This window comes from Cervus canadensis, chromosome 4 (genome assembly GCF_019320065.1).
Source record: "Cervus canadensis isolate Bull #8, Minnesota chromosome 4, ASM1932006v1, whole genome shotgun sequence".
Taxonomy (NCBI): Eukaryota; Metazoa; Chordata; class Mammalia; order Artiodactyla; family Cervidae; genus Cervus; species Cervus canadensis.
Genome location: NC_057389.1, coordinates 92,682,666 through 92,754,754, shown reverse-complemented (window position 1 = coordinate 92,754,754; position 72,089 = coordinate 92,682,666). Strand labels below are relative to the sequence as shown.

Genomic DNA, 72,089 nt, shown 5'->3' with positions numbered 1-72,089 from the left:
AAAACTTTCACTCAAGTCTCAGTTCTTACTCAATATATGAGAACACACACTGGAGAGAAACCTTTTAAGTGTGACACATGTGGAAAAGCCTTTAGGTTGTTTTCATACCTTCATGTTCACTCTCGATTTCACAATGGAATAAAACCTTACAAACGTAAGGAATGTGGGAAAGACTTCTCTGTATCCTCACACCTCACTGGACATATGAAAACTAATACTAGAAAGCAACCCTATAAATGTAAAGAATGTGGGAAAGACTTCTCTGTATCCTCACACCTCACTGGACATATGAAAACTAATACTAGAAAGCAACCCTATAAATGTAAAGAATGTGGGAAAGACTTCCATCGATCCTCAGACCTCATTGGACATATGAAAACTTCACACTGGAGAGAAACCCTATGAATGTAAGGAATGTGGGAAAGCCTTTAGAGCGTCCTCACACCTGCATGTTCACAGTTGAATTCACTCTGGAATAAAACCTTACAAATGTCAGGAATGTGGGAAAACCTTCACTCTCCCTTCACACCTTATTGAACGTATGAACACTTATGTTGGAGAGCAACCCTATAAATGTAAGGAATGTGGGGAAGCTTTTGGATCATCATCACATCTTTATGTTCACAGTCAAATTCACACTGGAATAAAACCTTACAAATGTCAAGAATGTGGGAAAACCTTCACTTGCCCCTCTCGCCTTATTATACATTTGAAAATGCACACTGCAGAGAAGCCTTTTAAGTGTGACACATGTGGGAAAGGCTTTGTGTCTTCTCGTAATCTTTAGACATTTATGATCTCATACTAGGCAGAAGACTGCTAAATGTGACAGATGTGGGAAAGCATTCGCTTGAGCCTCACAAGTTACTCAACATATGAGAACACACACTGGGGAGAAGCCTTATAAGTGTAACGCATGTGGGAAAACCTTTCAATTTTCCAGTAATCTTATTAGTCATTTATGATCTCATACTGGGCAGAAGACTGCTAAATGTGACAGATGTGGGAAAGTCTTCACGCAAGTCTGAGCTCTTACTAGACATATGAAAACACACATGGGAGAGAAGCTTTTTAAGTGTGACACATGTGGAAAAACCTTCACTCTATCCTCATACCTTACTCAACATATGAAAACACACACTGGAGAGAAGATTTATAAGTGTGACATGTGGGAAGGTCTTCACTCGATGCTCATACCTTACTAAACATATGGAAAGACACACTGGAGAGAAGCTTTGTAAGTGTGACACGTGGAAAGGCCTTCACTGAATGCTCAGGTCTTACTCGACATATGACAACACACATGGGAGAGAAGCCTTTGAAGTGTGACAAATGTGGGAAGGCCTTTGCTGATTCCTCATGTCTTACTAAACATTTTAGAATGCACACTGGATAGAAGCCTTTTGAGTAATATACATGGGAAAACATTTACCACTTCTTTGCCTGTTACTGCACACAAGCGAAGTCACACTGGAGAGAAACCATATTTGTGTAAGGAACATGGGTAAACCTTTTTTTCTCCTCAGTGCTTACTTTCTATAGACAGTGACATTGGATAAAAAGCCACTGAAATGTGACAAATGTGGGAAAGCTCTTGCTGATTCCTCCCATCATACTTAACATTTTATTTTTAATATTTGACTGCATCTGCAGCAGATGAGACCTTAGTTCTCTGACCAAGGATCAAACCCATGCCCCCTGCATTGGAAGGCAGAGTCTTGACCACTGGACAACCAGGGAGGTCCCATAGTAAACATTTTTTAACTCAACATAGAATACTTTTGAGTGTAATAAATTTCGGACAAGACTCGCCAATTCTTCATTCTTTATCATTCACAAGTGTGTCAACACTGGATAGAAACCCCATAAATTTCAGGAATTTGGAAATCAATTTTATCATTCTATCTCAAAGGTAATGGAAAAAGTAAGGGGAATAGTTGGGGATTGCCTTCTGCCTGTATCTATCATGTCTTGTCTCTAGAGCAAAGCTCAGAGTTGTTGATCACAGAACATATTTAGACACATACACAATTCAGTCCATGGTGACACCTGGGGCACCAGGTCCCTTGCAGTGTGGGGAATGTAGGTCTGTTCCCTGGGTGGGAAACAAGCATCTCACATGCTGTGGGGAAAATAAGCTATCACCTTAGTTCTCATCACCTCTGCAGAGCCCAGGGTAGCTTTCACAGTGACAGGTAAGCCGATCTTTTTTTCTCATCGACATGGGGGCCACTTACTCTACTATGCCTACCTACTCTGGAAAAACCAAGGACCTCTTATAGGGGTGGACAGTTTAGTATCTGTGCTGTAAGTAACTGAGCCTCTACCTTACACCCTTCAAGATACTCTATTTTCTCATTCTTTTCTCATACTCCCAAAATGCCCCACTCCTATTCTTGGGAGAGACCTCTCAAAATTCAAAGCCTCTATTACTATCCCAAACCCACCCTCTGATCTAAAACTGGCTACTCCAGAAAGATAAAGAACATTACAGCATACTAACGCATATATATGGAATTTAGAAAGATGGTAACGATAACCCTATATGCAAAACAGAAAAAGAGACACAGAAATACAGAACAGACTATTGAACTATGTGGGAGAATGTGAGGGTGGGATATTTCAAAAGAACAGCATGTATACTATCTATGGTGAAACAGATCCCCAGCCCAGGTGGGATGCATGAGACAAGTGCTCGGGCCTGGTGCACTGGGAAGACCCAGAGGAATCAGGTGGAGAGGGAGGTGGGAGGGGGGGATCGGGATGGGGAATACGTGTAAATCTATGGCTGATTCATATCAATGTATGACAAAACCCACTGAAATGTTGTGAAGTAATTAGCCTCCAACTAATAAAAAATTTTAAAAAAAAACATAAAATTAAATATATAGGATTAAAAAGAAAAATAAATAAATAAATAAAACTGGCTACTGCTCCTCAACCCCACCTCCTCCTCTTCTTCCCAGTTGACCTCTTTGTCCATAAACCCCATAGTTTGGGATACAACTTCTCACCATGCTCCCAACTCATATCCATCTCAAAGACCCCTCTAAGTTTCCCCAATCATCCACAATGCCCCATCTCCTAAAAATATCAACAAGGGTTTAAGCCTGTCGTCACTAAACTTCTATGTCAGGGCCTCTTGTGCCCAACCCACTCTCCCTATAACACCCCTATCTTACCCCTCAAAAAGCCACATGATTCCTATCGCCTGGTCCAGGACCTGAGACTTATCAGTGTGGCTGTTGTCCCCATATACCCAGTAGTTCCAAATCCCTATGCTCTTCTCTTTCATTTCCTCCTCCAATACCCACTTCACTGTTCTAGACATCAAGAATGCCTTTTTTAACATCCCTTTACACCCAGACTCTCAAGACCTCTTTGCCTTTATCTGGACCAATCCAGACCATCGTTGCTCCCAACAGCTGGTATGGACAGTCCTCCCACAAGACTTTCATGATAGTCATTTCTTTGGCCAAGCTCCAGCATCAGCCTCTCTTGATCTTACTCTGTGAGTACTATCCTCCAATATGTGGATGATCTCCTTTGTAGTCCTTCGCTTACACACTCTCAACAACTACAACTCCTCAATTTTTAGCCAGTCAGGGCTACTTAGTATCTCCCACCAAGGTTCAGTTCTCTCTTCCTAGAGTAACCTATCTTGGAGTCCTTTTATCATCAACTAAAAGATATATTAACTACTGGTAGAAAGTTCCTTATATCCACCCTACCATTCCCTTTATCAAAAACAGATCTTGTCCTGCTTGGGGTTAGCTGGATATCTATGCCTCTGGATTTCTAATTTTGCCCTCATATATGAAGCCACCCTAGGGGGTCTTCCATAAACCTTAGAGCTAAAATCAAATATTCGTTCAGGCTTTAACACCCTTGAGCAAGTCATTCTCAGCCCCAGCACTAACACTTCCTGAACTTTCTCACCCCTTTACGCTACTGAGATAGACAAAATTGTGCTAGGAGTTTTGGGACAAAATCAGGGCCCTTCCATCACCCCTGTCACTTAACACAATTCAAGGATGGCCAGCCTGCCTATGTGCTCTGGCAGCAGCAGCACTCCTTGCTCAGGAAAGTTAAGAAAATTACTTATGAACCACCCACTGTCATTCGTTAACCACATGACTTTAAGGACTTACTCTCTCACAAATCCATGACCCTTCTGTCTGCTTCACATGTCCAACTAATTAATGTTACCCTCCTCAAATCTCCCCACTTCTCCTTTGAACACTGTCCTACTCTCAACGTTGTCACCCTTATCCCTAATTCTTCTGTGCCCCCCATCCATACTTGCAAAGAGGCCAAAAAAAAAAAAAAGCCCCATTTCTCCCACATTTCCTCAATCCCTTTAAATAACCCTGACTTTACTTGGTATATTGATGGCAGCTTATCTACAAAATCAGAAGGAAAAAAGGTACCTGAATATGCAATTGTCTCTGGCACTGAAATTATTGAATCCCAAGCTCTCCCCTCAGGGACCTCTTCCCAAAGGCAGAACTTACTGCACTAACTAGAGCACTTACCCTGGCAGCTAACAAGAGAGCAAACATACACTGACTCTAAATGTACTTTCCACATCATACACTCATGATGCTATTTGAAAAGAATGAGGGCGCATATCTACTAAAGGCTCTCCCATAACTAACACCCTGCTTATACTCCAGCTTTAAGGCAGCTAACATGCCAACTGAAGTAGGCATCATACATTGCCGAGGTGACCAGGCAGCCTCAGACCGCATTTCACAGGGCAACAATGCTACAGACAGGGAAGCAAAACAAGCCTCACTCCTATCACTGGCTCAACAATTCATAGTAATCCCCAACATAAAGCCACTTTACCTCCCTGAAGAAAAAAAAAGTGATTATTATAAGAGGGAGTCCAACCACAAGGAGATTGGTTACAAAAACAGGGCCACTGTGTCCTTCCCCAATTTCAGTCCACAGATTCTTACAAACATTCATCAGGCCCTACACATAGGCACTAAACCTCTGTATCATCTCTTAAGACTTCTTATCACCTAACCTTCTCACTCCTAAAACAAATCAGTCACCCTTGCATTATCTGCTCTTCAGTCTCACCACAGGGAGCCCTAAGGCCTATTCCCTCATTCCCAACACAAGGATATGTCCCAGGAGAGGGCTGGAAAATTGGCTTCACTCACAACCTCTTTAAATTACTACCAAATCCTTTTTGAAGACCTCACTGAGAACCTAGAAGAAATAACTACTAGCCTTATCACTGTCCCAAACCAGCCAGATTCTCTGGCAGCCATGGTCCTCCAAAACAGAAGAAGGTTAGACCTCACAGCAGAAAAAAGAGGCCTATGTCTATTTTTGGAGGAAACTTGCTGCTACTATGCCAACAAATCAGGCATTGTAAAGGAAGCAGGAAGAAATCTGACAAACAGGGCCCCAAGAATACGTCAACACCTCAGTAATTCATGGGAAAACTGGCTAAGCAATTGGAATTGGATACCCTGGGTCCTAACTTCTAGGCCCTCTCCTTCTTAGCCTTGTTCTAACTTTTGACCCATGTTTAATAAATCTTTTTCAAAATTTTTTTCAGGACTACTTACAAGCCTTCACCAACCAAACTATCCATTAGCTACTTCTAACTCACTCAAATTATAAAAAATTTCAACCCCACACAAATCCCCTTGACTCACATTCCAGCCTTTTCTTCTCTTACCCCCACAACACCCCTGTCCCACAGGAAGCAGTTATGGAAGATTGACCTTCGGCCCTTATCCCAAATCAGAAAGGCTGGAATGATAGGGCCTCCATGGGGGCTCATGGTTGAAGTGGCTCATTATGTTGACCTCACAAACAATAAAACCACAGTGACCCTTGAGACTGAACAAATTACCCAGATGACATTCTGTTTGCCCACTGGCACCTACATTCTTAAGGCTACAAGACCACCAGATTCCAGACCTCTGGCTATGTGACCACAGTACTTAGCTACAGGCTAAAATTTAACCATCCCTTTAGTGAATTTTTCATTGGTGAGGCATAAGAAACACTCCATCAGAAAGGGAGGACACTGGTTCTCCTTAAGGGCCAGTCTCCCTCTCATTTCCCTCTAATAAGTTTTGTTTTCTTGTCTGACTGCCTGGCTCACTCTCTTTTTCTCTGTACTCGCCTTATACCATCTTAATAAATGATAGCTTTATTATTTTTTCTTATGAAAATAATTTTGATACATAATTCTCCTGAAGTACAGTATAGAGTTGTGGTTTAGACAATGGGACCTTGAGCCAGGCTTTCTAGAATGGAATTTTGGTCTATCTGTGTGACCTTGACAAAGTTATTTAACCTCTTTAGTTGCAGACATCTCAACAGTAGGAGTAATAAACTGTAAAGTGTAAAATTGATGAGTGAATTAAATGTATCTGAAAAGAGAAGATTAAAGCTACAATTTAGTGAATTTATGGGGTCACATCTAATTTCAAGTGTAATGATGGTATTTAGTGCAAGCATTTGAATTCAACAGGAATTTCTGGGTGCATAATTCACAGAATGCTTTATACACTCTAAACCAATGACAGTCATAATATGCTGTATCTCCAGTTTATAGGACATGGATCCAGGAATCAAGGGTTGATAGCAGAAGTTAACCCTTGTAAGGTCACTCCCAGGAGCCATATGAGGAATTTGTGCTTCAGATCTCCACATATCTGACCCCTGTAGGTTTGAAAGCCTTGACACCTAAAATGACAATACTTCCAAAGACACGAAAAATGTCCCACTGAACTTCAGTCAGTGCTACTGCATGACATGTCAGGTTCTTCATGCTAAGAACAGGAATCATCCTCCAGGCAAGGGTAACTGACCCTGGTGATCAGTGTCATTGTGTCACCATGGCAATGAGCACTGGTTCCCTGATGTGCTCAGTCAGTGGCTGGGAGCAGGAGCAACCTCAGGGCAAGCACAGTGGTGGATACAGATGGTGGTCAGTTATGCTCCCATGGCAAGAGATCCAAGTGATGTGATCTTGTGTGAGGCAGCTTCCTTAGCTGAGCACAGTACTTAAAGAGAAGGCCCCGGGCTGCTGGAAAAATAAGCCTTTTATTCTGAAGGGAGAAGTGGGCGACAGCCCAGGATTGGCTACAGTCCATACCATAGGCTATTTGGAGTGCAGTTTGCAACAACATGGACTGTGTCCCCTGGGAGCTTACCTGTGGTGCATGGGTGTCAGGAGTTGGGAAGGATTTTCCTATGGATGTGAGAGCCAATCCAAGAACTGAAGCATCATGTATAAGACTCAGCCGGACATAATCTACTTACTACCACTGCTACCATAAAACGGAGCACCAGACCAACCCATGCCACTCTGAAATCGAAGTTCTCAGTGGGGTATTTCACAGACACAGAAAACCAAACCTTAATAAGGTTAAACTAAAATTTTTTTCTTCCTTTTAACTCCAAAAACTTTGTCAGAGTAACACCACTGGGAAAGTAAACAGATCCACACATGGAATTGTTCTAGATAGTTATGTAATATAACCTTTTGTTAAAATAATTTTCCTAACTAGACTTATACTTTTCTTGGCACTTATCTGAAAGTCTAGTTTTACCATGTATTTACATGTTATTTTATTTTCTGTCAACAGAATGTATGTTCTATGAAACTCAGGACTTGATTGTCTTCCAAATCATTGACCAATAACTAGAAGTGAAAAATTGCTGTGAGCTGTGTGCTGTGCCAGGATTCTTGACCTCCAGAGGAGAGGATTTTGATCCGGGGCCAGAGATAGGCTTGGCCACTTGGAGATTTTGTGTAACAGAGACTTATTAAAGTGTAAGAGAAATAGAAAGCTTCTGACATAGACATCAGAAAGTGGGAAAAAGAATGTCCCCTTGCTAGTTTTTTGCAAGGTGGTTTATGTCTGTTAGCAAGCAGTTAATCAGGTAAGAGAGACACCTCAAGGCTGAGGGAGTTTCACCAGACCCCTCTCCCACAATATGCATTTTTGAGATAGGATGACATGAGGTGTGTCATCCCCATTCACACAACAATTGACATGAATACTGGCTTTTTGAGCCATTGTCAGCCCAAGGTTTGAGGAAAGAAAAAAAAAAGAGTCTTAGGTGGACCCATTTTGAAGAAAGGCAGATTCCAAAGCAAATACATAGGTTCATTATCATAGCTTAAGAGAAATCTTAACATAAGAAAAAACGCATTGGTTAGCTCAATGCTGAACCAGGTGTTGTCAACACAGAATTAAAAGAAACCTCTTCATTTTGTGTGTGTGTGTGTTAGTCGCTCAGTCGTGCCCAACTCTTTGCGACCCCATGGACTGTAGCCCACCAGGCTCCTCTGTCCATGAGATTTTCCAGGCAAGGATGCTGGAGTGGGTTGCCATTTCCTTCTCCAGGGGATCTTCCCAACCTGGGTCTCCTGCACTGCAGGCAGATTCTTTACCGACTGAGCTACAAGGGAAGCCCAATGTAGAGAAAGGAAAAAAAAAAGTCTGCCACTTGCAGTTTATTTCCTCCTGCCACTTGGGGACCTCTGGCCTTCCTACCTGTTACCCTCAGAAGGTAGCAGGAAATATTTAAAGGCATGGGTCAGTCAATCACATCACTGCTATTACAAGAACTAAAAATAAACTTGTTTCATCTTCGGTGGGGGGAGGGGGAAGGAAAGAAAAATAGAAAAAGAAACTCAAAAGCACAAAAATCTTCCCATTTTTTCTTTTCTCTTCCCTAGTCTTTCCCTGACACAAAACATTACCTATACAATATTTGTAAGTATCAGAAATTTTATAATAAATGTAATGCATCTATTAGTTCCAAAATGTCTTGCTTTCTATATGCTTTTTAATAACGTCAATTATAGGTAATTTTTCTATTTTAGGAAAAATTTCAGATCTAATAATGGTGTAAAGGAATATGAAGGAAAAAAGAAACTACGGTCTAACAGCACCACCAAAGAAGGTGGTGTTATGTATGTGGTACGATTGGAAGGGAGTCGTCTTTTGAGCTCCATGTGAAAAGCCAAATGGTTAATTCTAAAAAGTACTGCTCCCAATTAGAGCAACTGGAAGTAACACTTGATAAAAAGCATCCAGAATTAGTCAACAGGAAACACACAATCTTCCATCAAGATAACTAACGCAAGACCACATGTTTCTTTGATGACTAGGCCAAAACTGGTACAGCTTGGTTGGGAAGTTCTGATTGACCCATTGTGTTCACCAGACGTTGCACCTTTGGATGCCCATTTATTTCAGTCTGTATCAAATTCTCTTGATGGAAAAAATTTCCATTCCCTGGAAGACTGTAACAGGTACCTAGAACAATCCTATGTTCTAAAAGACAAAAAGATGGAATTGTAAAGTTGCCTGAAAAAAATGGCAGAAGGTAGTGGATCAAAATGGTGAATATGTTGTTCAGTGAAGTTCTCGGTGAAAATGATAATTGTATTTGCTTTAAAAGCAAAGGAAACTTTTGGCCAACCCAATATTTTGAATGGAGTTGCACTCACTGAAAATTTCTATGTTGATGTCTTAATCCCAGTGCCTCAGATTGTGATTTTATTCAGAGAAAGTGACTTTAAAAAGAGGTAAGTAATTTTAAAATGAGGTCATTAGGGTGCACCCTAATGCAATTTCACTGCTGCCGTTATAGGAAAAGAAGATTAGGAAATACAGAGAAACTAGGGCACACGTGCTCTGTGGAATGACCATATGCAGAGGCAGTGATAGGATATCTATTCAATCCAAGGAGACATGCCTGAGAGGAAACTTTGGCAGCCCCAGCAAACTAATAATGGCACCAATGCAAAAATCCTCCTGCCCCATCATTTATTTGGGCCATGCTGCTGTAATTATTTAAATGAAAGCAGTGACAAACTTTGCCCAGCTCCAAGTAGACAGCACCTTGCCATAGGCCCATGCTAAATACCTCCTGCTTCTTGCCCTGAAGCTTGTCTGACACCATACTATGGGACATCTGAGAGAATCTGCTCTGTATTCAGACATGTGCAACTCAGAAAGTTGGTGATGAGCCTTCCCTGGAGGTCCAGTGGTTAAGACTGCTTTTCCAATGCACAGCGTGCAGGTTTGAGCCCCTGGTCAAGGAATTGAGATCCCTCCACATACCAAGTAGCACAACCAAAAAGGGGGAGAAAAAGAAATGTAAGGATCGTAATCCCTCCTGGATGTACTTGTTCAGCAGAAGATGTGCACTGAAGTTTTTTTCATTTACTGAGTGGAAATTTCTGAGACACATATCATATTGTACATAAGAAGGACCTGGTGGGATTGAACAACAGTCACCAAAGAAATCAAGATTATGATTATTTAGATTGGTTTGGTTTTTCTTCCTTCTCTAGAAGATAATAATATTGTATATTCTGTGTCTCAGGAGGACCCTAGCACAATACACAAGAAGAGTGAATACATACATGTATTTTTCACAGAAGCATTACTCATAACATGTACAAACTGGAAACAACCCAAAGGTTCATCAACTGATGAGTAAATAAAACATAATGTATTCATAGTATGGACTATCAATCTGCAATACAGAGAAATGATAGATCCTCCAGCACATATTGAACCTGAATATAAAATGAAAAGTTAAATACTTTATTCACATTAAATATCTAGGAAAAACAAATCTCTAGAGAGAGTAGAATCATGAAAGCTTGGATGTTATGTAGGGATATGGGTGTATAACAACAAAGGTGTACTTTATAGTGGAACCAAATTCCATTCTGTTTTTGAAATGGAGCAGGACCATATGGTCCTTGTCCCCCAACCCGCGCCATATCCTCTGCATGCCTTTTGCCTGTGGAAAACTTTAATCAAAGAATAAGTTTAATCAGAGAAGTGAGAAATGCTGAAACAAAAACAGTCTAAGCAGACTAAATAATTAATGACCTAATCATTAAGTATAATCAAGGACCTTTAGTTCTTTCTCAAGGGCTATAGATAATATTCTGAGCTATATCCTGTGAACTGTCTTATAGATACCAAAAACACCAGGTGGAGAAGTTAACTACATGATGACCAGACTGTATCCAGGACTTAAGCAGCTACAATTCCAGAAACTGACCTCAAAGATATGGGAACAAGTACACCCCAGAACTGAAGATTAACTGTACCTAAAAACAACCAAGATGATGCTAGTCAGACCACTGATGACCAATTGAAGATGACTGTTAAAGATGACTGTGCTGTTTCTGTGTGTACCACCCCCCCCCCAACTCTGTCTATAAAAGCTCTCACTCCCTGTTTGTGGAGAGGGGTGTCAGCCTTTGGACAAATGCCTGCCATTGTCCCCCCACAGTTTCTGGCATCTGAAATAAAGCAAACTTTCCTTTCGACCAACCTGGCATGTTTATGTTTTTGAATGGCAAGCAGCCGGACCCCCACATACATTTTGGTAACATTTTGATGACTAAATATTAAAATATCTAAAGTATTGTTATAAAAAGGGTCTGATACAGGCATAAGTAAATATTACTGGCACACAAGTGTCTAAAACCTAATATAAGTATGCATACAAATTCACTGTTTAATAAATGTAGAATTTCAAATCAGTATGTCAAGAATGCCAACAAAGGTCCATCTAGTCAAAGCTATGGTTTTTCCAGTAGTCATGTATGGATGTGAGAGTTGGACTAAAAAGAAAGCTGAGCACTGAAGAATTGATGCTTAAGTGATACTACAATTGATCATCTTTCTAGGGAATAAGCAACTGATCCACTCTCCCATACTACATGCCCAAAAACATTCTTTGAGGATTAAACATTAAAATGACCTTAGAAACAACAATTTTAGAAGATATTTAAGAAATCTGCTTGTAACCCAGTGTTTGAAAAGAATTTTTAAGGCAATGCAGGAAATTCAGAAGTGTTTTTAAAAAGAAAAGGAGTCCTTTGGATTCATGGAAAGCAAATATTTTGTACACAACTAATGAAACATTAACACAGCAAAATATGTTTCTCATAATGCATATGAACACTTCTGGTGAGAGGTGCTCATAAATAGTACTTTTAAGGATCTTTATAAACTGTTCTGTAGTCACCTACTAAAATATAGGGCAAACATGAATATGGATAAATTTTGAGCTATTCTTTATTTTTTTAATTAAAGGATAATTGCTTTACATAATTTTGTTGTTTTCTGTCAAACCTCAGCATGAATCAGCCATAGGTATACATATATCCCCTCCCTTTTGAACTGCCATACCATCTTCCTCCCCATCCCACCCCTCTAGGTTGTTACAGAGCCCCTGTTTGAGTTTCCTAAGCCATACAGCAAATTCCCATTGGCTGTCTATTTTACATATGGTAACATAAGTTTCCATGTTACTCTTTCCATACATCTCATCCTCTCCTTCCCTCTCCCCATGTCCACAAGTCTATTCTCTATGTTTCTCCACTGCTGCCCTGTAAATAAATTCTTCAGTACCATTTTTCTAGAGTCCATATATGTGCATTAGAATACGGTATTTATCTTTCTCTTTCTGACTCATTTACTCTATAATAGGTTCCAGGTCCATACACCTCATCAGAACTGACTCAAATGCATTCCTTTTTATGGCTGAGTAATATTCCATTGTGTATATGTACCACAACTTCTTTACTCATTCTTCTGTTGATGGACATCTATGTTGCTTCCATGTTCTAGCTATTGTAAAAAGTGCTGCAATGAACAATGGGATACGTGTATCTTTTTCCATTTTGATTTCCTCAGAGTATATGCCTAACAGTGGAATTACTGGGTCATATGGTGGTTTTATTCCTAGTTTTTTAAGGAACTTCCATACTGTTTTCCATAGTGGCTGTATCAATTTAGATTCCCACCAACAGTGCAAGAGCATTCCCTTTTCTCCACACCCTCTCCAGCATTTATTGTTTGTAGATTTTTGATGATGGCCATTCTGACCGATGTGAAGTGAAATCTCATTGTTGAGCTATTCTTGAATGAGTGAAGAATGCCTGGTATTGATACCAAGCAGAACACTGTGAGGCTCCTAGGCACATCCCCCACTTCTGCAACCCTTCCCCCCCCCTTTTTTTTTTAGAAAAGTCGGCTGACAGTTTTATTGCTTTGGGGAGACGAGATTGCTCAGGAGCTCTTGATGGGGTGGTTGTTTCCTCGTCTCCATCACTTGCTTGCCACCTGGACAAGCAAGGTGGCACTGGCTCTGCAGATGGCGGCCATGCACAAATCCAGGGAGTACTTGTTCTTTCAGATCATGTGCCGGATATTGCTGGCCTGGGCATCTTCATTAATGGTGGTACGCACATAGGAAGTGGCCGACTTTCACTGGCTGGGTCTTTGCTTTATGACCACCATGATGCCTTGCCCTCCACTGATGGATCTGCACCCATAGTCTTGAGGAAAATGAGCCCACTGTAGCAGATGGAATTGCGGGCCATCAAGTTTTGTGTTTGGTGTTGTATGTCTGCTTATGACTGTTAATCAAGTAGCTGGAGCAGTTGCATGGCCATGGTGGCAACTTCTGTTATTTTGGTGGCCAGAAACAGAAAGAGACCCTGTTTCTTGATAATAGGAAATAGGCTTCATTCAGTGTTCATAACCTTCCCTGAGTTCCAATGAGCTGTTTCAAATAGTTGCTAATAAGAGAAAATAGGATATTTATTTGACTTTTTTCTTGTTTCTTGAGGTAAGCCTGTAATGCTATGAACCTTCCCCTTAGCACCAGCCCAGGCTGGATGCATGAGACAAGTGCTCAGGCCTGGTGCACTGGGAAGACCCAGAGGAATCAGGTGGAGAGGGAGGTGGGAGGGGGGATCAGGATGGGGAATACTTGTAAATCCATGGCTGATTCATGTCAATGTATGACAAAAACCACTACAATATTGTAAAGTAATTAGCCTCCAACTAATAAAAATAAATGGAATAAAATAATAATAACAAAATAAAATCTAAAAAAAAAAGAGAGAGAGAGAAAATAGGAGATGTGGCTTCCCTGGTGGACTAGTGGTAAAGAAGCCACCTACCAATGCAGGAGATCTAAGAGAGATGGGCTAGATCCTTGGGTCAGGAGGATTCCCTGGAGAAGGAAATGACAACCTACTCCAGTATTCTTGCCTGGAGAATCCCATGGACAGAGGAGCCTGGTGGGCTACAGTTCATAGGGTTGCAAAGAGACATCACTGAAGCGACCTAGCTTGTATGCATAGGGGATGTGGACGTAATGGAGGAACATTCAAAAGAAACAATACTGCAGCCTTGAGGCAGAGGCCTGGTTCCCCATCTAGCAATACGTATGACAAGATCTTTGAGCAGTTTTGAAGGTAGTGAAAACCCCCTCATGTGGGAGAAGTTAATGGTATGGTGCACACAAGCAAGTAGACCCCAGCCTGGAACCAGAACACTGATGATGCTGACTCTCACATACCTCAGTACCAGCCAGTCACAAGAATGCGTTGCCCTCTTTGAACCATTACTATTAAACTTCTCACTAGCCCCTCCAGGTTGGGACACACACTTCTGAGAGAATTAGCCTGCTATATCCCTTTTGCCTGGCAAAGCAATAAAACAATTCTACTTCACCCAATATTCTGTCTCTGAGAATTGATTTGGAGTCAGAATACAGAGTCCCAATTCCATTTCAGTATCAATGCTGTTTCTCAATTTAGTTTTGGAGGCCTAGCTGGTATTTGAAGATCATAACAATTACAAACAGAAATACATATTTGAAGAAGAAAAACAGAAAGGTTACAGAAAATTGTCACTACTTTGAAAATGCAAAGAAATCAACGAATAGACTTTACCACGCCATCCACAGTTCATAAAAAATATGTATATATAAGTAGACATATATGTAAGGTTAAATATGAGATTGACTGAATTTGGGAGATAGACCCTTTCATGGATTGGCACATTGATCAACAGGTCAGAATCTTATTCTAAGCCCTCCAGGAAGCTGAGAACAGTGAAGTAGAAAAGGTTTTGGAGGAGCATCCCATTGAATGAGTAACCATCCCCAGTCTCTCCCTTCTGACCTCTAAACACGGAATTGCTACCGGTCCAACCTTCAAAACCACTTCCAGATATGGGCCCATCCTCCAAACGCAGCCCTGCCCATAGGCTTAGTCCTAGCCTCAGGCTCCTCTACTGAACCTGTTTGTGCCTCCAGTCCATGCTGTTAAGTCAACTCAGGGTCCCCAGCCCCAACACCAGAAGTTACTATTTCCCTGCTAATAGGGATGGAACTTGACTGTCTGCAAGAGTCACAGAATCCCGCCCCTCTACAGACAAGGCACAAAGCAGCAGTGGCCTCACTGGTTCAGGAAGGCTTTTTTGTCAAAGAGCTCTGCACCTAGGGCATCCAGTCACGCTGGTTGGTTGTGTGGGTCAGATTGTTCTTGGTAAGTCCCGCATCAAGGGAAGGCTCTGGAATACAAGGACATCATTAAAGAGCATGTTGGGACCAGGCCCCTGATGGGACTTCTTAGAGAGGACTGGCCCCTCTGCTTGGGTCGGCCTGCACCTGAGGCATTTTTGAGTGTGGAACATGCTTTAAGGATGCATCTGCAGGTTATTGTCGTTCACTGTGATTCCCTATTCAAAAGCCACCGACGAGGAAAAGAATTTCTACTGTCCAGTCATTGTTATACCATCATCCATATCCTCCGAGTATTATGAACCTGACAACCCTGCCTTATTGTCCAGTGTATTAGGGAATGTTGGCTTATGTGTCACCTCTTCTTTATGGAAAAGAATGTTTCACCTGAGAATCTGGCTCTGTGCATTCTTTATTTTTGAATATGGCATAGTGCTTTAAATCTAACATTATAAATCTTAAAGTGAAAGCTGCTCAGTCATGTCCAACTCTTTGTGACCCCATGGACTGTAGCCTACCAGGCTCCTCCATCCATGGGATTCTCCAGGCAAGAATACTGGAGTGGATTGCCAGTGCCGTCTCCAGGAGATCTTCCTGACCCAGGGATTGAACCCGGGTCTCCCATATTGTAGGCAGATGCTTTATCATCTGAGCCACTGGGGAAGTCCTATAAATATTAAGGGGATGACAGCAAAAATCTGGCTAAACATGGAATTTTTTGGACAACATATAAGTAAAAAAATGTCTAAAAGGAAAATACTGGAGAGGTTGTTGAGGAAAAACCAATACAAAAATAAACATGGGCCTTCACTAGTGGTCCAGTGGTTAAGAATCTGCCTGCCAATTCGAGGTACATAGGTTTGATCCCTAGTTCGGGAAGATTCCACGTACTGCGAGGAAACTAAGCATGTGCTAAAGCTACTGAACACATGCCCCACAGCCCATGAACCCCAATTGCTGAAGCCTGGCCACTCTTGAGCCCATGCTCTGCAACAAGAGAACCCATCACAAGGAGAAACCCATTCAACACAACTAGAAAGTAGCCCCACTTGCTGCAACTAAAGAAGCATGTGGGCAGCAACAAAGAGATTGTGCACTGCAATGAAGACCCAGTGTAGCCAAAAATAAATAAAGAAACAAAGAAATGTGAAGTCAAAAATCCTTTGGAAATAGAAGAAATCAAGCATGCCATTTAGGGGAGGAAAAGAACCAAGATAGTTAAATTCAAAATATGTGCCTTGGACATCACTGACCACTTGGTTCTGAAGCCAGAGGCCCATCACAGACAAGGTGCTCCTCAACTGAGGAGCCTTCCCAGGGCCCCCTTCACGTCCTTGTTCCTCAGGCTGTAGATGAAGGGGTCCAGCATGGGGGTGACCACAGTTTACATCACTGAGGCAATGGAACTTCTCTGGGAAGAATAGGTCACAGAAGAAGTGAGGTAAACCCCCAGGCTTGTCCCATAGAACAAAGAAACCACAGCAAGGTGAGACCCACAGGTAGAAAATGCTTTATACTTGCCCTCAGTGGAGGCCATCTTCATTAAGGTGGAAACAATCTGAGAGTAAGAAAAGAGGATCCCAGTCAGAGGAAGCATACACAGCAGGGCAGTGGCCACAAACAAGCAGATGTTATTGATGAGGGTGTCTGAGCAGGCTCCCTTGAGTATCTGGGTCAGTTCAGAGAAGAAATGTGGAATTTCCGTGTCAGTGCAGAAGGTCAGCCTCATCATCAGTAGAATATGAAGCAGGGAGACCCATAAAATGATGAACCAACACATCAGAGTCAAGAGCCTACAGAGGCAAGGGTTCATGATAACCATGTAGTGCAGCGGGTGGCAGATAGCCACACACTGGTTACAGGCCATCACAGTCGGAAAGAAATCATCCATTCCAGTGAAAACCATAAAAAAGCACCTGAGTGAGGCATCCTAGATAGGAGATGTCTTTACTCTGTGTCTGAATGTTCACTAGCATCCTCGGGACAGTAATAGTGATGAAACACATGTCAACAGATGACAGGTTGGCGATGAAGAGGTACATTGGGGTGTGGAGATGGGAGTCAGAGCTGTTGGCAGGATGATGAGAAGGTTTCCAAGCACAGTGACCATGTACATGGATAGGAAAAGTCCAAAGAGGAGGTTCTGCAGTTCGGGATCATCTGAGAGGCCCAAGAGGAGGAACTGTGTTACTCCTGTGTGGTTTCCCAATCCCATGTAGCTAGTGTGTCTGCTGGGGAAGGAGGCAAAAATCACTTTCAATGCTCAGCCAACTGGCATCACAGCTAGTTATCACCTTTGATTCCGCATTTTCATGGATATCATTCTCCATTAGTCCTTCCAATACGTGATTCACTCATTCAAGTGGTAGCCAATTTCCATTTTAATTGTGGGTAATTATTCAGACTTTAATGCAGCAGAAATGCCTGTGTCTCTTTTTGTCTCTCACTCACTGGTTCTAATTTTCCTACCCAAATCTATGAACATAAACTGAGTTCTTCTTTGATAAGAAGTTTTGAAAATAATTGAAGATACTTGATAGTCTTTGCTTTGAAAATCTCCATACTTCTTTCATTCAGTAACTCTTTTAGTTGTGATTAAGATATGGGGTCCAGCCCATGGGGTTGCAAAGAGTTGGACGCGACTGAGCAACTGAACAACAAAAAAGATATGGGTTATCAATTCCAACAAACTTAATTCTGTGACCCATATTGATGTCACAGTTAACTCTCATGTATCTCATGTGATTTTTTTCTTACTTTTTTTCTTTCTAAAATTGTGATTACTGTTATTACATTCTTTGTGAGGTTTGAAAATGCCATCTTAATAAATGATAGCTTTATTGTTTTTTTCTGTTTTTATGACAATAATTTTGATATGTAACTCTCCCAAAGTACAGTATAGAGTATAGAGTTGTGATTTAGACAATGGGATCTTGAGTCAGGTTTTCTAGAATAGAATTTTGGTCTGTGAACATATTATCTGTGTGACCTTGACAAAGTTATTTAACCTCTTTCAGTGCAGACACGTCACCTCAACAATGGGAGGAATAAACTGTAAAGTGTGAGACTGAAGAGTGAATTAAATGAGATGATACAATTTTTCAACTGTGGTTCTTATCACATATACAGCAGACCCTTGATAAATGTGAGCATGTTCAAAAAATGATAAATTTGTCCTGTACAACTATCATTGATCACTAGTCCCCTTAAATAAGGACAGCCATCAAAGATGGAATTCTGATTCAAGCACAATGGATCTGTTACCTCTTCTGCCTGCCATGCAGCACTTCTGGTTACTGATGATTCTTATGGCTGTCTCTTTCAGAGACTGCCTGCCAGGTGGATTCTTCCAAGAAGATGAAAGAAAATAAATGAACTACACATAGACAAAGATGGGGAAACATGATCACAAAACCATTAATATAAAATACAAAGTGTGTGGGAGAGTTTGAGCTCATGTGTTCGTGCTCACAAGTAGGGTTGTATTTTATTAAAAATCAGTGGACATAATTGCAAAAAAGTATTGAAAGTTTTAATTAAAAATATTCAAAGCCTCTATGGATCATCCTAAAAATAGAAAGGCAAATTTAAAATGGAAACAAATGTGTATTTTCTCCATAGTAAAAAAAAAAAAAAAAAAAGGTATTGACATTGTAAAAGCCTAGAAAATGCAGTTCATTAAAGAGAGAAAAAATCATTGAGAATCACTTTGCCCTGGAGAGGTAGGTAGGAAAGGTCTCTCTGACATATGAATATTAAGTTATGAGCAGAACGCTGGGTAATTGTTAATCAGAGGAAATAAGGAATGGGCAAGCATTTTGGATGAGAGGCAGAATTCCCATTTGCCAAGTGGGTCAGTGAGCTTGGTAACAGAAGGGACATGAGAGGCCTGTGAAATGGAGAGCACAGTGAGGTTCAGGAGTGCTACAGGGAAAAACAAAATCTGACCTGTTGGATCTGTTTCTTTCACTTTAACCTTTTTCTTCCAGTTCCTTTTGTTCACTAAAAGGATATTGTCTATACATAATAGCCTGCCTGGGGGAACTCTGCCCCTGTGCCTGAAAGTTAAACTTTTGTGCCTTTATTCAGGACCTTGTCCACCTGTGAATGGCTGCAGGAAAGAAGAAACTAGTACATCCTTCTCTGACGCTGACCATTCCAGGAGATAGTTGCAAGATTAATAGCCTTTTTACTTTACTTCCTCACCTACCCCCATCTCTGTTCTATAAAAGAATCTGGCATCTAGACCCAGATAAGATGGTTATTTTGAGATATTGGTCTGCCACCTTCTCAGTCTGCTGGGTTTTGAAATAAAGGTATATTCCTTGCCTCAACATCTCATATGTGGATTTATTAGCCTATCATGCAGTGAGCAGAGTAAACTTGGACTTGGTAATGGAGCACAAAGTATGAAGCCCCAAAGTTGAGCATCCTGTACTATTTTTGATGTGCTTCTCATGTTGATAATTTTGTATTTATTTGTTGGCCAGAGGTCATGACTGTATTTGCTCATCATTGTCTTTCCAGGAACCTGCATGGTGCCTGGCACATAATAGGTGCTCAACACACGCAAATGATGCACATGTAATAAAGATTGAGTTGAAAAGCATAAACTATTACACAAACAAAGAAAATTTCAAGCTTATCATACATTGAATTTAGAAACAAAATTGAATACTAGTATTAGTTAAATGCATTCATATCTATAATATATCATGAATAAGTTATAACTATTCTCAGAATGTAGAGCTGGTTTAATACAACAATGTTTGTTAACATACTTCAACACAAAAATAGGTCACTGAAGAGAAATCATAATCACAAGTACAATAAAAAATTCATTTGAGAAAATGTACCAATCATTACATTTAACTGTTGTGGTTATCAGACAGGACAAAGCTTCTCACTAACTGAAGAAATCAAGGACAATTTTTAACTCAGTAAAAATGTTTTTAAAACTGTATCCAAAAGGCTATTCTACATTAAAACATGAAAATATTTTTTTATTAAATTTATGAACAGAACAAGTCAATCTATTCCAACGTCAATATTTCAGTAGTCTCCTGAACAACTAAAAAGATGGTAAGATGAAAAGAGAAAAATAGCCTACATAATGAATGTTAGATTTAATTAAATTCTGATCAGATAATATCATGGACACTAAAGTGAAACAACAATAATCAATACAGAACTATTAAGTGCTAACAGTACTCAGTTCAGTTCAGTTCAGTCACTCAGTCATGTCCAACTCTTTAGGACCCCATGGACGGTAGCCCGCCAGGCCGCCCTGTCCATCACCAACTCCTGGAGTTTACTCAAACTCATGTCCATTGAGTCAGTGATGCCTTACAACCATCTCATCCTCTGTTGTCCCCTTCTCCTCCCACCTTCAATCTTTCCCAGAATCAGGGTTTTTTCAAATGAGTCAGTTCTTTGCATCAGGTGGCCAAAGTATTGGAGTTTCAACTTCCACATCAGTCCTTCCAATGAACACCCAGGACTGATCTCCTTTAGGATGGACTGGTTGGATCTCCTTGCAGTCCAAGGGACTCTCAAGAGTATTCTCCAACACCACGGTTCAAAAGCATCAATTCTTTGGCACTCAGCTTTCTTTATAGTCCAACTCTCACAGCCATACATGACTACTGGAAAAACCATAGCCTTGACTAGATGGACCTTTGTTGGCAAAGTAATGTCTCTGTTTTTTAATATGCTATCTAGGTTGGTCATAACTTTCTTTCCAAGGAGTAAGCGTCTTTTAATTTCATGGCTGCAGTCACCATCTGCAGTGATTTTGGAGCCCAGAAAATAAAGTCTGCCACTGTTTCCACTATTTCTCCATCTGTTTGCCATGAAGTGATGGAACCAGACACCATGATCTTTGTTTTCTGAATGTTAAGCTTTAAGCCAATTTTTTCACTCTCTTCTTTCACTTTCTTTTTTTTTTTTTTTTTTTTTCTTCTTCTTCTTCTTTCACTTTCATCAAGAGGCTCATTAGTTCTTCTTCACTTTCTGCCATAAGGGTGGTGTCATCTACATATCTGAAGTAATTGATATTTCTCCCGTCAGTCTTGATTCCAGCTTCTGCTTCATCCAGCCCAGCATTTCTCATTATGTACTCTGCATACAAGTTAAATAAGCAGGGTGACAATATACAGCCTTGATGTACCTTTCCCTATTTGGAACCAGTCTGTTGTTCCATGTCCAGTTCTAACTGTTGCTTCCTGACCTGCATACAGATTTCTCAAGAGGCAGGTCAGGTGGTCTGGTATTCCCGTCTCACTCAGAATTTTCCACAATTTATTGTGATCCACACAGTCAAAGGCTTTGGCATAGTCAATAAAGCAGAAATATATATTTTTCTGGAACTCTCTTGCTTTTTCAATGATCCAATGGATGTTGGCAATTTGATCTCTGGTTCCTCTGCCTTTGCTAAAAGCAGCTTGAACATCTAGAAGTTCCCAGTTCACATCCTATTGAAGCCTGGCTTGGAGAATTTTGAGCATTACTTTACTAGCATGTGAGATGAGAGGAGATACCTCATGTCCAACGTCAGGAGTGGCAGCTGCACTTTGCTGGACCGACCATGTGGAGATACCCCACGTCCAAGGTCAGAGAAACCCTAATAAGATGGTAGGCACTGGAGTGGCTGTGAGGAGATACCCCACATCCAAGGGCAAAGGAGAAGCCCCAGCAAGATGGTAGGAGGGGCGAATTCATGTTTAGAATCAAACCCCATTCCCACCAGAGATGCTCAGAGGGCTCAAAGAAACCTTGTGCATGCCAGGACCCAGGGCCCCCACAGTCTGAGACAGAGCTGTGTTTGAGCATCTTCTGTGGAGGTGCAGGTTGGCAGTGGTCTGCCACAGGTACAGAGGCTTTGGGTGCAGCAGACTTGGGTGTAGCATAAGCCCTCTTGGAGGAGGTCGCCATTAACACAACATAGAGCTGCCAGAACTTACACAGGACTGGGAAATAGATTCTTGGAGGGCACAACAGAACCTTGTGCACCAGGACCCAGGAGAAAGGAGCAGTGACCCCACAGGGGACTGACCCAGACTTGTCTGTGGGTGTCCAGGAGTCTCTGGCGGAGGCATGGGTCAGTGGTGGCCTGCTGCCATGGGTTGGGGGCACTGAGTGTAACAGTACATGCATGGGATCTTTTGAGGGAGTTCACCATTATCTTCATAACCTCCACTATAGTTTGGCCACCCACCAACAGAAAGTTGGATTAACAATTTACTGAGCATGGCCCCACCCATCAGAACAAGACCCAGATTGCCCCTCAGTCAGTCTCTCCCATCAGGAAGCTTCCATAAGCCTCTTACACTTCTCCATCAGAGGGCAGACAGACTGAAAACCACAATCACAGAAAATGAACCAGTCTAATCACATGGACCATAGCCTTGTCTAGCTCAATGAAACTATGAGCCATGCCATGTAGGGCCACCCAAGACAGACGGGTCATGGTGGAGAGTTCTGACAAAATGTGGTCCACTTGAGAAGGGAATGGCAAACCACTTCAGTACTCTTGCCTTGAGAACTCCATGAACAGTATGAAAAGGCAAAAAGATAGGACACTGAAAGATGAGCTCCCCAGGTCAATAGGTGCCCAATATGCTGCTGGAGATCAGTGGAGAAATAACCCCAGAATGAATAAAGAGACAGAACCAAAGCAAAAACAACACCCAGCTCTGGATGTGACTGGTGATGGAAGCAAGGTCTGATGCTGTAAAGAGCAATATTGCATAGGAACCTGGAATGTTAGGTCCATGAATCAAGGCAAATTGGAAGTGGTCAAACAGGAGATGGCAAGAGTGAACGTCAACATTCTAGGAATCAGCAAACTAAAATGGACTGGAACAGGTGAATTTAACTCAGATGACAACTATGTCTACTACTGTGGGCAGGAATCCTTTAGAAGAAATGGATTAGCCATCATAGTCAATGAAAGTCCGAAATGCAGTACTTGGATGCAATATCAAAAATGACAGAATGATCTCTGTTCGTTTCCAAGGCAAACCATTCAATATCACAGTAATCCAAGTCTATGCCCTGACCAGTAACGCTGAAGAAGCTGAAGTTGAATGGTTCCATGAAGACCTACAAGACCTTCTAGAAATAACAACCTAAAAAGATGTCCTTTTCATTATAGGGGATTGGAATGCAAAAGTAGGAAGTCAAGAAACACCTGGAGTAACAGGCAAAATTGGCCTTGGAGTACGGAATGAAGCAGAGCAAAGGCTATGGAGTTTTGCCAAGAGAATGTACTGGTCATAGCAAACACCCTCTTCCAACAACACAAGAGAACACTTTACACATGGACATTACCAGATGGTCAACACCGAGATCAGATTGATTACATTCTTTGCAGCCAAAGATGGAGAAGCTCTATACAGTCAGCAAAAACAAGACCCAGAGCTGTCTGTGGCTCAGACCATGAGCTCCTTATTGCCAAATTCAGATTTAAATTGAAGAAAGTAGGGAAAACCACTAGACCATTCAGGTATGACCTATATAAAATCCCTTACAATTATACGGTGGAAGTGAGAAATAGATTCGAGGGACTAGACATGATAGACAGAGTGCCTGATGAACTATGGATGGAGGTTTGTGACATTGTACAGGAGACAAAGAGAAAGACCTTCCCCAAGAAAAAGAAATGCAAAAAAGTGAAATGCCAGTCTGAGGAGGCCTTACAAATAGTTGTGAAAAGAGAAGCAAAAAGCAAAGGAGAAAAGGAAAGATATACCCATTTGAATGCAGAGTTCCAAGGAATAGCAAGGAGAGATAAGAAAGCCAAAGAAATAGAGGAAAACAATAGAATGGGAAAGACTAGAGATCTCTTCAAGAAAATTAGAGATACCAAGGAACATTTCATGCAAAGATGGGCTCAATAAAGGATAGAAATGGTAGGGACCTAACAGAAACAGGAGATATTAAGAAGAGGTGGCAAGAATACACAGAAGAACTGTACGAAAAAGATCTTCATGACCCAGATAATCACGATGGTGTGATCACTCACCTGGAGCCAGATATCCTGGAATGAGAAGTCAACTGTGCTTTAGGAAGCATCACTACAAACAAAGCTAATGGAGGTGATGGAATTCCTGTTGAGCTATTTCAAATCCTAAAAGATGATGCTGTGAAAGTGTTGCACTCAATATGCCAGCAAATTTGGAAAACTCAGCAGTGGCCACAGGACTGGAAAAGGTCAGTTTTCATTCCAATTCCTAAGAAAGGAAATGCCAAAGAATGCTCAAACTACCACACGATTGCACTCATCTCACTTGCTAGTAAAGTAATGCTAACAATACTAGAGGATAGTTAATGGAATATAATAGAAAAATCCAGTCACATGAAGAACAAGTTAGACAATATCTTGTGCATAATAAATCTCCAGTGACTAGTTAAATAAAGGATGCAGCATGAGAAGACAAACAGGAGCCTACTGTAGGGAATATGCTATGCACAGGCCTGTACTATAATTAACAGGGCTTCTTTGAAAAATAAGAACGACTTTCTCATTACCCCCAGGCGAAGGGCTGGGAGCAGTAAAAAGTACATCGTGGGAAAACATCTTGAAAACAAGATGTTGAAGTACTGATGTGACTGGTGGAAAAGCATTAGTGACTGTTCCTGTGAGCAGAGCTTTGAGGGAGTTGCTGAGAAAGGGCATCACTAGCCTAAGGGCTAAACAAAGTCACGAAAGGCCTAAATGCTTGACATTGAGGACTGTGCATTGTATATCTTTATCCCCAACCTGAGATTGTAAAGAACAGATATCTCTAGAATATGAACAAGGAAGTAGAAGTTAACAATAAAAGTCACGCAAGGATTAGGATCTGGGCTTTTGCCGGGGGAATGGCATCAGCCCCCTGATCCCACCTTATTTCTGAGTCTTCTTTCTCTTTATTCTTCTGTGGCACCGCTCCCTCATGTTGGTTTGTTGTTGGGCTGGTCCCAATACCTAGAATTTGGGAAAGTAGGGAAGAGGTGGAGACTCTCTGGAAAAATACTCTTCACTGGAAGAGGCTCTAGATCCCAAGAAGGGAGAGAAAGAAACAGCCAGAACTAGAAAAGACTAATTTCATTTGAAACTGAAACACCTTCAAAAAACAGGGACTTCAATGTTACTCATCAAGTAAATATGAGACTCTCCCAGTCTCAGTATTTTACAAGTCAAGCCAATGCGAATGGGCTGTTTCCTGCCACATCAGTAAACAAGGATGTCACAGTCTTCAGCAATTGCAGCCCTCCTTCATGAACCTCTGAGCTCTGAGAGAACACAAGAAGACAAAGATTACCTGCCATCTAGCAGCTATCTGAGCACAGCTATCTGGTGAGCCCTGAGGAAACCCAGGATGTGAAAGCTCAGGATACCGGCCCTACTTAGCTGATATGCCTATCAAAGGAATGATCTCAGTAAGCCCAGACTCTTGAATCTTCACAGGCATAGAAAATCACTAAATTCCTAATGTGGCATACCCAATTTCTTTAATTAACAATAATCTTTTGACATTCAGACTACTTGCCCTTCGTTATAAAACTTCTATATAACCAGGCTGCCCCTCTCCTCACCTTCTCAAAGTAGTTCTCTCAAGAATTCCTTTAGATGCTGCCTCCCAGGCTTGAAGTCCTAAAAATTCCTGCTGAATAAAACACAACTTTCAACTTTTAGGTTGTCAGTATTTCTAAGTCAACACCCAGTACCCACCATCTCTCTATTCCTTCTTATTCCAGCAGCACATCCTGAGGGACATACTCTCTGATGTTTATCACTGAAGCTTTCTGTTTTCCATTGTCTGTTCTTGGGAAGCCCAATTGTGTTTTCACTTGGCTAGAGTCAGAAAATTATAGGAATGGGACAATAGAAGAGTTTTAAAGTCTCCAGCATCTCAGAGGTTGGATCCTCATAGCTCCTCATCAAATAAACTGTTCTATTGTCTTTCTGCTCTCCAAACAATTCACCTCCTTTGGGGTGCAAAGATAAAAGAATGGAAAATTTTCAGCCAGTGTGGTATCCTTGCAAGTAGCCTTGGAGGGAGATGGATTTATTTCCTCCAAGGAGAAATTTTTCTTTCTTTGTCTTGACTTAAAATTACAAGGTGTCCCCCCAGAGAAACTTTAATATCTACAGGAACCAACTTTCTATAATGCTCTTCCCTTGATGAATCTTTGGAGGTTTCATGGATTATTTGGTGTCCACAATATCATGGAGAAAAAATGTCCTTTCTGAGGAAAAATAAACTGGTTAATAGTTTTGGTTTTCCTCAAATAACTATCAAAATGAAGACTGAAAAATATCCCCTGGTATTTGCTGATGTCAGGAGACCTTTGTTGCTATTAGAGAGGGCTCCATTTATTATCTCTAAAGAGAGGGATAGAAATAACCCAGGTGAAGTGGGTTGAAAAATATTAAGGACATATATGTGGCAAATATAAAGTAACTATAATGAGAAGGAAAGAGGAACGTATAGTCTAAAAGGAGTATAAAATATAGTAAAGATTAAAATTTTTAATAGAAGACATAGGAAGAGGTTTAATTTCAGAAAGAATGATAATGTTTAGTGTAGGCATTTGAACACACAGAGTATTCTAATTAATTTGCAAAATGCAGTATACGCTCTAAGTCAATGACAATCATTATGTGCTGTATCTCCAACAGAGTACATGGGTCTCTAAATGAAGAATTTGATGTGGAGAAACAGGCTCATGGAACGTAACTCCTGTTGGAAAAAACTGTACAACATGACAGTTACGAGTTGTTTTGTTGCTGCTTTTTGTTGTTGTTGATGTTGTGGTTTTTTTGGCCGTACCTCATGGCATGTGGGATCTTAGTTGCCCGACCAGGGCTCAAATCTGCACCCCTTGCATTAGAAAGCAAAGTCGTAACCACTGGACCACCAAGAAGGTCCCCAGCAAGTTAAGTTTTAGTGGGGGCCAAATAAGAAGTGTATCCTGGGAAACAGCTTTTCAGATATTCTGAGAAACTGTTCCAAGGAGGTGAGAGGTGAGCTAAGATATAGAGGAGCTTTTGTGACAAAGGCCAGGTAACCTGAAAGTCAAAAGATTATTGTTAATTAAATAAGTCAGATATGTCAAGGTAAGGAATTTAGCGATTTTCCGTGTACAAGGAGATGCAAGGGTCTGAGCTCACTGAAATAATTTCTTTGATACTCTCTTTCATAGTTTCCATGGGTTGTTTTTAGGGGTGAGGGTGAGTGAGATAAACTACTACTAAAAAGAGGGTCAATGGGCCAATCTATAGCCTCTGCTACTGTAGGTGGCCTCAGAGCTACAGTTGATTCTCATTGTCTCCCTCCTGTGCTATCCATTCTCAACTCTCACCTCTGGATAATACTCTGCTAGATCAGATGGCTTAGTTGGTAGGGTGACTGTGAACCTCATCCCTGAGTGTTGTCAGCCTGGTCATCATTTCTTTCTCATGTTGTATTTTACCATTTACTGTCAAAACTGGGAAAGGCAATTCCAAGAAATGCCCATTTTCCAATTCTTAAAACTTTTTCCTAGAGACATTTTTGGCTTCTCTGGTAGCTCAGCTGGTAAAGAATCCACCTGCACTGCAGGAGAACCTGGTTCAATTCCTGGGTCAGGAAGATCTGCTGGAGAAGGGATAGGCTACCCACTCTAGTATTCTTGGGCTTCCTGGTGGCTCAGCTGGTAAAGAATCATCCTGCAATGCAGAAGACCTGGGTTATTTTTATCACCCCAAAAGGAAACTCTGTACCCATTCAGCAATTACTATTTTGCTTTCTCTACCAGGCCCTGGAAACCACCAATCTGCTTTCTTTCTCTATGGATTTACTTATTCTGGATATTTCAGATAAAAGGAGTCATACAATGTGAGACCTTTGTATCTGGCATCTTTCACTGAGCATGTTCGTGAAATTGGTATTTCTTTCCTTAGAAAAAATTTCTGGCTGTGGTCAGTTCAGTTCAGTCACTCAGTTGTGTCCAACTCTTTGTGACCTCATGAACCACAGCACGCCAGGCCTCCCTGTGCATCACCAACTCCCGGAGCCCACCCAAGCCCATGTCCATCGAGTCAGTGATGCCATCCAACCATCTCATCCTCTGCCGGCCCCTTCTCCTCCTGCCCTCTGGCTGTGTAATTGATACTTAATTGCGCCATTCTTTTTTTATGACTGAATAATGTTCCACTGTATATGTGTACCACAGTTTGTGTATCCGTTCATCCAGTGATGAGCATTTGGGTTATTTCCATGATTTTTTAATTGGGAGTAGTGCTGTATATATTGGATTGCATGCACATATTGGTTTGGCCAAAAAGTAACATCTTATGGAAAAACTCAGACTTTTTTGCCAACCCAATATATTTGTTTGAGTGTTTTCAATGATTTAGGAGTAGAATTGCTGATTCATATGGTAATTCTGTTTATTCCCAAAACACACTCCAAAAAGCTTCCTATAAGTCAGTCCTTGTCTCAGAATCAGCTTTTCAGGTTGTGTGACCTACAGTAGTATGAACAGTGTCTGATGAGAACTTATTTGTGCTGCATGGGGTTCTATAGTTGGGAAAGGCTTCTCTTAAGAAGTGACAGCTAAACTGAGAACAAATTCAATGTTTTTTCCTTCTTTCCTTCATTCCTCCCTTCCTTTCTTCAGAGGGAGCATAGATTTTTTTTTACACAGTATGTACTTTCAAAACTTTTGCATTTGAACCCTGAACTTATTGATAAGACAAAAAATATAAGCAGGGTATTAAGGCTCAAATTATTAATATCACAGAAGCATTTTAGTGAGAACTTGGATTGGAAACAATTTATTAGTAAAAACTATGGGAGTTTTTAAAAATAACAATTTTGATAGGAAACTTGACAAATGAGAGTGTATAGAGAGAATATTGGTTATTTGGAAAATTGGAAGTGCTTCCTTAGTGGTTCAGTGGTAAAGAATCTGCCTGCAGTGCTCAAAAGGTGGATTCAACCCCTGGGTCAGGAGGATCCCCTGGAGAAGTCAATGGCAACCCACTCCAGTTTTCCTACCTGGGAAATCCCATGGACAGATAAGCCTGGTGGGCCAGAGTCCATGGGGTCACAGAAGAGTTAAACAAAAGCAACTAAACAACAACATCATAATATTGATGGATTACACAAATTCTTCCAATTACTTGAAAAAAGGAGTGTTAAGTCAGCTTGGGTTGCTGTAAAAAAAAAAAAAAAAACCAAACCATAAGTGGGGGTGGGGTGGGGGTTGAAAACAACAAAAATGTATTTCTCACAGTTTTACAGGCTGGAACTCTGAGATCTAGGTACCAGCGAAACTGTGAGCCTAGGATTGGGACTTGAACCCATTACAATCACTCACCTCGTGTCTGAACTTAGCGAGGCTCGGATTCTTTGTGTCTCTGCACAGATGGAATTCAGCAAGAGGCAAAGTAGTAGGCATGAAGTAGATCTGTTAATATAGGACACTTGTGAGAGATGCAAGCAGGCCCTGTGGAGGGGACTCCACCCCAAGGATTGGTGGTGGTGGTGGTGGTGGTGGTGGTGGTTTAATTGCTAAGTCGTGTCTGACTCTTGCGACCCCATGGACTGTAAACTGCCAGGCTCCTCTGTCCATGGGATTCTCCAGTCAAGAATACTGGAGTGGGTTGCCATTTCCTTCTCCAGAGGATCTTCCTGACCCAGGAATTGAACCCATGTCTCCTATGGCTATTGCATTGCAGGCAAATTCTTTACCTCTGAGTCACTAGGGAAGCCCTCCCAAGGATTAAATAGGCTATATTTTTATAATCAAAAGAGAGTGGGGGAGAAAGAAAAGACCTCTTTCTTCCTTGTTGTTCAAGTAGATGTTAAGCTTTTGTTACCAGCTCCCCCTTCGTATGGGGCAGAAGAGTGTCTGACCCTATGAGGTCAAAATAGGACTGTCATAGTGCTTATTCACATCATCAGAAGATTGATAACACTTTTTTCTTTCACTTAATGACCTGGGGCATGTCTCATACTTTATACTTAAGCAAGCCTACTTCATTTCCTGAGATTCTGATAGCCTTCTTGAGCGATCATTAACTAACAATATTTGCTAGGTTTCTTTCCCTCTGTATCTGTAATTCCCTACCAGAATTTCAACAATTATCTGTATGACTATCCTATTTCATCTCTTTCACCAGGATCATCAAGTTATCTTCCGGTTTGCAGATTGTTTCCTTCTCATTGAGTCCTCACAGGGCAGAGGGCAGAGAGAAAAAGCAAGCTCTCTCGTGATTAACAAGGGTAAGAATCACGTCATAAAGGCTTCATCCTTGATAGAAATGAGAGCTTCTATCTAGGATGTGAAGCACTGCTACAAAGATCAATAGACCATGTGTTTACAGAGAGAACTACTGGACTGACTGAAAAGATCATTTGTGTTTTTCTGTAAGATATTATGGAAACAATACAATATATAATAAGCTGCTCACAGAATAGATTCATCTGTCTTCCCCCAAAACAGTCTCTGACATCAGTAGTCCATTCCTGGAAATTCACTCTTCCTCAAGGAAATCTGTACTCTCATTTAAAAAAAAACAACCACCAATGAAGCTACATGGAAGACAAAAAGGACTTTTCCAGCTCTAAGAATTGTTAATTAAACCTATTAGTCCAAACTTAGTTCCAAAAGGTACCTCAAATATGGTTTCATTCACTTAACAATATTTGAGAGGCTCACTATGGTATAGACTTGCTATGCACAAAGTTGGCCAAATATATATCTTGACTCTCAGGGAGCATGTAGTCTAGACTTTAGAAAAGAGTAGGGAAGAGAGTGAGTCAGGGAGGAGCAGGTCTAGAAGAAACCCAAACAGGAGGCTTCAGATAATTTATCAATATAATCAAAGGTATTTAGGCAAATTGGGTTAATTTTATTTCATCCCTGCAGACCATATGCACTTCCTTTGATTCTGAGAGTGTTAGCTTATGCAGTCCTTAGCGACCCCATGGACTGCAGCCTACCCATGGGGTCGCTAAGAGTTGGACATGACTGAGCAACTTCACTTTCACTTTTCACTTTCATGCATTGGAGAAGGAAATGGCAACCCACTCCAGTGTTCTTGCCTTGAGAATCCTAGGGATGGGGAGCCTGGTGGGCTGCCATCTATGGGGTCGCACAGAGTCGGACCCGACTGAAGCGACTTAACAGCGGCAGCAGCAGCAGCTTATGCAGTCCAGGCCCCTTTAAGGAGGAGGTGAACATTCTCAGTCTTGCTTTTCTTAAGCCTTGTGCAGCAATATGTTTTGCCTGAGAACTGGCCTTTCTTTAGGAGCTAATGATTACACAGCATAATGTCTTACTTATGGAAATGCTTTTCTTAGGCTCTATGTTAATTATTATAATTGTAACAAATCTTGCCTGGGAACCTGTGTCTCAAGACTTGTAGCCCTGATTACACAGCAACAGTATATCTTGATCAGAGAGGTTGCCCACAACCCGTTGTCTCTGGCTAATCTTGTGCCAAAGTTATCTCAGGATGTATGCCTTGGGAAACAGTCTGATGGAACTCTTTCAACCTTGAGGTGTTATTTTTTATTTATTCTCAGCAGCCAGTTGAAAAGTATATAATGCCCCACTTAAACTAGTGATGTGGGCACTCTTGTGCCCCTTCCAGTGATTTTGTTGGAAGCTTTCTCTATCACTGTTACTTTAATAAACTTTACTGCACAAAGCTCTGAGTGACTGGGACTGCGTGTTTTGGTCCCGGACTGAAATCATCTCTTCTGGAGCCACAAACCTGTTTGACAATGGTCTCAATGCTAAGCTATCAATTCTAAACTTCATATAGTAAATAAAACTTAAATTTTGAATGATATATATTAATTTTGAAGAGACAGTTTTCAGTGAACATGATGTCACTGCTTCATATAATTGGCATTATCTCATTTTTATTTTCTTAAATTAAAAAATATGTATTTGTTTATTTATTTGACTGCACCAGGTCATAGCTGTGACAAACAGGATCTTGTATTGTGGCCTGTGGACTTCTCCCTAGTTGTGGCTTAGTTGTTCCATGGCATGTGGGATCTAGTTCCCTGACCAGGGGTTGAACCCATGTCCCCTGCATTGGAAGATAGATTCTTAACCACTGGACCACCAGGGAAGTCCTGTCTCTTTTTTATTTTAATTGAGGCATAATATAACATAATAACATACAAAAATCTTAAACATGAAGAGCTTTTACTAATATATAACTTCATAGCTACTCACCTCTATGAAGATATAAAACACTTCCATCACCCAGAATGTGTCTTTGTGACCTTTCTCAGTCAACACTTCCCACACCCAAGGTACCCACTACACTGACTCCTATGTCCATCAATGAGTTTGCCTGCTCCTAGATTTCATAAAAATGGCATCATATAATGTATACACTTTCATGACAATCTAACTTATGTCTGAGGTTTGTCAATGTTGTTGTGCACAGGAGTATATGTTCTTTTCATATTAATGTGGAGTTTTCTGTATTTTGGTATGCCATATTTCGTTTATCCATTCTAGCACTGATGGGCATTTGAATTATTTCCAGTGTGGTGCTATCTTTCAAATTGCTGCTGTAAACTTTCAGACATGTTTTGTGGATATGAGCAGTCATTTCAGTCAGGTATATACCTAACAGCAGGAGGGCTATGATGTAGAGTAGGAGTATAATTAGATTTAGTGCATGTACCAGTTTCCAAAGTAACTGAATCCATTTATGCTCCAGTATTAATGTCCTAGTACACTAGTAGTGTATGAAAGTCCCCATTGCTCCATGTCTTTGCTAGTCCTTGGTATTTTTAATATTTTGAACTTTAGCCATTCTGGTGGGTGAATTGATGATTTTCTTTGCAGGGTTGAGAGGGGCACATAGTGTGCCAGGCAGGATCTTATTTCCCCAACCAGGAGTCCAATCCAAGGCCCCTGCAGTGGAAGTAGAGAGTCTTAACCACTGGACAACTAGGGAAGTCCCAGTGGTTATCTTGATATGCCTAATGGTATATGAAAGAGACCAAGGATGAACATCTTTGCATGAGATGTTCCCTTGGTATCTCTAATTTTCTTGAAGAGATCTCTAGTCTTTCCCATTCTATTGTTTTCCTCTATTTCTTTGCACTGATCACTGAGGAAGGCCTTTTTTTTTTTTTTTTTTTTAATCTCTCCTTGCTATTCTTTGGAACTCTGCATTTAAATGGTATATCTTTCCTTTTCTCTTTTGTTTTTGCTTCTCTTCTTTGCACAGCTATTTGTAAGGCCTCCTCAGACAGCCATTTTGCTTTTTGGCATTTCTTTTTCTTGGGGATGGTCTTTCTCTTTGTCTCCTGTACAATGTCACGAACCTCCATCCATAGTTCATCAGGCACTCTGTCTATCACGTCGAGTCCCTTAAATCTATTTCTCACTTCTACTGTATAATTGTAAGGGATTTTATATGGGTCATACCTGAATGGTCTAGTGGTTTTCCCTACCTTCTTTAATTTAAGTCTGAAACTATACAAAAAAGATCTTCATGACCCAGATAATCATGATGGTATAATCACTCACCTAGGGCCAGACATCCTGGAATGCGAAGTCAAGTGGGCTTTAGGAAGCATCACTATGAACAAAATTAATGGAGGTGATGAAATTCCAGTTGAGCTATTTCAAATCCTAAAAGATGATGCTGTGAAAGTGCTGCACTTAATATGCCAGCAAATTTGGAAAACTCAACAGTGGCCACAGGACTGGAAAAGGTAAATTTTCATTCCAATTCCAAAGAAAGGCAATGCCAAAGAATGCTCAAACTACCACACAATGGCACTCACCTCACACACATGCTAGCAAAGTAATGCTCAAAATTCTCCAAGCCAGGCTTCAACAGGATGTGAATCAGGAACTTCCAGATGTTCAAGCTGGTTCTAGAAAAGACAGAGGAACCAGAGATCACTTTGCCAACATCCGTTGGATCATAGAAAAAGCAAGAGAGTTCCAGAAAAACATCTACTTCTGCTTTATTGACTATGCCAAAGCCTTTGACTGTGTAGATCACAATAAATTGTGGGAAATTCTTAAAGAGATGAGAATACCAGATGACCTGACCTGCCTCTTGAGAAATCTGTCTGCAGGTCAGGAAGCAACAGCTAGAACTGGACATGGAACAACAGACTGGTTCTAAATAGGGAAAGGGGTACGTCAAGGCTGTATACTGTCACTGTGCTTATTCAAATTATGTGCAGAATACATCATGAGAAACACTGGGCTGGAGGAAGCACAAGCTGGAATCAAGATTGCCAGGAGAATTATCAGTAAGCTCATATATGCAGATGACACCACCCTTATGGCAGAAAGTGAAGAGGAACTAAAAACCCTCTTGATGAAAGTGAAAGAGGAGAGTGGAAAAGTTGGCTTAAAGCTCAACATTCAGAAAACTAAGATCATGGCATCTGGTCCCATCACTTCATGGCAAATAGATGGGGAAACAATGGAAACAGTGACAGACTTTATTTTCTTGGGCTCCAAAATCACTGCAGATTGTGACTGCAGCCATGAAATTAAAAGACGCTTACTCCTTGGAAGAAAAGTTATGACCAACCTAGATAGCCTATTAAAAAGTAGAGACATTACTTTGTCAACAAAGGTCCATCTAGTCAAGGCTATGGTTTTTCCAGTAGTCATGTATGGATGTGAGAGTTGGACTATAAAGAAAGCTGAGCGCTGAAGAATTGATGCTTTTGAACCGTGGTGTTGGTGAAGACTCTTGAGAGTCCCTTGGACTGCAAGGAGATCCAACCAGTCCATCCTAAGGGAAATCAGTCCTGAATATTCATTAGAAGGACTGATGTTGAAGCTGAAACTCCAATACTTTGGCCACCTGATGCAAATAACTGACTCATTTGAAAAAAACCCTGATGCTGGGAAAGATTGAGGGCAGGAGGAGAAGGGGATGACAGAGGATGAGATGGTTGTATGGCATCACCAACTCAATGGACATGAGTCTGAGTAAACTCCAGGTATTGGTGATGGACAGGGAGACCTGGCATGCTGCAGTCCACTGGGTCACAAAAAGTTGGACACAACTGAGCGACTGAACTGAACTGATCTGAACTGAAAGATGAACATTTCTGCACAGGAAAGAGGTCATAAATTTCACTAAAGGAAGTTCTTGAGACTCAGTTGCTTTTGTTTTATTTTTTATTACTTATTTTTTACTTTATTTTTAATTGTACTAGGTATTCATTGTTACAGGCTGGCTTTCTCTAGTTGTGGCTGGCAGGGGCTGCTTTCCAGCTGTCATTGGAAGGTTTCCCATTTCAATGGCTTTTTTTGTTATGGAGCACAGACTCGGGTGCACTGACATCATTGGTTGCAGAACACAGGCTCAGTCACTGGCTAATGAGCTCTAGATCATGGCCTCAGTAGTTGTGGCACTCAAGCTTTGTTGTTCCTCAGTATGTGGAATCTTCTTGGACCAGGGATCAAACACATGTCCCCTGCATTGGCAGGCGGATTCTTATCCACTAAGCCATCAGAGAAGTCTAAGAATCAATTGCTTTAGGAAGTGAAAACTTAGAAGAAACTCAAGCTATGGTATTTCAGAAAAAGAGGGACAAAGCATACACTCAATGAAGTTGAAGATTTGTTATTTCTAATTACCAGTGTATTTATATAGGTTATTACAGTGATTCTCCCATCCCAACATCCATGTCTCCTCACAAGGACAAGAAAGACCTGCTGGCAAGTTTCCTCAGGGCCCTACTCATATCCCTGTTCCTCAAGCTATAGATGAAGGGGTTCAGCATAGGGATGACTACGGTGTACCTCACTGAGGCAGTTGCCTGCTTTGAGAAGGAGGGGGAGAAGGCAGAGCTGAGATACACTCCTAATCCTGTCCCATAGAATAAGGAAATGACTGTTAGGTGAGACCCACAGGTTGAGAAAGTTTTGTACTTCCCCTCCACTGAAGAGATGTTCAATATGAAGGAAATAATCTTAGTGTAAGAGAAAAGGATCCCAGCAAGTGGAGGAATTCCCAGCAATCCATTCACAGAATACAGCGTGATGTAATTGTTGAGAGCATCCGAATAGGCAGACTTGAGCACCACAGCAAATTCACAGAAGTTCAGAACTTCCATGTGTGTGCAGAACAAGAGATGCCATCAGACTGCAAGAGGCTGACTGGGACACTGAGAGATCTAGAGACTAGAGCCAGCAGGGCTCACAGGTGGGGACTTGTGGTGATTGTGTAGTGCAAGGGATGGCAATGGCCACATAGTGGTCATTGGCCATCACAGTCAGGAGGAAGTTGTCCAAATACCCAAAAACCAAGAAAAAATACATCTGGGTGATACAGTCTCATAGGTGATAACTTTGCTCTGTGTCTGGATATTTGCTAGCATTTTTGGAACTACAGTGGAATTGAAACAAATATCAGAAAGAGACAGGTGGGAGATCAAAAAGTACATTGGGGGTGGAAGTGGGGATCAGAGCTGACAATGAGGATGATGAGATTCCCAAGCACCAGGACCAGGTACATGGACAGGAAAAGCCTGAAGAGGAGGGGCTGCTGGTATGGATCTTCTGAAAGTCTTGAGAAGAGGAACCTTGAGACAACTTTTTGGTTTTCTGCATCCATGTAGCTGATCACTGTGCCAGGTAACCGACAAAGCAATGCTAATTCAAATAAACAGGAGTCCCCAAATATAAAGAAACTTTATCCTATTAATGAACACCCCCAGATAAATGGACATGAGTTTGAGCAAACTCCAGGAGATAGTGGAGGATAGGGAAGCCTGGCGTGCTGACATCCATGAGGTTGCCAGGAGACACGACTGAGTGACTGAACAATCAGAAAAACGAGGGAAAAACCCCACACATTTTGACTAACAACCTAATATTCCTTCCCTGAGAGCATGATAAACACCATTATCTTGTACAGATATTATTTTAGGGAAAATTTCTTCCTCTCTTCTAACTTTTTCACAAATAAGTGACTGCCTTCAAGATCATCAACCTTTGTGGTGTCCAGCTCAGCTTCAGGTGTAGCATGTAAATGGCTTGAACGTTCTTCCTTCTTTGGGGTGGAATTTTGCCTCTTGGATAATTCTGCTTTTTCCAAAATTTCTGTAGTAGTCGAGCAGCTCCATGTGTGTTGGTGGTGCATTTACCCCACTTTGCTCTGTGGCCCTACCCCCTGACAACAACGAATTTGATCAGAAAGTGGTGTCTGGCCGAATCTGGCCATCTCAAGGATTGCCAAGTTTGTCAATATGAGAGAATATAATTTTAAGCGCTCCAGGAATCTGAGGACAGGCAGGCAGAAAAGTTTTTGAGTAGCATCGTTTTGGGTGAGTAACCATCGCCAGCCTCTCCCTTCTGCCCTCTAAACCCAGAACTGTTACCCAAAACTCGCCTCCAAACCTACATCCTGGTATGGGCCCTGCCTTCTGCTTGCAGCTCCGCCTATAGAGTTAGTTCTGGCCTCAGCCGCTTCCTCTGGGCCTGCTTCTGCCTGCAGTCCGCACTCTGAGCTGACCTAGGGGTCCCGCTCCAAAGCAGTTATCTCTGCTAACAGAACTTGCCAATCAATCGAACTTGAATGGCAGCCAGCGTCCCGGAACCCCGCCCCTCTACAGCCGCGGCACTAAGCGGAAGTGGCGTCACTGGCTCGCGACAGCATTTTGATCGGGCTGGTCTGCGCCTGGTGGAAAGAGGTAGGCTAGTCGTCCTGTGTTTCACATTCTTGCGAGTGAGTCTTGCGTCGAGGCAGGGTTCTGGGATGCACCGAAGTCGTTATACAGCATGTTGGGCCTGGCTTCCGAGGGGACTCCTGAGAGAGGCCTGGCCCCTCCTTTTGAGTCCTCGGGATCTGAGTCACCGTCGGGTGGTAAGTGCTGTGAGGGCGCGTCTAAGGGGTGTAGGCATTTGCTGTGCTTCCCTATTTGAAAGCCTCCAATGAGTTCTTTGTGACTTTCGTCCACGAGGAAAAGAATTTCCGCTGTAGTGTGCGTTACTCCGTCCCCCACGTCCTCCGGGTGTCACGAACCTGGCCACACTGCCCTGTTGCTCAGAGTATTGGGGAGAGTTGGTTTAAACTCCTGCTTCTTTTGTATGAAAAGTAACGTTTCACCAAACAATTTGGCTTTCTGTTTGCACGTTTTTTAATATTACGTAGAGGTACAGATTCCTCGGATATCAAGACTGCGCATATTGCTCTATATAAATGTATGTAGATTACAGAACTTGTTTTAAAAACAAACAAAACACACACACACAAAACGAGAGCAGTTAACTCATCTGAAATACCTAGGGTCGTAAGATCCCACAGTCAAACACGGGTCTCCAGGAGATATGGTGGAGGCTTTTTGATACAGGTTCAAGAATGAGAAACCATAAATAATTTGTTTGGATTAAATGTGTATTTCCCCACATTATGTGATTGTGTAACGCCTAGAACCTCAATAAAATGTGACCTTCCAGTACAGTGAATGTTCGTTGTTGTAGGTTCATTTAGTTTTAGTATTTTCCATGCTTGTTCTCGCCTCGATTTACAAACACCGTGGTGAGTTGTTTGAGAATAAGTTGAAAATAAATTGCATACATGATAACTTGCCTTTTAAATACTTGGTAATACTTCTTCTAAAGGTGTGGGCATTATCCTACTAAATATCAGAATTCCATTATTTCACATAAGAAAGGTAAAAATAATAATACTTTGAAGTATCTACTATAATAAGTTAGCCTCTCCACGTGGTTCCAAAATATATTTTTGGTACTTTGGGGATCTAGAACCCAATCAGGGCTTATATGTGACAACTGTTAATGCCTTTTAGTCTTTTTTAACCGAGATCACTTGCCGTTGTCTATTAAATTCATTATATTGACACTTGAGTCACACATTGCTTAAAAAGCCACGGTTTTATATTTGTGCTTTTATATTCACAGTATGTTTAAGTTTTCCTTCACGTCCTGTAGTTTCTGTCAGTTGGTAATTGGTTGAGAGCCATGGTTGGCAAACTTACTGTCTGAAAAGGTTCAGATTGTTAGTGCTTGATGCATCACGAGCAATAAGGTATGGAATTACTCAACTCTGTCTTAGTAGTAGAATAATACTGTCGACTTAGGGAAACAAATGGGCATATCTGTGATCCAAAGAACTTTATTTACAAAAACACACCTGTGACCAAAATGTGCCAACTCCTGGTATAGCGTATTCTACTGGTTATTTCTTACTCATATTTTGAAGGTGATGTTGTATACATCAAGTTGGATTCCATCAGGAAATGTAAATTTAGGACATCCCTTGGTTGTGTTGCTAAGTAGGACTACTTGCTTAAGCTAGGAATCTTCAGTGTTTTCTATTTTAATGGTAGACTTTCCTATAAAGTCCTAGGTGCAGTGATATTCTGATCCTCAGAGTAGCTTGTTTCCCAGCACTTTGCTATAATTTCTTTTAGCATCTGTTATTAACTTGTGTGAATAAACTTCTCTGTATATTATTTCGCTTTTGGAGGGTATATTTTGAGGGTCAACTTCTAGATTGTTTTTCTAGGTCATCAGACAAATGTATATTTACTTCAGTGGATATTAAATTCTCTTGCTTAGATCTTGTGCCATTTTGTAGTTTCTGATCAACTTTAAAAGGCATATCTAAAACCAATTATGCAGAAATGGAAGAAACAAATTTTAGCTTTGACATCGGGACACTTTTTTCAAGAAGAATGTCCCAAAAGAATTTTTTCATCTTCAATGAAAAATACACACTTTCTCAGAACTATAGCATTTGGTTTATTTTTTTGTTCCAAGACATTTCATGTGAGTCTTACTTTATTTTTATGTTGCAATTCTGTTTTTTATATTCCCTCAATTGTGTGTACTGTACTAGAATATTTTGTGGAAAGTGGCAAATTGGCAGCCCACAAGTGGTTGTGGAATCCCTTTAATGAGTTAGGCTTTGTGCCAGGGACAGAGACACAGTGGTGATATGTATACCTGTGGCTGATTCATGTTGATGCATGGTAGAAACTAACACAATATTGTAAAGCAATTATCCACCAATTAAAAATAAAAAATATTAAGTCTGTTGTTGTTCAGTTGCTCAGTCATGTCCAACTCTTTGCAACCCCATGGACTACAGCATGCCCAGCTTTCTTGTCTTTCACCACCTCCCGGAGCTTGTTCAAACTCATGTCCATTGAGTTGGTAATGTCATCCAACCATCTCGTCCTCTGTCATCCGCTTCTCCTCCTGCTTTGTCTTTCCCAGCATCACGGTCTTTTTCAGTGAGTCAGCTGTTCACATCAGGTGGTGAGAGTATTGCAGCTTCAGCATCAGTCCTTCCAATGAATATTCAGGACTGATTTCCTTTAGGATTGACTGGTTTGATCTCCTTGCTGTCCAAGGGACTCTCAAGAGTCCTTCAGCACCGCAGTTGTAAATCAAACTCTTTGGCGCTCAGCCTTCTCTATGGTCCAACTCTCACATCCATACATGACTACTGGAAAAACCATAGCTTTGACTATACAAACTTTTGTCAGTGAAGTAACGTCTCTGCTTTTTAATACAGTGTCTAAGTTTCTCATAACTTTTCTTCCAATGACCAAGACTTTATTTCATGAGTGCAGTCACCATGTGCAGTGATTTTGGAGCCCAAGAAAATTAGTCTGCCACTGTTTCCATTGTTTCCCCATCTATTTGCTGTGAAGTGATGGGACCAGATACCATGATCTTCAGTTTTTGAATGTTGAGTTTTAAGTCAGCTTTTTCACTCTCCTCTGTCACCTTCATCAAGAGGCTCTTTGGTTCTTCTTTGATTTCTGCCCTAAGGGTGGTATCACCTGCATATCTGAGGTTATTGATATTTCTCCCAGCAGTCTTGATTCCAGCTTGTGCTTCATCCAGCCCAGCATTTCATGTCATGTACTCTGCATATAAGTGAAATAAGCAGATGACAGTATACAGCCTTGACATACTCCTTTCCCAATTTTGAACCAGTCCGATTTTCCATGTCCAGTTCTCACTGTTGCTTTTTGACCTGCATACAAGTTTCTGAGGAGGCAGGTAAGGTGGTTCTGGTTTTTTAAATCTCTTTAAGAATTTTCCAGTTTGTTGTGATCTACAAAGTCAAAGGCCTTAGTGTAGTCAGTGAAACAGAAGTAGGTGTTTTTCTGGAAAAACATATGGAAACCCATGATAGAAACTTTTCATGTGAATACTGTGGTGACTTTTTTGTTAGATCTGAGATTAGGATGCATCAAAAATCTCATGTTGGAGAGAGTCCTTTTTTATGTAAACAATGTGGAAAATACTTTAAATGTTCCTTATGCCTTCAGTGTCACAAAAATATTCACTCTGGATTAAAACCCTACAAATGTGAGAAATGTGGGAAAGCCACACTTGTTGATTGCATTGTTTGTTTTTCTTTTTTGATAGTGAGCTCCATAACCTATCTGTATATTTTGGAGTCTAACCCTTCCGTATTGCTTTCTTAGAAAATTTTTTGCTCCCAATTGGAGGGTTGCTTTTTTATCTTCTCTATAGTTCCTTTGCTTTGAAGAGTCTTTTAAGTTCAATTAGGTCCCTTTCAATTTCTTAAATTTTCAGTAGGTAGGTCAAAAAAGATATTATTGTGACTTATGTCAGAGTGTTTCTCCTGTGTTTTCCTCTAAGAATTTTATAGTGTCTCAGCTTAAGTTTAGGTCTTTAATCCATTTTTAGTTTATTTTTGTGTAGGGTGTTAGGAAGTGTTCTGATTTCATTCTTTTACATGTAGCTGTCCAGATTTCTCAGCACCACTTATTGAAGAGTCTGTTTTTTCTTCATCAGATATTCTTCCCTTTGTCATAGGTTAGGTAACCAAAGGTGGGTGTGTTTATCTCTGGACAAGAATACAAAGAAGAACTATAGAAAAAAGGTCTTAATGACCCAGATAACCACGATGGTGTGGTGACTCATCTAGAGCCAGATATCCTGGATTGTGAAGTTAAGTGGGTCTTAGGAAGCATTATTACAAACAAAGCTAGTGGAGGTGATGAAATTCCAGCTGAGCTGTTTAAAATCCGAAAAGATGATGCTATTAAAGATGATGATGCTGCACTCAGTATACCAGCAAATTGAGAAAACTCAGCTGTAGCCACAGGACTGGAAAAGGTCAGTTTTCATTCCAGTCCCAAAGAAAGGCAATGCAGAGAATGTTCAAACTACAGCACAATTGTACTCATCTCACACACTAGCAAAGTAATGCTCAACATTCTCCAAGCTAGGCTTCAACAGTATGTGAACTGAGAGCTTCCAGATGTTAAAACTGGATTTAGAAAAGGCAGAGGAACCAGAGATCAAGTTGCCAACATCCATTGGATCATAGAAAAAGCAAGGGAATTCAAGAAAAACATCTACTTCTGCTTTATTGACTACGTGAAAGCATTTGCCTGTGTGGATCACAACAAACTGTGGGAAATTCTTCAAGAGATGGGAATAGCAGACCACCTTACCTGCCTCCTGAGAAATCTGTATGCAGGTCAGGAAGCAACAGTTAGAATCAGACGTGGAACAACGGACTGGTTCCAAATTGGGAAAAGGCTGTATATTGTCACCTTGCTTATTTAACTTATATGCAGAGTACATCATGTGAAATGCTGGACTGGATGAATCACAAGCTGGAATCAAGATTGCTGGGAAAAATATCAATAACCTCAGATATGCAAATGATACCACCCTTATGGCAGAAAGCCAAGAGAAACTGAAGAGCCTGTTAATGAAAGTGGAAGAGGAGAGTGAAAAAGCTTGCTTAAAACTCAACATTCAGAAAACAAAGATCATGGCATCCAGTCCTATTGTTTCATGGCAAATAGATGGGGAAACAGTGACAGACTTTATTTTCTTGGGCTCCAAAATCACTGCAGATGGTGACTGCAGCCATTAACTTAAAAGACACTTGCTCCTCAGAAGAAAAGCTATGACCAGACTAGACAGCATATTAAAAAGCAGAGACTTTACCAACAAAAGTCCATGTCATCAAAGCTATGGTTTTTCCAGTAGTCATGTATGGATGGATGTGAGAGCTGGACCGTAAAGAAAGCTGAGCACTGAAGAATTGATGCTTTTGAACTGTGGTGTTGGTAAAGACTCTTGAGAGTCCCTTGGACTGCAAGGAGATCAAACCAGTCAATCCTAAAAGAAATTCATACTGAATATTCATTGGAAGGACTGATGCTGAAGCTGAAGCTCCCATACTTTGGCCACCTGATGCAAAGAACTGACTCAGTGGAAAAGACCCTGTTGCTGGAAACGATTGAAGGAAAGAGGATAAGGGTTCGACAGAGGATGAAATGGTTGGATGGCATCAGTGACTCAATGGACATGAGTTTGAGCAAGCTCCAAGAGTTGGTGATTGACAGGGAGGCCTGGCATGCTGCAGTCCATGGGGTCACAAACAGCTGGACAGGACTGAGCAACTGAACTGAACTTTCCACAAAACATTAATCTAAGAAAGATTTGGGAATTGTATTTGAGCCATATTAGAGGATTAGCCCTGGAAGAACATCACAGAAAGCCCTTGTTTAGTGTGTATTTGTGTGTTTATTTATTTATTTGGGGCTTCTTTGGTAACTCAGTAGTAAAGAATCCTCCAAGACAGGAGACTGGGTTCAATCCCTGGGTTGGGAAGATCCCCTGGAAAAGGAATTGTCAACTCATTCCAGGACTCTTGCCTAGAGAATCCCATGGACAGAGGAGCCTGGTGGGCTACAGTCCATGGGGCTGCAAGTGTCAGACATGACTTGGCCACTAAACCACCACCATCATTTATTTATGTATATTTTTGGCCCTGCCACAGTGTATGTGGGATATTATCTCCCGGAGGCATGCAGGGTCTCATTACCCCAACAGATATTGAACCCTGACCACTACAGTGGAAGCTTCCCTGTGCTTCACTATCTGCCTGAGTTTGCTCAAACTTGCGTCCATTGAGTCAGTTATACCATCCAACCATCTCATCCTCTGTTGCCCCCTTCTCCTCTTGCCCTCAGTCTTTCACAGTATCAGAATCTTTTCCAGTGAGTCTGAATAATATTTCATTTTTGAATCTTTTTCATCCATTCATGTGTTGATGGACACTTAGGTTGCTTCTGTAACTTGTCTGCTGTAAATAATGTTGCTATGAACTTTGGGGTGTATGCATCTTTTCAAATTACTGTTTTCATTTTCTTTGGATATACATCCAAAGGAATGGAATTGCTAGATCATGGTGTAGTTTTTTGAGGAATCTCCATACTGTTTTCCATAGTGGCTGCACCAATTTACATTCCCACCAGCAGAATACCAGTGTTCCCTTTTCTTCACAGTCTGGGCAGATTTGTTATTTGTGATCTTTTTGATGACCATTCTGTATGAAGCGATAGCTCACTGTAGTTTTGATTTGCATTTCTCTAACGATAAGTGATGTTAAGAATCTTCTCATGAGCCTGTTGGCTATCTGTGTGTGTTCCTTGGGAAAATGTCTTTTCAGGTCTTCTGTTCATTTTTTTAATAGGATTTTTTTTTTAATCTTAAGTTGTATGAGCTATTTACATATTTTGTATTTTAGTCTATTATTGGTCATATCATTTGCAGATATTTTCTGCCATTCAGTAGATTGTCTTAACTTTTTTTTGTCTTTACATTTTTTTATTGTTTATTTTGCTTTACAAAAGCTTTTACATTTACTTCAGTCCCATTTGTTTATCTTTGCCTCTGTTTTCTTTGCCTTAGGAGACAGCCAAAAGCATTCTGCTAATACATATGTCAAACAGCATTCTGTGTATATTTTCTTCTAGTTTTATGGTTTCTGGTGGTGGTTTAGTCACTATGTCGTGTCTGACTCTTGCAACCCCATAGACTGTAGCCTGCCAGGCTCCTCTGTCCATGGGATTCTCCATGCAAGAATACTGGAATGGGTTGCCATTTCCTTATCCAGGGTATCTTCCCAACCCAGGAATCAAACCCGGGTCTCCTGCCTTGCAGGCAGATTCTTTACTGACTGAGCTACAAGGGAAGCCCAAGTATCTAGTCTTATATTTAGGTCTTTAATCCATTTTGAGCTTTTTTTCATACATGGTATGTGAAAATATTCCAATTTTATTCTTTCACATGAGCTGTCCAGTATTTTCAGCACCATTTATTGGTGATACTGTCTTTTCTACATTGTGTATTTTTGACTGCATTGTAGAAGATTAGTTGACTCTAAGTGTGTGGGTTTATTTTTTGGCTCTTTATACTATTCCATTCATCTTTGGGCCTGTTTTCATCAGTTTTATATGGTTTTCATTGCTGTAGCTTTGTAGTGTAGTGTAGAACCTGCCTGCCATTAAGGGAGACACCAAAGACACACGTTTGCTCCCTGGGTCAGGAAGATCCCCTGGGGAAGGAAATGGCAACCCACTCCAATATTCTTGCCTGGGATATCCCATGGACAGAGGAGCCCATGGGGTCGCAGAGTTGAACACGACTGAGCACACACACACGTAGTGTAGTTCGAAGTCAATGACTGTGGTACCCCTAGCTTTGTTCTTTGTTGCCTATACTGCCTTGGCTCTTCAGAGTCTTTTCTAGTTCTATATAAATTTAAGAATTATTTGTTCTGGTTCTGTGAAAAATATCATGAGTACTTTCCTTAGGGGTTACATTAAATTTCTGGTTGCTTTGGGTAGTATGGAATTTTAACTGTATTGATTCTTTCAGTCAATGAGCACAGAGTATCTTTCCACTTCTTTGTAATATCATCTTCAGTTTCCTACACTGTTATGTAGTTTTCAGAGTATAGGTCTTTTTTTGATTAAGTTTATTTCTAGTAATTCTTTTTTATTTTTTTTCAAAGGAACTTCTCTTTTCTGCTTTCTTTTTCTGGTAATTCATTATTACAGTATAGAAAAGAAACAGATTTCTTTATGTTAATCCTGTATACTGCCACTTTACTGAATTCATTTATTAGTTCTAATAGTTTTTGGATGGTGACTTTAGGGGTTTTTTATATATAGTACTATGTAATCTGCAAAGAGTGGCAGTTGTACTTCTTCCTTTCCAATCTGGCTGCCTTTTGTTTCTCTCTCATCTGATAGCTGTGGCTGGGCCATCCAATACTGCATTAAAGAGATGTGATGAGAGTGGGCATTCTTGTCTGTCTTCTGATTTTAAATGAAAAGCTTTCTGTATTCCATTGAGTATGATGTTAGCTGGGGCTTGTCATAAATGGCCTTCATTATGTTGAGATGTGTTCCCTCCATACCAACTTTGATGAGAGTCTTTATCGTGAATAGATGGTGAATTTATTCAGTGTGTTTCCTGCATTAATTGAAATTATCTGTGATTTTTAGTATCCTTTTATTAATGTAGTGTATGACATTGCTTGATGATCAGATGTTGAACCATTCTTTCATCCCTGGAATGTGTGAATAATCCATTTTATAGACTGTTGAATTCTATTTGGTAATATTGTGCTGAGAATTTTTGTGTCTCTATACATAAGAAATATTGGCCTGTAATCTAATTTTTTTTTTTATACTGCCCCTTTCAGGTATTAGCATCAGGGTAATTGTGGTCTCATAGAAAGAATTTGGGAGTATTTCCACCTCTTCTGTTTTTGGAAATAGACATTAAGGGACTTCCCTGGTGGTCCAGTGTTTAAGACTGTTTCAATGCAGGAAGCACTGATTCAATCCCTGGTAGTCAGAGAACTGGGATCCCAAATGCTGTGTGGCACAAGTATATGTATTCAGCCTTCTTTATACGTGGGATTGAATTCTCCTGTGCAGCTGCCTTGCCTGGACTTTTAATTTGGGTGAATTTTGATTGCTGATTCAGTTTCAACATTAGTAATCAGTCTACTTAGATTATCCATGGATTCCTATTCAGTTTTCAAAGGTTTTGTAATTCTATATACATATTTCTTCTAGTTGTTCAATTTATTGACATATAACTGTTTATAGCATTCTTTCTCTTTTTCTCATAGTATTCCCTTTTGATTATTTCTGTGTTTGTGGAATCAGTTATAATTTCTCCTCTTTGATTATTTATTTTGCTTATTTGGGTCTCCTTTTTTCCTTAATGAGACAGGCTAAGGCCTTATCAACACTAATTATCTTTTCAAAAGACCTGCTCTTGGGTTCATTGATCTTTTCTAATTTAGGGGGAGTGGGGTTCTCTGTTTTATTTTCTCTCTGATGTTTATTACTTCTTTCCTTCTGCTGACTTAAGGCTTTGTTCTTCTTTTTCTAATTCCTTTGGATGGTAGATTAGGTTGTTTACGTGAAATTTTTCTTACTTCTTGAGATAGGCCTGTATCATTATAAAATCCCCCATCATGACTATTTCTGCTGCATCCCATCAATTTGGGGACATTTTGTTTCTATTTTCATGTGTCTTGAGGTATTTTCCAATATCTTCATTGGCCCATTCATTTTGTAGTAACATGTAGTTTGCTGTCCACATATTTGTTCTTTTCCCATTTTTCTTTCTGTAATTGAATATCTTTGTTTCACAGCATTGTGGTCAGGAAAAATATTTGCTATTATTTCTGTCCATTAAATTTGTTGAGCATACATGTCATCTGTCTTGGAGAACATTCCATGTGCACTTGTGAAGAATGTTCATGTCTCTATTTTGGGTTGGAATGTCCTGTAGGTATCTATTAAGTCCAAGTGGCCAAATGTGTCTTAAGACTACTGTTTTATTCTGGATTTTCTGTCTGGATGATCTGTCCACTGCTGCTGTTGCTGCTGCTGCTAAGTCGCTTCAGTTGTGTCCGACTCCGTGTGACCCCATAGGCGGCAGCCCACCAGGCGCCCCCGTCCCTGGGATTCTCCAGGCAAGAATACTGGAGTGGGTTGCCATTTCCTTCTCCAATGCATAAAAGTGAAGTCGCTCAGTTGTGCCCAACTCCCAGCGACCCCCTGGACTGCAGCCTACCAGGCTCCTCCGTCCATGGGATTTTCCAGGCAAGACTACTAGAGTGGGTTGCCATTTCCTTCTCTGGTCCACTGATGCTAGTTTGGTGTTAAAATTCCCTATTATTATTGTATTACTCTCAATGTCTCCCTTTATGTCTGTAAATACTTAATTTATTTAGCTTCTCCTGTATTAGATACACATATGTTAACAGCTGTTACATTTATTTGTGTTAATACCTTTATCATTACATAATGTCCTTTGTCTTTTATTTAGACTTTGTCTTAAAGTCTGCTTTGTCTACTATGAGTATCGCTACTCCAAATTCTTGTTTGTTTGCCTTTGCACGGACTATCTTTTTTCCATCCTTTCACTTTCAGTCTGTATGTGTGTCTTTAGCCTTACTAATTTGTGATTACCCTGGGATTCATATGTTGACCTGTAACTAGATCTGCTTGTTTTAAACTAATAGTGGTCTGCTTGTTTTAAACTAAGAGTGATGTAATTTCAAGCACATTCTAAAAGACCTATGTTATTTCCCCCTTAATGCACATTTTTTGTCTTTAATGTCATATTTCTTGTTTAATACTTAATTGATTGTTGTAGTTACAGTTTCTTTTAATTTTGTACTTGCTTACTTAAATGGTTGTTGCACAGGCTTTACTATATGTTTACTTTACTAATGGGACTTTTCTTTCCTATACATTCTTTTGCTTGTTTTTCCACTTATGAGAAGACACTTTACTATTTCTCTTGGAGTTGTTTTAGATTTGATGAGCTCCTCTAGTTTTTGCTTACTTGAAAGTTCTTTGTTTCTCCTTCGGTTTTGAATGATAACCTTGCTGGGTAGAGTATCTTTAATTTGTAGGTTTTTTCCTTTCAGCACTTTCAAAGTATATGCCCTTCTGTCCTGCAAGGTTTCTGCAGAAAGACCAGCTGATAGCCTTAAGTGGGTCCCTTGTATATGACTCCTTGTTTTTTCTTACTGCCTTTAGAATTCTCTGTTTACCTTTTGAATTTTAATTATGATATATTTTGGTGTATGTCTCTGGGTTCATCTTGTTTGAGACACTGTGCTTTCTGTAGCTGGATATCTGTTTCATTCTTCCATTTCAGGAAATTTTCAGTCATTCTTGTTGTTGTTGTTCAGTTGCTAAGACGTGCCTGACTTTGTGATTCATGGACTGCAGCACGTCAGTCTTCACTGTCCTTGAGTATCTCCCAGAGTTTTCTCTGGGAAATGCATGTCTTTGAGTCAATGATGCTATCTAACCATCTTATCTCTGCCACCCCCTTCTCCTTTTGCCTCAGTCTTTCCCAGCATCACGTTTTTTTCCAGTGAGTCAGCTCTTTGCATCAGGTGTCCAAGGTATTGGAACTTCAGCTTTTGCATCAGTCCTTCCAATGAGTATTCAGGGTTAATTCCTTTAGGATTCACTGGTTTGATCTCCTTGTATTCCAAGGGACTCTCAATAATCTTCTCCAGAACCACAGTTTGAAAGCATGAATACTTTGGCACTGAGTCTTCTCTATGACTGGAAAAACAGCTTTGAATAAACAGACCTTTGTTGGCAAATGATGTGTCTGCTATTTAATATGCTGTGTAGGTTTGTCATAGGTTTTTTTCCCCAGGAGCAAACATCTTTTAACTTCATGGCTACAGTCACCATCCACAGTGATTTTGGAGATAATGAAAATATGGTTTCTGCTCCTACTTTTTCTCCCTTCTCTTTGCCATGAAGTAATGGGAACAGATGCCATGATTAGCTTAGTTTTTTTTAATGTTGCGTTTTAAGCCAGCTTTTTTACTCTCCTCTTTCACCCTCATTAAGAAGCCCCTTACTTCCTCTTCACTTTCTGTCATTAGAGTGGTATCATGTGTGTTTCTGAGGTTGTTGATAATGTCTTCTGGCAGTCTTGATTCCCACTTGTGATTCATCCAGTCTTGCATTTCAAATGATGTATTGAAATTAAATAAACAGGGTGACAATATACAGCCTTCTTGTACTCCTTTCTCAACTTTGAACCAGTCACCCCTCCGTGTCCACTTCATTTGCTTTTTGATCCACATACAGTTTTCTCAAGGAACAGTTAAGGTGGTCTGGTATTCTTACTCATTAAGAATTTTCCACAGTTTGTTGTGATCCACCCAGTCAAAGGCTTTAGCATACTTAATGAAGCAGAAGTAGACGATTTTCTGAAACTCCCTTGCCTTCCTATGGTCCATAAATGTTGACAATTTGATCTCTGGTTCCTCTGCATTTTCTAAACCCAGGTTGTACATCAGGAAGTTCTTGGTTCATGTATTGTTGAAGCCTAGCTTGAAGGATTTTTGAGCATAGCCTTACTAGCATATGTGAAATGAGTGCAATTGTACGGAAGTTTGAACATTTTTTTGCATTGCTCTTCTTTGGGATTGGAATGAAAACTGTCCTTTTTCAGGCCTGTGGCCACTGCTGAGTTTTACAAATTTGCAGATGTATTGAGTGCAGCACTTTAACAGCATCATCTTTTAGGATTTTAAATAGCTCAGCTGGAATTCCATCACCTCCACTAGCTCTGTTTGTAGTAATGCATCCAAAGGCCTACTTGACTTCACACTCCAGGATGTCTGTCTCTAGGTGAGTGAGAACACCATTGTGGTTATCCGTGTCATTAATACTTTTCTTTAAATAGATCTTCTGTGTATTTTTGCTCCTTTTTCTTAATCTTCCCTGGTTCTGTTTGATGATACCATTTCTGTCTTTTATCATGCCCCTCCTTGCATGAACATCCTTCATATGTCCAATTTTCTTGAAGAGATGTCTAGTCTTTCCCATTCTGTTGTTTTCCTCTATTAACTTTGCTTTATTCATTTAAGCAGGCCTTTTTTTCTCTCCTTGCAGTTTTCTGGAGTTGTATGTTCATTTGGGTATATATCTTTCTTCTTCTCCTTTGCCTTTTGTTTCTGTTCTTTGCACAGCTATTTGTAAAGCTGCCTCAAACAACTATTGTGACTTTTTACATTTTTTTCTTTGGGATGGTTTTGGTCACTGCCTCCTGTACAGTATTATGAACCTACATCCATAGTTCTTCAGGCACTCTGACTACCAGATATAATCCCTTGAATCTGTTTGTCACCCTCACTTATAATGGGTATGATTTAGGTCATACCTGAATGGCCTAGTGGTTTTCCCTGCTTTCTTCAATTTAAGCCTAAATTTTGCAATCAGGAACTCATGATCTGAGCTACAGCAAGCTCTGTGTTTTCATATTTTTATCAAATACATTTCCCTCCTCTTTTTCTCTCTTCTTCTGAGACCCAATTACGAGAAAGTTAGAATCGTTTATGTTAAACCAGAGATTCCTTAACCTGTCTCCTTTTCTTCCACAACACACAGTTTGCAGGATCTTAATTTCTCGATGAGGAATCAAACCCAGGCCCACAGTAGTGAATGCACTGAGTCCTAACCACTAGTCTGCCAGGGTATTGCCATACAGTTCTCATTTTTTTAATTTGTTTTCTCTTTCTGTTTTTCTGATTTTTGTTATTTGATCTTCCATATCAGTTGTGCATTCTCCTATGCCCCCTGATCTGATGTTAATACTTTCTAGCATGTTTTTTATTTGTTATTTTATTGTTCTTCAGATCCAACTGGTTCTTTTTTATTGTTTATGTTCCTTGTTACAACTTTAACTATGTTCATTCATTCTTTTCTCCAGTTCAGTTAGCATTCTTATTTGTTGTTGTTCTTTAGTCACCAAGTCATGTCCAACTCTTTGCGACCCTATGGACTAACAGGTTCTTCTGTCCATGACATTTCCCAGGCAAGAATGCTGGAGTGGGTTGGCATTTCTTTTTCCAGGGAATATTCTTGATCAAGGGATCAAACCCATGTCTCCTGCATTGACAGATGGGTTCTTTACCACTCAATGACCTGGAAAGCCCTAGCATTCTTGTTCTTTACATTTTGTGTTGGTTTCTGCCATATAATGCTGAGAATCAGTCACAAGTTTACATGTATGTGTGTATGTATCACTTCCCTCCTGAGTCTCCCTCTTCTTCCCACATTCCACCCCTGTTGGTCATCACAGAACACCAGACTGGACTCCCTTTGTTATTAAGCAACTTCCCACTAATATTTTACACATGATAGTGTATATATGTCAGTGCTGCTTTCTGAACACACGCCGCTCTCATCTTCCCCTTCTATGTCCACAAGTTGCTTCTCTGCCAGGTTCATAAGTACCGTTTTGCTACCTTCCATGTATATGCATTAATAAATGATTCTTGTTTTTTTTTTCTCTTTCTGACTTCACTCTGTATAAGATGGTCTAGGTTCATCCACTGTTACTGACTCAGACTTGCTCCTGTTTATGGCTGGGTAAAATCCACTGTATTAATGTACCATAATTGCTGTGTCCATTCATCTGTCAGTGGACATCTAGATTGCTTCCATTTCCTAGCTATTATAAATATTGCTGCAATAAACACTATAATTTAGTAGTGAGATTTCTGAGTCATATGGTAGATTTATTCTTAATTTTTAAAGGAATCTCCATATCGTTTTCCATTTGGCTGTATCAGTTTCCTTTTCCACCAGCATTCCCTTGCTGCTTTTAATCATTTTTCTTTGTGTTTAATTTTTGTTAGTTTGAATAATATGTGTGTTGGTACGGTTCTTTTGGGGTTTTTCTTTATGAGACACTCTGGGCTTCCTGGACTTGGGTGACTATTTCCTTTAATATCATTACACTGAATTCTTTTTCAGGTAGACTGCCTATTTCATCTTCATTTGCTTCATCTGGTGAAGCCGTGGAGTTCTTTTACTAATGCTTTAAACTGATTATTTGGTATATTATTTATCTATATTAAATTAGTTGTTTCATCTATGTTTTATCTTTGTTCTTTTGTTTGAAACAAATTCTTCTATCTCCTCATTTTATTTCACTTTCTCTGTCTCTGTGAAATTAAGTGAAACACTTACCTATCCCATCTTTGAAGGTGTGTCCTTTTGTAGGTCCCTATGTAGTCTTTGGGAGAAGGCAATGGCAACCCACTCCAGTACTCTTGCCTGGAAAATCCCATGGATGCAGGAGCCTGGTTGGCTGCAGTCCATGGGGCCGCTAAGAGTCGGACACGACTGAGCAACTTAAAACTTTCACTTTTCACTTTCATGCATTGGAGAAGAAAATGGCAACCCACTCCAATGTTCTTGCTTGGAGAATCCCAGGGACGGGGGAGCCTGGTGGGCTGCCGTCTATGGGGTCCCACAGAGTCGGACATGACTGAAGTGGCTTAGCAGCAGCAGCAACACGCAGTCTTTGTGTGCAGTAGCTTTGGTGGGAGAGTTGAATTTAAGCAGAGGAGAATCTTCCTTGGCAGTCCCTTGATTGAGGCACCACATTCTACTACAGTGCTTGATCCTTGGTAGCAGAGCTCAGGTCCCACAAGCTGCGTGGCGTGGACAAAATTTAAGAAATAAAACTTTAAAAATACAAATAAAGGGGCTTCCTTCGTGGGTCAGTGGTGAAGAGTCCACCTGCCAACGCAGTGGACATGGGTTTGATCTCTGGTCCAGGAAGATCCCACATGCCACAGGGCAACTAAGACTGTGTGCCATGACTATTGAGCCTGTGCTCTAGAGCCTGGGTACTGTAATTACTGAGCCCACATGCTGCAACTACTAATAAGTCTGTTCACCCTAGAGCCTGTGCTCCAGAACAAGAGAAGCCAACCCAGTGAAAAGCTCATGCACAACTACAGAGTAGCCCCAGCCCACTGTAACTGACTATGGCAAAGAAGACCCAGCATAGCCAAAGAAATAAGGAAATAAATCTTCAAAACAAAAAATAAAATGTGGTGAGCACAGGTTATGTCTTTCCTCGGGGTGTCCTTGTTGGGAAGTTGTGCTGGAGATACAGTGGCTAGAGCCAGAGCCCTGTGTGAGCTGTTTTTCTCCTGTGCACAGTGGTTATCACTACCCGGTCATCAGGAGCAGGAGCCAGGTCTGGTTCCAAGGTCCTGGAAGCAGAAGCCCTGAGTGTTGCTTCAGTCGGTTCTGTTCTCTCCATGTTTGCGCTCTCTCTGCTCCCAGCAAGGGTACCTTTGCCTTGGAGGAAGCAACGCTGGAACAGGAGGGTTTTTGCGGGCCAGACACACACTGAGACTGTCTAGGAAGCCAGTCAGGTATACAGACAGCTCCTGATCCACCACCTCCACAAGTGTCAGCACTGGCTTAACTCATCTTATTCAGATGCAGTGCTAGGTCCAGATCTGCTGCATACCCTCAAGTGTGCACTCTTACTTGGCAGCGAGCACTAAAACCAGATCAATTCCCCTCCTTTCCTAACCTGACACTGTGGATCATTTTTACAGCCTTGGTTTTGGACATCATTCTGAATGTCTCCAGTTTGTTTTCAGTGGGAAGGGCCTCCATATAGATGTATTTTTGATATGTTCCTGAGCAGGAGGTGAGCTCAGGGTCCTACTTCACCTGCTTTCCTCTCAGTGTGACATTTTCTGAGTGTGCAGAAGATATTCAGGAATTTTGAACTAGAATGGAATGACTTTCACACAGTGATTGTGGGAATTATGATCATCTCTGAATGCACATGCCTTCTTTCTTTTCTCATAGATCTTCCTTCTAAGGACCCTTTATGCAATCCTGAGGAAAGGATAGAGGCAAGACAGAATGGTAGCTGAGTGTTTGAGTGATTGTTCTCAGGTAAGAAGACAGAGTATCCTAATACAGAGTGAGCTACTGCATGCACCATATGGAAACATTTCCTTCTGGTTAGACCTGTGTACACAGCTTCTTAAATAAAGCCAGTCCGAGTCCCTTTTGAATTTCCTCCCCATGTGAAAGGTCTCATATTGATAAGGGATTGCTCTCAATAATCTTAGTATTTTGGTAATTCTGATATTGTCTCATGATTACTTCTGCATGTGTTTTATTTTGACTGTTTTGACATGGTACAGAATGAGAGTATTTATTTCTTAGTGACCTTATTTATTAGCTTGCACAAGTATGTGTAATTTGTTTAGGATTGTGTTACTGGTTCCATATCAGTCACGAGTGGGTGTAGCTAAAAAGGAGAGCTAAGACCATTGTGTCCTGGGAGAGATGATGAGAGACCTTGAGGCCCTCTGTTGATATTGACACTCCCTTCCTCATTCTCCACTGTACATGGTTGGAGATCTTACTTTACTGAAACTACTTTGTGTGCGATGGTTCAGGACTCAGTGACCTTCGCTGATGTGGCTGTGTACTTCACCCAGGAAGAGTGGACTTTACTGAACCCCTTTCAGAGAAAGCTATATAGAAATGTGATGCTGGAAAACTACAAGAACCTGACCACAGCAGGTAAGGCTGCCATCATTCCTGTATACTCTTAGGGAACGGACATATATGTGCTACACCTTCTATGTTCCAAGATGAGTGATGCCAATCTGAACACAATGGAAACTAGTAGACACTTGTATCTAAGGAATGAGTTTTACTCCAGTATGCTTTCTGTAACAATGTGCTTTGAGAACTAACAGCATTATCATGACACTTGTTTGAAATATGCATTCTCAAGAGTTTACCTTTGGCATAGTGAATGAAACTTTGGAATTTGGGCCCAGTTATCTGTGTTTTAACAAGCAGTGGGCATGATTCTTGAAACCAACATTTGGCAACCACTAGTTTAGCGGCTTCTCCATGAGACCAAACATCTTTTTACGTTTACTTTATTTCCCATTTAACACCATTCAGTGCTTTGTAAATGTTCACATAGGTCTGAATATGTTTTTCACTGGCCACAGATACAATCTCTTTGACACACTGAAAGAGGAGCTATTTGCCTTTTTATCTCTTTGAAATTATTACCACATTCATTCTAATGACTTGATTAGATATAGGACCTGATTCATGGGAAGGTTTGTCATGTTTGACAGGGACTTTTTCATTAATATATCTTTCCTTGTGAACAGGATATCAGGCATTCAAACCCACTTTAATCTCTTGGTTGGAACAAGAAGTATTAAAAACTGTGGAGAGAGGAATCCTCCAAGGTGAGCAATTATAAAGAACTTACCATGTCAATTCAATTTCAGTGTATTTTGAGTTTATAAGAAGGAAGCTTATTGAAATGGGCTTTCTCTCAGAAGGCCGAGGACATTGGTTTCTAATGTTCTGTGACTTCTTGAACTTCTCATGCATACATACATTTAATCAGACTTTCCTGTGATCTCACAAAATAGCCTTTTGTTTCTGTATTAGTTATATATATTTTGGTGGGGTGAGGGCGCTGTGTATAGGCTCTTTGTTGCTGTGTGCAGGCTTTCTCTAGTTGCAGCAATCAGGGGCTACTCTACTTTTGGTGTGTAGGCTTCTCATTGGGTAGTTTCTCTTGTTGCAGAGAATGAGCTCTAGGGCCTCCAGACTCACTAGTTGTCTCACTTGGGCTCTATAGTGCAGGCTGCGTTGTAGCACACAGCCTTGGCTCTTGCTATATTAGTTTCAGGACCAGGGATCTCACATGTGTCCCCTGCATTGGTAGGCAGATTCTTAATCACTGGACCACCTGTGAAGTCCCTTAGTTTTATCATGTTGATGTATATTCTTTGTCCAGAACTTTCCCTAATAATATTCTCTTTTCTTCCTTTTTACTCTTCATAGACTCATCTTTTAAATCAAGTACTCAATTTTGACTACATATATATATTCTTGCTTAATTTTTGTCGTAGTCAAATTCCTCATGTCTGTGTTGCCCTTTTAAAAGATATGTTAAATTGGAAACTTATACAGATGAGCCTTATTGTTTTTAACTCCTTTAACATCCATTTCTTTTTGCAAAGTCTTAAATTTGTTATTCTCTTTTACTTTAGAATGGGAAATGCAACTTACATCCAATGACTTGGGAATTCAGCAGGATATTTTGCAGGAAAAAACATCAAATAGGGTACAAATGGTAAGATCAGTAAGTTTCATTTATAAAAAACACTTATTTTCCTTTTAGTTAATATTGGGATTTCCATACAGCATGAACATTAGTGATAGATATTTGAGTGGCATTCACCCCAGAGACAGCAGTGTCTGTCAACAAATTCTGATTATGATCAGTTTGGGAATATCCTAACCCAAGGTTAGGAATAGTTGCTGCAGACTTCCCACAAGGAATCATTCCCATGTATATAATTAGACAATGAACTTTGAGAACAATTCAGTGAAATTGTATTGAACTGTTTTACCATTAGAATATATGGCACCTCATTGTGTCAAAAGGATTTCATCATTTAACTTTAAAGAAATCAACAGGGCAGGAAGTGTATGAATGTAACAGAGATGGTAAAAATCATCATCCTCTCTGTAATGATGTTTCTGTTTTGAGATGGGTAGGATCAGTTAATGAATCTGAGAGATCTTGAATCATCATCCATCCATTTCTCCACAGACACAGAGCCACAATGGACAGGAACTATATGACTGTGAGCACAGGTGGAAAGACTTCAGTGACAGTGACTACTCATACCTTAGTTCACACAGGAGAACTGAAAATGGAGGTGATTCTTATGGATATAATCATTATGGAAAAAGCTTCCTTACTCTGCACAACGAATCCTTTACTGGAGAAAAATGTTCCATGTTTAATCAGTGTGGAAAAGCCATCAGGCTGACTCCAGATACTGTGTACTGGCAATGTCGCATACAAGAGAAAGCCTTAGAACACAGAGATCTTGGGCGATCCTTTGCTAATGAGTCTTTTCTTCAGGCACAAATGAGAGCTCAGAAGAAAAAAAGACATGACAATTGGAATGAATGTGGGAGAGCTTCCATTCAGTCAAGCCTCCATGCAAATGTACCAACTCACACAGCTAACAAACACTACATACATGAGGATTCTGGAAGATTCTCTGATGCAACCCTAAGCCGTAGGCATATAAAAACACACACTGGAGAGAAGCCTTTTCAGTGTGACACATGTGGGAAAGCCTTTGGATCATCCTCATACCTACGCATTCACATACGAATTCACACTGGAATAAAACCCTACAAATGTAAGAGATGTGGAAAAGCATTTGTATCCTCCTCATACCTTCAAGTTCACAGTCGAATTCACACTGGAATAAAACCCTACAAATGTAAGGAATGTGGGAAAGACTTCTCTCAATCCTCAAACCTCACTGGACATATGAAAACTCACACTAGAGGCCAGGCTTATAAGTGTAAGGTATGTGGGAAAGACTTCCATCGATCCTCAGACCTCACTGGACATACGAAAACGCACACTGGAGAGCAACTGTATAAATGTAAGGAATGTGGGAAAGCCTTTGGGTCGTCCTCACACCTTCGTGTTCACAGTCAAATTCACACTGGAATAAAACTATACAAATGTCAAGACTGTGGGAAAACCTTCACTGGTTCCTCTCGCCTTATTGAACACATGAACACTCACACTGGAGAGAAGCCTTTTAAGTGTGAAACATGTGGGAAAACCTTCACTCAATCCTCATGCCTTACTAAACATATGAAAATACACACTGGAGAAAAGCCTCTTAAGTGTGACATATGTGGGACAACTTTTACTCAAACCTCATACCTTACTCAGCATATGAGAACACACACTGGGGAGAAGCCTTTTAAGTGTGACAAATGTGGGAAGGCCTTTGCTGCTTACTCATATCTTAGTAACCATTTCAGAACTCACACTGGAGAGAAGCCTTTTAAGTGTGACACATGTGGGAAAACTTTCGTTCAATCCTCAGGCCTTTCTCAACATAAGAAAACTCACACTGGAGAAAAACCTTTTAAATGTGACACATGTGGGAAAACCTTCAGTCAGTCCTCATACCTTTCTCGACATATGAGAACACACACTGGAGAGAAGCCTTATATATGTGATACATGTGGGAAAGGCTTTGGGTTTTCTTCTATTCTTCGTAGACATTTACAATCTCATACTGGGGAGAAGACTGCTAAATGTGAAAAATGTGGGAAAACCTTCACTCGAGCCTCAGGCCTTACTCAACATATGACAACACACACTGGAGAGAAGCCTTATAAGTGTGACAAATGTGGGAAGGCCTTTGCTGATTCCTCATGTCTTACTAAACACGTTAGAACTCACACTGGAGAGAAGCCTTTTAAGTGTGACAGATGTGAGAAGGCTTTTGCTGTTTCCTCACGTCTTACTAAACATTTTAGAACTCACACTGGAGAGAAGCCTTTTGAGTGCAATATATGTGGGAAAACATTTACCACTTCTTTGTCTGTTACCATGCACAAGCGAAGGCACACTGGAGAGAAACCATATTCTTGTAAGGAACGTGGGTAGACCTTTTTATGTTCCTCAATACTTATTTTCTATGTACAATGACATTGGGAGAGAAGCCATTGGAACATGATATGTGGGAAAGCCCTTGCTGATTCCTCCTGTCTTAACATATTGTTTTTAATATTTGACTGCACCATGCAGCATGTGAAACCTTAGTTCTCCAACTGGAGATCTAACACATGCCCCCTGTATTGGAAGGTAGAGCCTTAACCACTGGACATCCAAGGAGGTCCCCTACTAAACATTTTCAAAATCAACACAGGAGAGAATTCTTTTGAGGGTAATAAACATGGGAAAGGATTGACTCACCAATTCTTCACCCTCTACCATTCACTAGTGTATTCACACTGGAGAAACACCATAAACTTCAGGAATATGGGGATCAATCTTATCATTCATATCTCAGTAGTAATGGGAAAAGTAAGGAGACTAGTTCAGGAATGCCTTTGCCTGAATCTATCATGTCTTGTCTCTAGAACAAAGCCTACAGTTCTTGATCACAAAACATGTTTAGACACATACATACAGTTCAACCCATGGTGACTCCTGCATACCAGGTCCCTGCAGTGGCATGAAAGATGAGGTGATGCCTTTGCACCAGCCAGGTAGATTGGAGCCCAGATATCCCCAAGGGCAGTTCCAGGAGCTACTGGGCTCCCCTAGGCTGGGAATACATAGCACTGTTGTGCGGGCTTCTTCCTTGAAATACATCTTGCAGGCTGATGTGTGTCAAGACTCACCTTTCTTTTTGTAGATGACATGATACTATACATATAAAACTCTAAAGATGCCACCAGAAAATCATTAGAGCTAATCAATTAATTCAGCAAAGTTGGAAGAAATAAAATTAATATGTGGAAATCCCTTGCATTCTTGTATACTAACATTGAAAAATAAGAGATACTAAGGAAACAATTCCATCATCATCGCAACACAAAAAATAAAATACCAAGGAATAAACCTACCTAAGCATTCAAAAGATCTCTGTACTGAAAATTATAAGATACTGATGAAAGAAATCAAAGGTAACACAGTTGGAGACATGTATCATGTTGTTATTAGAAGAATCCATATTCTGAAAATGACTGTACTGTCCAGTGATATCTACAGATTCAGTGCAATCCCTGTCAAATTACCGATGGCATTTTTCACAGAACTAGAAAAAAGTGTTTTTTAACTTGTCTGGAAACACAAAAGACCCCAAATTTCCAAAGCGGTCTTGAGAAAGAGTGTAGAGGTGGAATCAACCTTCATGACTTCAGACTATACTACAAAGCTACAATCATTAAGACAGTATGGCCCTGGCACAGAAACAGACCAGAAGTAGACCCACATACCTGTGGGCACCTTTTCTTGGACAAAGGAGGCAAGAATATACAATGGAGAAAAGATAGCCTCTTTAAAAAGTGGTACTGGAAGAACTGGACAGCCTCATGTAAAAGAATGAAATTAGAACACTTCTTAACACTGTACACAAAAGAAATTTTAAATGGATTAAAGACCTAAATGTAAGGCTGGGAACTATAATACTCTTACAGGAAAATATAGGCAGAACACTCTTTGACATAAATGATAGCATTATCTCTTTGACCCACCTCCTAGTGTAATAGAAATAAAAACAAGAATAAACAACTGTGACCTAATTAAATGTTTTAGCACATGAAAGGAAGCTATAAACAAGGTGAAAAAGATAACCCTCAGAATGGGAGAAAATAATTGCAGTGAAACAACTGAAAAAGGATAAATCTACAGAATATATAAGCAGCGTAGACAGATCAAATACCAGAGAAACAAAGGACCCAGTGAGAAAATCAGCACAAGACCTACACAGACATTTATCTAAAGAAGACATAGAGGTGGCCCCCAGACACATGAAAAGATGCTCCATGTCACTCATTATGAGTGAAATACAAGTGAACTCTACAATGAGGTGTCATCTCACATTGGTCAGAATGCCCATCATCAAAAGATCTAAAAACAGTAAATGCTGGAGAAGGTGTGGAGAAAAGGGAACCTTCTTATATTGTTGGTGGGAATGTAAGTTGATACAGCCACTATGAAGAACAGTATGGAGATTTCTTTAAAAACTAGGGCTGAAACTAACATGACCCAGCATCCCACTGCTGGGCATATACCATGAGAAAACCATAATTGAAAATGACACATGTACCCCAGTGTTCATTGCACCACAGTTTGCAGTGGATAGGACAAGAAAGCAAGCTTTATGTTCATTGACAGATGAATGGATAAAGAAGTTGTGGTACATATATACAACTGAGTATTACCAATACAAGCAACGTACTCGAGTCAGTTCTGGTGAGGTGGATGAACCTAGAGCCTGTTACACAGAGTGAAGTAAGTCAAAAAGAGAAAAACAAAGATTGCATATTAATACATATGTATGCAGTTTAGTTGCTAAGTCATGTCTGACTTGTGACCCCATGGACTGTAGCCTGCCTGGCTCTTTGTCCATAGGATTTTCCAGGCAGGAATACTGGAATGGGTTGCTATTTCCTTCTCCGAAAACATACGTATGGTACCTAAAAAATTATATTCGCGAACTAATTTTCAGGGAAGACCTAGAAATGCAGACCTGGAGAATAGACTTTTGGACCTAGGCTGAAAGGCAGGAGGTGGGGTAGATTAAGAGAGTGGTATTTGGATCTGCTTGTAACACGGGAGACCTGAGTTTGATCCCTGAGTTGGGGAGATCCCCTGGAGAAGGGAACGACTACCCACTCCAGTATCCTTGCCCAGAGAATTTCAGGGACAGAAGAGCCTGGTGGGCTACAGTCCATGGGGTCCCGAAGAGTTGGACACAACTGAGCAACTTGGAAAATCACTGAGTCAGACACGACTGAGCAACTCACTCACTGACATGTAGACACTACCACGTGTACAATAGCTAGTGGGAAGTTGCTGTACAACACAAGGAGCTCAGCCTGGTCCTGAGTGGTAGGATGGTGTGCGGGTTGGGAGGGAGGTTCAAGAAGGAGGGGACATATGTATCCTTATGGTTGATTCATGTTGTATGGCAGAAACCAACACAACATCGTAAAGCACTTACTCTCCAATTTAAAAAGCATTTTAAAAATAAAGTTCCTTTCCCCCCCAGCACTGGCTGTCAGGGACATCTGTCCACTACTGTCCTTGCATGACCCCCTGTATTTGACCCACCCTCTGGTACCTGCCTGTGAACAGGGAATTCCTGTTTTTGTACGACTGAGGCAGCTGTACTTGTGAGACTACTGACCTCCCCCAATAGGCTGCCTACAGAAGTGACCCTGCATGTGGGTATTTTAAAATACTGTTTTGTGGGACTTCCCTGGTGGTCCAGTGGTTAAGAATCCACCTTGCAATGCAGGAGATTGAGGAGACACAGATCCATTCTCTGGGTGGGAAACAAGCATCTCAACATGCAGTGGGGCAACTAAGCTATTGCGCCACAACTGGAGAAAAACCCCTTACAACCTTGAAGTCCCAATGCATCACACACAAAAAAATAATGTTTTGTGTGAGATGTTTTGTTCAGTGTATTGTCTTTGAAATAACCAGCTAACCAGTTTCTTTATATTCTCTTTATTCATACTCTACATTTCTCCATTTACAATCTGACTTTAGTAGTTTTTTAAAACATTTTCTAAGAATCTTGAGTTTTGATTTACTAATTGATTTAAAATATCCATTTTAGATAAATAGCTGAAATATATAAAATTCTATATATTACTAAAGAAGCTTCTAGCACTTTAGGGTCCTCTGCACAGATATTTTATACAGCTGAGTCTCTAAGAGAAAAAGAGAAGTCTCTCAGTCATGTCCAACTCTTTGCGACCCCATGAACTATAGCCCACCAGGCTCCTTGGTCCATGGGATTTTCCAGGCATGAATACTGGAGTGGGTTGCCATTTCCTTCTCCAGTCTCTCAGAAAGGCACTGCCAGTCACGCTGGTTTTAAAACTTTTTCCCCCAGATGTGTTGTTTCTGGAGGATCCATTAAATACTACTGTTAGTAATTCTCTACTCACAATTTTCTACTATTGTAAGATGTACATCATGTAAAATTTACTGTGTTAACCATTTTAAGTATGCAGTTATGTTGAGTTGCATTAAGTATACATTTTTGGGTAGGTGTGGCTGCTATGAGGCTAGTGGAATGTTAACTCCCCGACTAGGGATTAAACCTGTGCCCTGGGAATGAAAATACAGAGTCCTTACCACTAGACTATCAGGGAGTTCCCAAGCATATTCTTATTGTTATGCAGTCATTGCCACCATCCATGTCGAGGTGTTTTTCATCATCCCAAATTACTACTTGGTACTTGTTAAATAATAACTTGTTGTCCCTTACTCTATTTCTGGTAACCACCATTGTACTTTCTATCTCGATCTTTATGAAATAAATTCCTCTAGTTAAGTTATGGAGTTGGAACTATATATTAGACTTGGCCCTTTTGAAAACCATGAATTGGAAATGCACAGGGATGGTATTCATAGGGACTTGGGGAAAAGTACAAATTGGAGTTTTGACCTATGGAAATTCCTTCAGTTGGATATAAAGCCACCAGGGAAGCTGTCTATAGCACTAGAGCATTTTAAATTTATGTTACTCTTTTCTGTGTTTGCCTCTACATGGATATTTATTATATGCCACGGGGGACTGTGTATTACATCAAGCAACATACGAGTTGTGATTTTGCAATATCTAGGTATCCTTTAATAATCATGAGAAGATAGCCAATGGGAATTTGCTGTATGTCTTAGGAAACTCAAACAGGGTCTCTATATCAACTTAGAGGGGTGGGATGATGAGGGAGATGGGAGATGGTTCAAAACGGAGGGGATATATATCTGGCTGATTCATGTTTAGGTTTGACAGAAAACAAAATTCTGTAAAGCAATTATCCTTGGATTAAAAAATAAATTAATTTTAAAAATTACTCGTGAGAAGAAATGCAAGTCACTGGGTTCCTTCAGTGAACAAGGCTCTGTGCAAGGTTCTATGCCATTGGTAATCAAAAGATACAAAAAATGCCCATGATGTGCAGAAACTCTCAAAAGGAGATCCTAATGAGACAATGTAGACTTTAAAGCATTTCTACATACAAGATTAATTGGATAAAACATTCCAGTCCTTCAAAATAGGAAAGGTTAAATGTGTCTCCTCTTAATACTTCTATAAACCATGTAAAGGAATGTTTGACAGAAATAAAAGAGATAGTACATTGTTCCATAGGGGGACTTAATCATCTTTCTCCCCATAATGTTTCTCCAAGCAATAGGGGATAATCAAGACATTTGTGACGAGTAAGCGTTTAATACATGTGTACTGAATACTGTCTCTAATAACTTAGGAAGTGCGTGTCTGGGAATGGAGGTGAGGGGATGGACTAGAACAGGCAGTTGGTTTCGGGGGAAGATTATGTTCTGTATCTTTGCAGCTGGTGTTTACTCAAGTATGTGCAGTTTTCAAAATTCATTGCCTGAATTCTTAAATGAGCATTTCATTGTACATGAAATATATCTCAACAACAAAAAATAAACATCCTATGCAGTCACCAGGAAAATAAACAGATGTCTGACCTTGTTCAGTACAAGGTTTCCCAGTTTGAGGAATGTGGTATTAAACAGAATCTCTACTAGGAAATAGATAGCTGGTGTGTGTGTGTGACTTCACAGTTAACAAAGGACATACAAAACCTTTCCAAAAGAATGCAGATCCCAGTGCCAGACTCACAGACTTGATGTATATGGTTTCAGGCTTTATACTTCTCATCTGTGGTGTTATCATGATGGTGGGTTTGGTTCACACATAAGACCTGTGGAACTTTCCACCTTTGTCATTCTAATACCATTGGAGATGACCATCTTAGACTGCTCTTTGGTTTTTTATTTTGTTGAAGACTGAATTCCCAGTGGTGGTTCTCTGAGAAGACACACATCTATGGAGACCCATACAATACACAGATTTTGGAACAAGTCTGACTTGCCACTTCCCATCTACAAAGGTGAGTGGGAGAGAGCAGACCTATTTCAATTGAATGTTCTCAACCAAAACATTCTTGAAGTTGCCCAGTAGTTAAAATTTATTCAAAGGGTTTTGGGTGGAGGTGGGGGGGTCATAACATTGTTTTTCTAATATTTTTTGGTAAAAAGGTATAATATTTATTTTCCTTTTCTGCCATTATCTGCCCCAGAGTACTTTGCCATTGTGTGTGTGTCTGTGGTACCTTCTCTTTTTTTCTTGCCTGCTTCACCTTTCCCATAACACTTTTGAACTGATATATTTATCATTCGTTTATTATCTACCTCCTATGTTCCTAACAGATCATTTGGGCCTTGTATATATATATATATATATATGTGTGTGTGTGTGTGTGTGTGTGTGTGTGTGTGTGTGTATGTACACATACACACACACACACATATATATATATATATATATACAAGGCCCAAATGATCTGTTTATTGCTTTTAACTTTTTATTGAAATACTACATACAGAAAGTACACATGAGTGTTTACCTCCATACATTTTCACTGTGGAACAGCCTCATGTGATCAGGACACAGACCAAAACAAAGAATGTCACTACCACCCCATTGTCCCCTACTGTACCCTTCTACACACTCACCTCCCAGAGTTAGAACTTTCCTGACATCTAATAGGACAGAGTGAATTTTATGTCTTTGCTGTTTGACATTGATGGAATGTTACAGTGTCACTTTTTTTATTTAAATAAACTTCTAACTTTTGAAACAGTTCAGATTTGCCCAAGAAAAACAAACAATTCAGAAAGTTCCAGTGTACGCCACACCAAGTTTTTTCTATGGGCACAAGGGAGCTTTCTAGGGTAATAGAAATGTTCTAAAACTAGATTGTATTAAAGGTTGCATAATTATAAATTTACCAAAACCATTGATTTTATGCTTTCACTGACTGAATTTTATGATATATAAATGATCCTTCAATAAACCTGTTAAATATATTTTAAAAAAATTTTTCTGGACTGTCTCGAGGTGAATTGAAAAGTATTACCTTTGTATTCAGCATGCCTTATTACAGAGCCATATTATTATGGTTATTACTGTGTATTGCAAATAGATGGGGGAAAAATGGAAACAGTGACAGACTTCATTTTTTTAGGCTCCAAAATCACTGCAAATGATCACTGCAGCCATGAAATTAAAATGCTTGCTCCTTGGAAGAAAAGCTATGACAAACCTAGACAGCATATTAAAAAGCAGAGACATCACTTTGCTGACCAAGGTCCGTCTAGTCAAAGCTGTGGTTTTTCTAGTAGTTGTGTGGATGTGAGAGTTGGACCATACAGAAGGCTGAGCCCCAAAGAATTGATGCTTTTGAACTGTGGTGCTGGAGAAGACTCTTGAGAGTCCCTTGGACAGCAAGATCAAACCAGTCAATCCTAAAAGAAATCAACCCTGAATATTCATTGGAAGGACTGCTGATGAAGCTCCGATACTTTGACAATCTGATGAGAAGAGCTGACTCTGGAAAAGACTCTGATGCTGGGAAGAGGAGAAGGGAGCAACAGGATGAGATGGTTGGATAGCATCATCAATTCAATAAATATGAGTTTGAGCAAACTCTGGGAGATAGTGAAGGACAGGGAAGAGTGGTGTGCTGCAGTCCATGGGATCACAAATAATCAGACATTACTGAGCAACTGAACAACATCATAAAAAAAAAAATAAGAACAGTCTTGATGTGTGAAGCTGATTATCAGTAATGTGTGATTTTCATTCCTATTCTTTTACAGAAAAACACAACAAATTAAGGAGACAAATATCAATATTTGAGAGGATAATTGTGGGGAAAACCATGCCACATTTGATATAAGTGCTTCAAATCTAATGTTGGCAATCACTGGAATGGCTCTGAGAAAGCTGGCCCAACATAGAAATGTATGGTCTGCAAATAGGAAAGAAAAGAAGGAATTACTGATGAGGGTGTTGAGGAGAAACTGATAAAACAACAAATAAATGTCAGGAGCTTTGAGAATAGAAGAAACGAAGCATGTCTTTTAGGGTCAAAAAGGGATGAAGATATTTAGCTTCACAATGTGTCTTTGAGCCTTGTGATGTCCATTTAATTCTGAGGCCAGTGACCCATCACAGACAAGGAGCAGCTCGGCTGAGGGACCTTCCCAGAGCCCCCTTCACATCCCTGTTCCTCACGCTGTAGATGAAGGGATTCAGCATAGGGGTGACCACAGTGTACATCACAAAAGCAATAGAGCATCTCTGGGAAGAATGGGTCATATCAGAACTGAAATAGACCCCAAGGCTTGTCCCATAGTACAAGGAGACCACAGAGAGGTGAGACCCACAGGTGGAAAAAGCTTTATGTTTTCCTGCTGCAGAGGACATTCTCATTAAAGAGGAGACGATTTGGGAGTAAGAGGATTCCAGTGAGGGGAAACACACCCAGGAAGGCAGTGACCACATACAAGCAGATGTCATTGATGAAGGTGTCAGCAAGCCACCTTGATAATCTGAGCCAGTTCACAGAAGAAATGTGGAATTTCAGTGCCAGTACAGAAGGTCAGTCGCCTCAACAGAATATGAATCAGAGCAACCAGAAAATGATGAACCAACACATCAGAAGAACCAGGAGGCAACAGACACATGGGTTCATGATGACTGTGTAGTGCAGGGGTTGGCAGATGGCCACAAACCAACCATAGGTTATTCCAGTCAGGAGAAGACCATCCATTCCTGCAAAAATCATTTTTAAAAATAAACCTGGAAAAAAATAAACCTGAGTGAAACATCCTGTGTAGGAGATGTCTTTGTTCTGTGACTGAATGTTCACAAGCATCTTGGGGACAGTGGTGGAGACATAGCAAATGTCAACAAAGGACTGGTGGGAGAGGAAGAAGTACATGGGGGTGTGGAGGTGGGAGTCAGAGCTGATGGCCAGGATGATGAGCAGATTCCCAAGCACGGTGACCAGGTACATGGACTGGACAGTAACACTCGAAAGAGGAGGGGCTGCAGTTTAGGATCATCTGAGAGGTCCAGGAGGAGAAACTGATTCTCCCATATGATTTCCTGCTCCCACGTAGCTGTGTGTCTGCTGGGGAACAAGACAAATGGAAGTTTCACCTAATAGCCAAGTGGCAACTCAGCTAGTTATCAGTTATGATTCCACCTTCTGGTTGATATCCTTTACCCTGTATTAGTCCTTCTTGTGATAGTGATTCACTCAGTCAAATGGTAGACCATTTGCATTTAAAATGTTTTTTCAGCTAAAATATTTAGCTGAAAAATTTTTTTCTCCTATCATAAGTTCTAATTCTTTTGTTGTTGTTTTTATTAAAGTATAGTTGATTTATAATATGTTAATATGTGCTGTATAGCAAAGTGAATAAGTGAATTATACATATATATATTCTTTTTCATATTCTTTTCCATTGTGATTTAAGTGATTTATCTCAGGATATTAATTTTAGTCCCCTGTGCTGTATAGCAGGAACTTTTTTATTCACTGGTTCTAATTCTATATGAAGCTATAGACATAAACAGATTTTTATAATGACTGTTGCAAAATGATTAAAGACATTTAATATTGCTAAATGATAATCTTTCATTCAAATAGTTTAATAATAGTTTTTAAGACATGGTATCCCAACTCAGACAAAATTAATTCTATGACTTGATCCTCCCTGTTAATTGTGACAGTTAATGCTTAATTAAAATTGCCTTTTTTTTTTTTTTTAATTTATAAAGGTATGGTTACTCGGGACTTCCTGCTAGTACAGTGGATAGAATCCACCTGTCAATACAGTGGACATGGGTTCAGTCCCTGGTCCAGAAGATTCTGATGCCGTGAGACCACTAAGCCCATGTGCCACAACTACTGAGCCTGTGTACCACAACTACTGAAACCCATGCACCTAGAGCCTGCGCTCTGCAGTGAGAGAAGCCACCAGAATGAGAAGCTTATGCACCACAAAAGAGAGTAGTCCCTGCTCACCGCAACTAGAGAAAACACTATGGGAAGCCACAAGGTCCAGTTCAACCAAAAAAAAAAAAATGGTTATTACCTTCTTTGTGAGAATTAAAAAGACCCTTGTGGCAGAGGAGGATCCCAGGAAGTGATGGCTATTACTACTATTACTTTTATGAAAATTATTAATATTTTTGATAGATACATAACTTTTCAAAGTATAGAGATGTCATTCAGATAATGGGATCTTGAGTGAGAGTTCCTTGAATAGAATTTTGCTTCACCAACTTAAGGTCTGTGTGACCTTGACAAAGTTTCTTAACCTGTCTTAGCTGCAAGTACCTCACCCCTACAACAGGAATAAGACTGATGAGTTAATTAAATGAGATGATGCATGTAATTTTTCTAGCATGGTTCTTGTGACAAATAGCAGGCATTTGATAAATGTGTCTAACAATAAATCTGTCTTGCATGAGTATCACTGATCATTATTCCCCTTATACAGGGGCAGCCATCAAAGATCATTCTGGAGACTTCTCTAGTAGTTGAGATTTCACCCGTCCAGTGCAGAGGATTATCAAGATGGAACCTTGGCAGGGGAGCTAGATCCCATATGCCACAACTTAGAGTTAGCATGTCCCAACTAAAGATCCCAAATGCCACAGCTAATCACCAGTTCAGCTATACACACACACACACACACACACACACACACACACACATAATGTATATAATATACATAATCTATATATCACTATTTAGAAAATTTTGATGTAAAATGTTCAAAGCTTCTATAAAAAAGTCAAACAAGATGATGGCCTAGCATGGTGATAGGTGTCAAACAGATTTGTCGCCTCCAAAGGAGAAGATTTCATTCTGGGACCAAAAGACACAGGCTCAGTCACTCAGAGGTTCATGTAGCAAGGTGTATTAAAGTAACAGCGATAGAGAAAGCTTCCAGCAAAGACACTGAAAAGGACAGAAGAGTGCCCACGTCATGAACTTCAGCAGGGTTTTATATACCTTTCAGCTGGCTGCTGAGAAGAGATATAAAGAATACCTCAAAGTGTAAAAGTTCTACCAGACTCTTTCCCAAGGCATGTATCCTGAGATAACATTAGTACAGTGAGCCAGAAGGAACAGGTTCCGGGCAAAGTGCCTCTGGGGGAGATATGGTGTTGCTTGAGAAGCAGGTTCCCAGGCAAAATAGATTGTTACAATTCTTAACATAGAACCTAACAAAAGCATACTTATGAGCTGCTGATCTAAAGAAAGACCAGGTCGTAGGCAAGATACATTATTGCACTATTAATACAAAGCTTAAGGGAGCCATGTCCCTTGTGACTAAGGCAAAGGAATTTTAAAAGAATGCTCTCCTCTTCCTTCTCCTTGAGGGTAACTGCCTAAGCTTTAGCTCTCTCAAAGTCATCCTGAAAAAATAAGAGACAAATTTAGGATGATTATAAATGTTTAGTCTTCATGACAGAAAAAATGCTCAGCACTATTATACCTAGAGAATGCAAGTAACATGTTTTTTCAAATAAAGTGAGAATTTACTAAACAATAGTATACTCAGGAGGGAGAGTGGACAGGGTCAGGTGAACAGCTGCCGAGAATACAATTAAGAGAAAAAAATCATTGAGAGCAAATTAGTCTGGAGAGGTGGATAAAAAAGACCTCTCTGAAATAAGAATACTGAGCTCTGAGAAGAGGGACAGGTAATTGCTAATCAGAGGAAATAAGGGAAGGGCAAGCATTTTGGTCTGAGACAACAGAATTCACAGTTGCCCTGGGGTTGGTGAGCTTGGTAATGGAAGGGATGTGAGCGTCCAGTGAGATGAGAACTGGGGGAGGATGAAGATGACAGAGCGTGAGGCCCACAAGTCAAGTTCAGATCAGTTCAGTCGCTCAGTCGTGTCCAACTCTTTGCGACCCCATGAACTGCAGCACGCCAGGCCTCCCTATCCATCACCAACTCCCAGAGTCCACCCAAATCCATGTCCATTGAGTCAGTGATACTATACAACCATCTCATCCTCTGTCGTCCTCTTCTCCTCCTGCCCTCAATCTTTCCCAGCATCAGGGTCTTTTCAAATGAGTCAGCTCTTCGCATCAGGTGGCCAAAGTATTGGAGTTTCAGCTTCAACATCAGTCCTTCCAATGAACACCCAGGACTGATCTCCTTTAGGATGGACTGGTTGGATCTCCTTGCAGTCCAAGGGACTCTCAAGAATCTTCTCCAACACCACAGTTTAAAAGCGTCAATTCTTCAGTGATCAGCTTTCTTTATAGTCCAACTCTCACATCCATACATGACCACTGGAAAAACCATAGCCTTGACTAGACGGACCTTTGTTGGCAAAGTAATGTCTCTGCTTTTTAATATGCTGTCTAGGTTGGTCATAACTCTTCTTCCAAGGAGTAAGCATCTTTTAATTTCATGGCTGCAATCACCATCTGCAGTGATTTTGGAGCCCGGAAAAATAAAGTCAACCACTGTTTCCACTGTTTCCCCATCTATTTGCCATGAAGTGATGCGACCAGATGCCATGATCTTAGTTTTCTGAATGTTGAGCTTTAAGC

At 40.4% G+C, this 72,089-nt stretch overlaps 2 protein-coding genes across 8 annotated transcripts in view; both read left to right on the top strand.

Moving 5' to 3' along the window:
* Positions 1 to 11,351, top strand: part of LOC122440462 (zinc finger protein 426-like) — a 39,255-nt gene extending 27,904 nt beyond the window's left edge. For 2 of the 4 annotated variants that reach the window (XM_043466759.1, XM_043466758.1), the window contains one exon: positions 10,991 to 11,351. In XM_043466759.1, coding sequence (XP_043322694.1) covers positions 10,991 to 11,027 — 37 coding nt within the window. In that variant the 3' untranslated portion in view covers positions 11,028 to 11,351. Of the gene's footprint in view, positions 1,913 to 10,990 lie in introns of all 4 variants that reach the window. The other 2 variants (XM_043466756.1, XM_043466755.1) reach the window with 2 other exon arrangements.
* Positions 11,352 to 37,961: 26,610 nt separating this feature from the next.
* On the top strand, positions 37,962 to 63,954 carry ZNF560 (zinc finger protein 560). 4 transcript variants are annotated; one of them, XM_043466731.1, is made up of 6 exons: positions 37,962 to 38,033; positions 54,855 to 54,944; positions 55,457 to 55,583; positions 56,195 to 56,275; positions 57,092 to 57,183; positions 57,658 to 63,954. In XM_043466731.1, exons 2-6 carry the CDS (start codon positions 54,912 to 54,914, stop codon positions 59,536 to 59,538), a joined length of 2,214 nt encoding a protein of 737 aa, XP_043322666.1. In that variant the 5' UTR covers positions 37,962 to 38,033; positions 54,855 to 54,911; the 3' UTR covers positions 59,539 to 63,954. The 4 variants fall into 4 exon arrangements, with proteins under 4 accessions (XP_043322666.1, XP_043322668.1, XP_043322667.1 ...); XM_043466733.1 differs by lacking the exon at positions 37,962 to 38,033 and adding an exon at positions 54,019 to 54,079 and having other exon boundaries at positions 55,499 to 55,583; XM_043466732.1 differs by lacking the exon at positions 37,962 to 38,033 and adding an exon at positions 54,019 to 54,079 and having other exon boundaries at positions 57,092 to 57,174.
* The last annotated feature ends 8,135 nt before the right edge of the window (positions 63,955 to 72,089 follow it).

Bases quoted from the DNA above. Each gene is read 5' to 3' on its own strand.
- ZNF560 (XM_043466731.1), top strand. From the start codon at position 54,912: ATGGTAGCTGAGTGTTTGAGTGATTGTTCTCAG. The intron at 54,945-55,456 runs GTAAGAAGACAG...GCGATGGTTCAG, and splicing joins GTTTGAGTGATTGTTCTCAG to GACTCAGTGACCTTCGCTGA. The intron at 57,184-57,657 runs GTAAGTTTCATT...ATTTCTCCACAG, and splicing joins GGGTACAAATGGTAAGATCA to ACACAGAGCCACAATGGACA.